General features: G+C 37.7%; 2 protein-coding genes and 1 pseudogene across 3 annotated transcripts; 2 read left to right on the forward strand and 1 right to left on the reverse strand.

The window, feature by feature from the left end:
• Window positions 1-24,275: 24,275 nt before the first annotated feature.
• Window positions 24,276-30,541, forward strand: LOC147538128 (CBL-interacting serine/threonine-protein kinase 8-like). The gene is made up of 14 exons (XM_086644954.1): window positions 24,276-24,776; window positions 25,940-26,002; window positions 26,151-26,222; window positions 26,322-26,429; window positions 26,510-26,584; window positions 26,675-26,728; window positions 26,830-26,955; window positions 27,448-27,537; window positions 27,806-27,928; window positions 28,114-28,233; window positions 29,196-29,309; window positions 29,431-29,487; window positions 29,578-29,652; window positions 30,174-30,541. Exons 1-14 carry the CDS (start codon window positions 24,618-24,620, stop codon window positions 30,267-30,269), a joined length of 1,332 nt encoding a protein of 443 aa, XP_086501080.1. The 5' UTR covers window positions 24,276-24,617; the 3' UTR covers window positions 30,270-30,541.
• Window positions 30,542-38,923: 8,382 nt separating this feature from the next.
• On the reverse strand, window positions 38,924-42,874 carry LOC147538129 (heat shock 70 kDa protein, mitochondrial-like). The gene is made up of 6 exons (XM_086644953.1): window positions 42,491-42,874; window positions 41,511-41,587; window positions 41,333-41,411; window positions 40,667-41,233; window positions 39,954-40,574; window positions 38,924-39,781 (listed from the first exon to the last, which is right to left on the reverse strand). Exons 1-6 carry the CDS (start codon window positions 42,554-42,556, stop codon window positions 39,152-39,154), a joined length of 2,040 nt encoding a protein of 679 aa, XP_086501079.1. The 5' UTR covers window positions 42,557-42,874; the 3' UTR covers window positions 38,924-39,151.
• Window positions 42,875-45,636: 2,762 nt separating this feature from the next.
• LOC147538130 (pentatricopeptide repeat-containing protein At2g13600 pseudogene) lies at window positions 45,637-47,510 on the forward strand (annotated as a pseudogene). The gene has a single exon (XR_015226465.1). The product of XR_015226465.1 is annotated as a pentatricopeptide repeat-containing protein At2g13600 pseudogene (transcript).
• Window positions 47,511-72,089: the final 24,579 nt, after the last annotated feature.

Genomic DNA, 72,089 nt, shown 5'->3' on the forward strand with positions numbered 1-72,089 from the left:
CTCTGGTCTTTCTGTTCTGGTTGAGCTTAAGAGTGGCTCATCCCTCCAAAGATGAGATAAGATGATGATGATCACGACTCTCTGTTTTATACCAAACCAAAAGCCCAGCTGCAGCCGAACCTTCTCTCTCTCTAAAAATCTCTTTCCTTCTCTGTTTCTCTTAAACTTTAGAATAATATCTTCTCTCTCTCCTGTCTTCTATCATTTTCGGTTCTAGCTTTATTTCTGGCTGTAGATAGAGAAGATATCTTACCTTTTATCTCTGTTTTCATAATCTCTGTTTCCATCTCTCTTTCTTTCCTTAAACTCACGATCTCTCTTTCCTTCTCTCGGTTTCTGTTTAAAGAGAAAGAAATGGTAGAGACGAGATAAAAAGAGAAATTAATGGGATTTCCCACTAATTTGGGTAACACCCAATCAAACCGTTCCTTGCTGTCGCTGGCAGGTACAGGCATTGATTTAGTGCTTCGCGGGCTTGTTCAATAAGCAGCATCGCGCGTCCAGGAACACGAGATCAAGAACTGAGTTGGTCAGCCGTCCATCTCGTTCTGATGTCCACGAGGAGTACTGAAGCTCGAACATGCAATGCACCAAATCTTTAGTCATCCTGAATCCGGAATGTTGTCCCGCACTGCCCGATAGTGTACCGAGAATTCATCCCTCACCGTCTAATTGTTCGCCACGTGTATTTGACATTTCAACGTTGACTTGATTTTAACCGAAAGTTTGACTAGCTCTAATTAGACCATCCGGATCCCGATTTAACTTCTGTCTTCGCCCATGGGCTCGTCTCACACTCTACTTTTCACCCGATTATCAATATTGACCTAATTACCAGAATATCCAAATGACCAAATTGCCCTTTCGTGCGTCTTTCTCTCGTTTTTAATTATTTTCTGTGCTCAATTCCATAGAAACCACCTGAGTAAGAGAAACAACCAATTCATCAGAGTAACTGCTCGAAATTGACTAACTAACCCGAGTTAAGAGATTCAAATGAGGCATATTCATGACTCATCACAAAGATAGTACAAAAAGGCCAAAAACAAGGTTTTGGGCCTAGACCGGTTCGGGTACTTCTAGGACTCGGATTGGGCTGAATTTTGGAGGGTTAGTTTCTGATATAATAAACATTATATCTGCAAATTTTCGTGGTGTTTGGACACCTCCTCCTTAGGGAATTGAGAAAATACCAATAGTTGTTATTTTCGACTATTTCCCTAAATCTTATTCTAAAGGGTGTTTTAGGAAACCTAAAAGGAGGTGGATTCTTATTAGGGTTCTATATAAACACTCTTAGGGCAGAGAATAAGGTGTGAAATTTCTCTCTAAGCTTTCTTACTCTACCACATCAAGTAGAGAGGAGAAAGTGAGCTAATTCCCATTACTATCTATCTAGTCAAAGAAGAAGGTGTTCTTCTTTCCAACCACCATTGGTGTGCTAGCTATACAACAAGGTGGGAGATCAAATTGATTGCTCGTGTCCCGAGTAGAGGAGCTACACTTGAAGCTCTTGGTCTTCTTTAATCAATTCAACTAGCTCGAGGGAAAAACGATTAAGGTAATCTACTATCTCCATTAGTTTAATTACTAGTTTTGCATGATGATCTTGGGGATACTAGTGTTAGACATTAGATGTCGTTATCCACTATAAACACTAGTATAAGGGTATAAATCCCTACAGTGGCGTCAGAGCCTCTTGCAATTAACTAGTTTTTGCTAAGAATCGAACTAATTCATATATGATATGCATGATAGTCTGAAAATTGAGTTTATAAAAGTATTTTAAAAGGTGTTTTAAAAGTATTTTAAACTCATAATTTGATGGGATTCAATAAATTGAGAATCAAATTGATGATTGAAAGTGTTTTAAAAACTCAATTTGATTGAATTTTGGTCTAATCCATGCTTGATTAAGTTGATAGTTATGTTTAAAAAGTTTTTTTTTAAAACATAAGAATTTGATTGATTTTGAATGGGATTCAAGAATTTTTAAATAGATTTCAAAATTTGTTCTTGAAAGAGTTTCGAAAACCTAGATTTTGATCCAAAATTGGTTTGATTAAGAGTTGTTTTTAAGTTTTGGAAACTTTTGAAAAACAAAAATTTGGAATTTTAGAAGTGTTCTGAAAAGAGTTGTTTTGAGTTTAGGAAACTCCCAAAACAAATTTGGAAAATTTTAAAAAGTTTCTAAAAGTTTTAAAAAGAATTTTAGGAGTGTTCTAAAAGGAATTTCAAAATTTTAGAAAAGCCTTAAAATTGGAAAATAGCAACTTAGAGTTGCATAAGAAAAAAAATAAAAAAAATTTTGGAAACTAGGGTTTTGAAAAACCCTAGTGTCCGGCCAGGAAGCTTCCTGGCCGGACCGGAAGCTCCTGGACGCGTCTTCTGGACGCGTCCAGAGCAGCTGAAACCAGAAGCTCCTGGACGCGTCTAGAGCAGCTACTGGGGACGCGTCTTGGAGACGCGTCCAGGTCGCGTCTCGGACGCGATCAACAGCTGCAAGGGAGCTTCCTGGACGCGTCTGAGACGCGTCCAGAGCTCTCAACCAGACGCGTCTTGGAGATGCGTCTGGGAGGTTCTGGGTGTCTCGGACTAGGTCCGAGACACCTAGTGCTGGTCCGGTCCAGCACCAGACACGTCTAGGACGAGTCTGGTACATGGACTAGCGTTCTGGCTCCGGCCAGGACGAGACCAGGCCTTGATAGGCCTCGGCCAGGACATGCCCTATGGGCCGTGCTGTGTCCGGACCTTGTCCGAGCCGTTTTGTGGGCTTGGGCCGGGACTTGTCTAGGACTTGTCCCGGGCTTTTTCGAGGCTTTTCGGACCACGAAAAGGGACCATCATTCGAGTGGGAGTTTTTGCCAAAATTTCTTCTGATTCCAACCAAATAATTCCAAAATCAATCCGGGCCATCCAGAAGGCCAAAACGGATTTCTCTTTAAATTGATTTATGAAATCATTAAGAATCGAACCAATATTTTTTCCGAAATTGACCCGGGCTTTCTTGAGCCCAAAACGGAGTTTTTTCTTAAAGATGATTTTAGAAATCATAAAAGATAAAACCGGAACGCACCATTAGTTGAATTCTTCGAATTTAGACTTAAGGTCCGTAATGTGACATGTGATGTCAACAAAAGTATCTCCCAAGATAATCATGCATATATAATTCTTAGCCTTGATATATTATATGATTGCATGTAATGTGAATGCGGGAAACTAGTATGGCCATAGATTTATTTCTTTATTCTTGTTTTAAGCACGGATGGGTGCATGCTTTGTAATTATTTTTAATTTCAAGTTTATACGATCTGCGAATCGTTAGAGTCTTGTAATTAGAGTTTAGGGTCTATGAGTCCATTGAAGAAACTCGAGGATGAATTCCAAAGGCGAGTGGGAGAAATCAATGGAGGTTCAAAGATGGCGATCTAAGACGAACCAAAAGGCGAAACAAGAAGAAAACCAAAGGAGATTAGATCTTCTAGGTTAGGGGCCATACTAGGATCCATGTCTGCTTGATTTACTTTCTCGCACGCATTTACTTACTAATTTACGCTTTATGTCGTGGATGTTAGTTAGGCTAAATAGTTCACTATAACAAACGCCAGACTAGCGTAAAAGTCCCCAAAATGTAATCTTGAGTAATCGCCTATCCAGATTAAGACACTCGTTGCGCCCTTGTTCGAGGAAGGTGGGTCGGCCTTCGCAGAGTACCTCCTCTACCTTGGGACAATGCGGGTAGGTCTATAGAAGAGGCCTACACGTCTAAATGGTTCAACTCAACGAGATCAGCAAGAGAGTCTTGGATACTCGAGGCAAAAGGATAGATTAGTCATTCATTAATGAAGTCTATCAACCAAGAGTCATAAGGTATGATCAGTGAAGTAGTTCACTCACCCGGAACGACGGAGTCAAAGGGTAGGGCCTTCGTCCGCTTTACTCCGAAGAACTGAGATCTTGGAATCACTTATTCAATCGGGGACGATTTTTATTGAATAATGTGGGAAAACTAATGTTTTTCAAAAACGATAACGAGTTTTAAAACTTTGCCATTTCTTTATGTAGTTTTAAAGATGACATTAGGAAACGATTTCAACTTTAAATCACACCTAAGGGAGGTGTTGATCCACTTCCTAGAATGGAAGAATGAATCCGAGAATAGTTCTCAGATTCAAAAGGAAGGTCACTAGAATACCCAATCCCAATGTTGACTCATACAAGAGAAGGTCAAAAGCCTTTTGCAAGCAATCGTATAACATTCTCTTTGAAAGAGCAATTCTGAGGAAGAAATTCTAACAGAAGTCATAAATGGGGAGGTACGAGACCTCCAAGGCAATCTGAAAGTCATCCTAACGGAAGACAACAGAATACATCTATCACCCAATTCAATATCGATTGAACAAAGATAGATAAAACCTTAGATGAGTCACTCAAGTTGTTACGAACAAACTGAGCAGAACATACGGGAATATCCAATCTAAGAATGGTTCTTGAGATTTGGTACAAAAATCTAAGAAAGGGCTCTTAAGATTCAAAAGGGCAAAGGGTCAGTCAAGTGAGACAAACATTTGATCGAAGAAAAGGCAAATAGTTACCGAGTACATGATCAAGAGTATTTCTCATTACTGTGAATGTTTCCAAACAATGGCTAGACCATTCAAGAGGAAACTACCCTTAGCACCTGGAGGACATAAGGAATGGAATTACGAATTCCGATTCCAACATCCTTGTTAACAAAGTTAAAAACAAGTATCGTAAAATTTCTTCATCAGGTATTTTATACCGGATGTACGGCTCGGTAAAGCTCAAGGAAATCACATACTTGACTAAAAGAAGTAAAGATCCAAGAGGGAGCAGAAGCAGTAATGCTAGGGATGCTGAAAGGGATTGAAGTCTTCTTTTAGACACTGATCTAGCTTAGAACTTAATAATGATTATTTTGTTCTTCTAGAAACATCTGATGTTTTAAAACAAGTGGTAAATTAACTAAAGATTAACATTGATAAAGGCTCATATCAAGAGATTCAAACTCATTAACTTCAGCATTGTCAATTGGGTCTTAAGGACTAATTGAGAAAGTCGCCCTTTTTCAAAAAGGCATAGTGACTAGTAATCTATTAGGACTCATACGGTGTTAAGCAGGCCTATAAGTTTACTTGCAGAAGCAAATGAGAGAAACTTCAATACGTACTCTGACAACTTCATAAAGTATGGAAACGTACAAATCATAAAGTGTAAGTCGGAATGTTTGAAAGGTTCAAACAAAGTACAAACCGAAGTAAAGAATCACTTTGGCAAGAGAGTTTAAGCCGTCCGATTAGATTGGAGTCGTGAAAACTTGAGTCAAACACTTGATAACCATCAAAGGAGTTAAGAAACTGTTTCCCAACTCACTCCATGGAACACATCTGAGGGATGGTGGAATCAGTGGGAGTAATTGAACACTGCTATGGATGATTCGATCAATGATGGGTTTAAGCCAGTCTTCCGAATATTTTGGGATATATTCCAGAAACGATTGTTTTCACACTTACCAAAGTCCGTCTAATAGCTAAGCTTGTAAAAACATTACAAAATTAGCTAAAGTCTGACGCAATTTCTTTAGAATAAATTTGGGCTTTTTCCACAAGCAATCAAGAGAACAAAGTGTTTGTTGCTCATGATAGTATTCTTCTAGTAATTAGCACACCTAGTAGTCTGGGAGAAAAGTACTAATTATTACAAGAATAAGTGGGAGAAAAGTACAAGTCGATTTAATTCGATCATGAGAAAAATCATGGAGGGTCATGAAGAACAATCATGAAACTTGTACAAGACGATTAAATTCGACCAAGAGCAACAAACTGCGGCTCCTCGGAAAAGGAAAGGTTAAAGATATGATCTTGTAAACCCACCGCACAAATGCGAATGTCATTCGCAGGAGAACTCTCAAAGCGAGTGAAAGTGTCTCTAAAGGAATATCTCAAAGTAGTTGAGAAAATTCCAAATTGTTGTTCAAAAGCCCTGAAAGGTCAAAATAAAATCTTAAAGACTCAGAAAATAAAGGTTATTTCTGAAGAGATAAAAGACCTGCGCAGAAACGGAAACTGACTCTAGATTTTGGCTAGAAGCCAAAATCATCGTGGAATCCATATCTCGTCAAGACATGAAGCTTGATAATTTAAGTCAACAGAAGACCTAAATTGGTTTTCCAAAGTAGAAAACTGAGAAGGATGGAAACATTCATGTTTCCCGAAACTAGACAAGAAGAATAAGATTCTTCCAATCAAGTTATGTCCATAGGCATGCTTCAGAAATCTATCGACGGATTAAAAGCACGCAAGAGTTAGAATCTTCGATTCAAAAGGCAATCAAAGAAGTTTGATTCCTGAGGAATGAAGATAATCTTGAATCACGAGTTTCAAGAAGGTAAGTGGGAGAAACAAACCTTCCGGGTCCGTATGCTGAGTACATACAAAAGATTGAGTACGACATAAGATGTTGTGTAACAGTGAACACAGTGACTCAATAAAAGGACCACACAGAAGGATGAAATGCCATTTTGGACATCTGAAGATCTATAAGCATAGATCAAAAGGATGATAGGATTGGAGAGACTCATTACCCTGAGATGCTTAAGATCCGAAATAGAAAATCTAAGACTCGGAAAGTCTAAAAGAATTTCGACCCAAAACTCATGACTAAGAGCGTTGCTAAATCGGAGTTTGAAAAGACACCGATGTAGCAAACAAGCATGAGAGAGATTTATGTTCGAATACATAAAGTCAATCATATTGGATATGATTAGCATTTGAATATCCAAATTCGGATTTGAAAACCGAAACACTACTTAGAAACATCCTAGAAGGCTAAAGGATGAAGTAGTACAAAAGTTGAACATGTCATCGTAGCAAACTTCCAGACATGGAAGGAAAGTAGGCTAAAAGTGTTTTAAACCGGGAACTGTTGCAAATACTACATAAAGAATTAAAAGCCTTAACTCTAGTAAAAGTTACTAGAAATTATCAAGGTTGAAGATAACGGTCTTCAAATTAATTGATAATTAGCAAAGTTTAAACGGATTACATCCGTAGTCAAACTAAACTGTCACCTAAGACAAAGTATGAGAGTCATACACGAGTCTAAGGCATGAGGTATAATTTTAAACCTCGACAAGTAAAACTGAGTGGGTAAAAAGAGTTTTACGGAAGAGGCTCAGATTTAGAACTCTCGTTATCAGAAATAATAAAGTTATTTCACAAGTCGCCTAAATTTGGTTTAGTGTTTAAACGACAGTCCATTGATGATAAAACATTCCGAATAGGTTTGTCAGATACGTGATCTGATGAATGAAACCATATTAAGTGAACTTGGAATATTTATTATCAAATCCCTGGTCCAGGTCATTGCATGGACAACAATGACTCACGAAGACTAGGACGAGAGTCGATGGGATAGCGCAGTTTCATGGGCTATAGGAATAGTATATTCTATTCGACTACGTGCGTGTGTAAAAGGTTTATACACTGGATAACCCTCATATGAGAAGTACATCACTCGTGATGAACGTCAATACTTCTCATAAAGACAATTGGAGAGATTCCTCAAAACATGAGTGCTCCACTCATCTTATGAAAGGAATGTCCGACTTTGGTTCCGTCAAACGCCGCGCCGTAAAAGGAGGTTATAAAGACGGATACTGGGAAGGACAGGATAGACATGAAGATAAGTGGGAGCGCAAGAATGGATTGTGTCATCCTAAATCACATTAGGTACAAAGTGTCTCAAGGCCACTTGATGAGTAGCAACTGAAAATGCGTGGCCACGCTCAAACGGATTAGGAGTTAATCGTTTGTATTTTACAGTTGTACTCGGATATCAAGAAAGTCTGAATGACGTGACGTATCAGATGGGATACTAAATTGACACGGAAATCGAGGCATTGCACTTGTTCTAAGTCCAAGTGGGAGTCTGAAGGAGTTGAAGGAGATGTCCTTCGACCAAGGTGACAATGCGAACAATTTGTCGGATAGGACAATTGATGTGGAAGATCATCAAGTCCGATTGATTTAGGGATCGTAGAGTTGTAGCTAGAGACCAACTACGATCGTCGAATTACGAAGTAATTCGCGGCTAACTTCGATCGGATCCTACAACAGGTTACACATAAGAGTGACAAATTGATCTAGGATATGACTAGTGGGAGTGAGATATAATCATGGGAGTGTCCCATAAACATATCTCACAGGCCTAAAAAGGAATTAGGCAAAGATAGTACAAAAAGGCCAAAAATAGGGTTTTGGGCCTAGACCGGTTCGGGTATTTCTAGGACTCGGATTGGGCTGAATTTTGGAGGGTTAGTTTCTGATATAATAAACATTATATCTGCCAATTTTTGTGGTGTTTGGACACCTCCTCCTTAGGGAATTGAGAAAATACCAATAGTTGTTATTTTCGACTATTTCCCTAAATCTTATTCTAAAGGGTGTTTTAGGAAACCTAAAAGGAGGTGGATTCTTATTAGGGTTCTATATAAACACTCTTAGGGAAGAGAATAAGGTGTGGAATTTCTCTCTAAGCTTTCTTACTCTACCACATCAAGTAGAGAGGAGAAAGTGAGCTAATTCCCATTACTATCTATCTAGTCAAAGAAGAAGGTGTTCTTCTTTCCAACAACCATTGGTGTGCTAGCTATACAACAAGGTAGGAGATCAAATTGATTGCTCGTGTCCCGAGTAGAGGAGCTACACTTGAAGCTCTTGGTCTTCTTTAATCAATTCAACAAGCTCGAGGGAAAAGCGATTAAGGTAATCTACTATCTCCATTAGTTTAATTACTAGTTTTGCATGATGATCTTGGGGATACTAGTGTTAGACATTAGATGTCGTTATCCGCTATAAACACTAGTATAAGGGTATAAATCCCTACAGGTTGGTGTACTATTGCAGAGCTGGGCCAATCAGACTAGACCCAAAACTCTTGCACATACACGCTTCCCGCAAGTCCCTTGGAATCGCAGCAGTAAACATCCTCTGTTTGTAAGAGGCTATGTGATCGTCCGGATCAGAGGTGCCGTCATACATCTTCATGTTGGGAAAAGTGAACTTTCTGGGCATCTCCACCAGAGCAATTGCATCGACGAACGGAGAATCGGCATAGCTTTGAGGAAGACTCTTCTTGAAGGGGGTCGGGACTCCTGGAATTCTAGTGAGCAGGGCCTGCATTTCAGCTAGCCTCTTTGCTAAAGCTTGCTCTAAAGGGGTACCTGTATGTGAAAACAATAAGGGATTAGAAGCCATGGTGGGCTGAGTAGGCATAGGGAAGATGGTAGGCATAGCAATAGTAGAAGATGTGTAAAGAGGAGCAGCCATGGTCTGCTGTTGAGTGAGAGCTTGTTGAAAGGTCTGTGTTGGAACTATGAATGGAGCACTTGCAAATCCTGTCCCTACTTGGCTGGTGGTGAAGCCTGCAGTAGTGTTGTGAGGGGGTGTTGGGCGATTAGATGGACCTCCTGCTTCAGAACTGTTGGGAGGTGGTCGATTGTCCCCCAAACTTTGTCTTCTTGGAACCACCAACTCGGTAATTCTTTCTTGCAGTAACATGTTCTCTGCTCGGACAGTAGTGTTCTCCTCCTCCAAAGCTCTCAATCTTTCGGCGTTTTCATGCATCTGGGCAGTGAGTGCAGCAAGTTGCGATGAGAAATCCACAGAAGCGTTGGACATGTCTCCTTCCATGGTGCTTGTCTTTTCGATAGTTAGTGGCTGGCCCCCTCTTTCTAGAGCCAAATTGTAGACGGTAAAAAGTCTACGGGTCGGAAAGTCTGACAGTCAACGGGTCGACGGTCAAAGTCTTGTCGGGTCGGGTCAGATGCTTCGGGGACCGGCTACGTGTTGAAAAAAACCTGCACAAAAAGAGAGAAGAGATCGTGAAGCCTCTGGGACACCGGGATGGTGCCGGCCTAAGGGGGCTCCGACGGTCAAGTCAGATACTCGGTCAAATATAAATAAGAAAGTCAAAGTGGGCAATAGATGGATAACCGTTGTCGGAGTACTTAGGTGTCGCGGCTCGTGGAGTTGTCGGAACAGATCTCCACGGTAGTGATATACTTACTGGAATGCAGAGGGTGACGGTAACGATGTCGTGGAGTTAATTTGCTGGTCGTAACCAAGACTCGCAATAAGGTGCTGGTCGTATAGAGCTCAGCAATAAGGTGCTGGTCGTAAGTGGATCGGATGGTGAGGATCGTTGGATGGATGATGTTGATACGCCTAGCGTTTTATCGCTAGATGAGTGATGCGGTAAGGAGGTGGTCGTATTAGGATGATGTTGATACGGTTAGCTGGTTGTCGTTTGATTTGTGACTACCAGACTCTTATCTCCCAACTTCTAAGACGATGGGTCAGAGACCTTGAGAGAATCGGAAGATCTTTGAGAGGCTTATGAGAGAGCAAATGAGTGGAGAGAGTGGATTCGGCTACTCGAGTACTGTTGTCGAATATTGGATGCCTTTGTCTGAGTTTTGCTTCTCGTATTTATAGTGGTGGAGAGGGATTGCCTTGATGACAACCAGCTAGTAACCGACGTATTTATTCCGTGTCATTACTCCTGAGAGATACGTTAAGGGCTTGAGGATCTGACCATTAGATGGATATTCGAATTTCTCGAGGGACGGCCAAGATGTTACCACGTGTGCGGTAAGCTACTGGCCGGTAACGCCCATCTTTAAGTGGCAGATACGGAATACTTACCACTAGTGCGGTTATGGACTGCCCAATAATCCTCTGGCCGTAAGATTGCCTGGTACTGGCAGGTGGCTATCGCGTGACACGTGTCAGATACGCTTAGTGCCAAGCGGGTATGGATTCGGTGACCGGGGTAGCGACTTGGGCCATTATCGGGCCTTCTTATTTAGCCTCGCGGATTTTACCCTTACGAAGCGGTTGTTCCCTTTATTCTACAGGCACCTCGTGGGGCGGATATTTGCCTATCCACTATTTTGGACTGTCGTCTAAATTCTAAACCACAATTTAGATGACGAAATAAACTAATTTATTTCGGATAACAAGAGTTTGTAAAAGTGAGTTCCCCACATAAACTCCTTTACGTGCCCAATTTTACAAGTCTTTAGGGCAGTCTTTCTTGACCCTAATTCCTTAGATTCGTACATCTCCCATTTTTTATCTAAGGTGACAATTTAGTTTTGTGGATTCAATCCACTTTTGGTTTCCACTTTGCTTATTATTATCGTGCTGAAGAACCCCTTCATAGCTTTTAGGATAATGTCAGTTTTCTTAAACTGAAACTAACACTTCCTAAGTCCTAATTGTATTTTCTTTCACTAGTAGAGTTTGCAATGACTCCCACTGTGAAAAGCCCTTTTCCACCTGGTTGTCCTTCCTAAAATATTCGTGTCTTTGTATTCGGAAGATTGCTTTTATGACTTTCTTCAACTATTTACTTTCAAAGACTTTTTCCTAGATGCTCTAAATATCTTAGGAATTTCTCTATTGTGTAAGGGTGACGACATCAAATACTTGTGTATTGCTAGATGTGCGGGTAAATGTCGATCATCTCTATGATCTTATGTCTCGTGACATCAGTCTTTCCCTCATGTGCGCCTTTGCTCATCGGAACTTCCAAATTCTGATTTCTTGCTAAGCAGTGTTCCATGAGAGATGGGTAGAATCTCTTTCTAAGAGTATTTCTAGTTAGACCTTTTCAAAACTGTTTTGAACAAGTCTTATCATTTGTTAATCTATAACTGTATAGATTTCAATGCCCATTTAATTTTATTTACCCCCGTCTAGTGTCCTATTGAGCTAGTTCCTTAACTTTTCAGAACACTAGTATGTCTCACATACAGGACGTAAACTGTCTTGTTTTACTCCCACTTACCCTCTTGTCTCAACAAGATTCTAACTATTCTTATCAGAAAATCAACCCTTGAGTTTCCTTACGAATGTCAGAGAACAACTCTTACTTTTGTTTCTCTTTGGCTTTTAGCGAATTTCAAAATCTGGTTCTACTATAGTTTTTGTAGGTCTTCTCAAGACTCACTGGGGTTTTTGAACAATATCGTAGAATCTTCTTAACTCTTTAAAGAAGTTACTTTGGCTTTTAGCAAATTTTCAGAGTCCGGTTCTGCTATAGTTTTTGTAGGTCTTCTGAAGACTCACTAGGGTTTTTGAACAATATCGTAGAATCTTCTTAACTCTTCAAAAGAGTTACTTGGCGAGTTTCTCGTGCTCCCATTTAGTGTTCTTTTGTTGCTCGATTCGAATCTGATTCGAATATTTCTCTCACTTGTCTTCTTGAATTTCTCCTTTCAAGGAAGACACCGTCGAGAGCAACAATCCAATTTTGTTCCGATGTTGTGAGGGAAAAAACCCATTATTTCTTCTCTTTGAAGAAGAAACTATATCTGAAGTTCTCCGACTTCAATAAAAGACTTTTAGAACTTGTTCTAAAATCCATACACGTATGGTATTCCTTTTATTTTCTACAGCAGTTTAAGGTTTAGTGGGTATGCAACTTGTATTAGACACTTTTGTTTCGGAAGACTTGTTATGACTAAGACTATTGATCCTATCAAGATCTTCAGTCATTTTGATTCACTACTTGATTCGGTTCAAGTTTCTAAAACTTCTTCTAAATTCGAGTACTTAGTTGATTCTAGTCACATTAACCATAATCTTACGTCTGACATAAGTATTAGTGATTAATTGACCTCTATTTTGTCATAAGAGATCTTGTCAGACTAGTTAGTTTGAACCATGTTTATTCTTTCGAATTCCATGTTCATCCCAGTTGTCTGACTAGATTAGAATAACTAAATGAATCGATAGGTCTTAATGTTTGTGAGTTGAAATGTGCACCTTTCTGAGAACATCATAAAATATTAAAACTGAATACTTTATTACTCATAAATCCAATTCTAGAGAAGATGTTCAAAGAAAAAGAAAATACTAAAATCTAATAAAAGTAATGCCTATAGGAGACTAAAATCCTTCTGGAGCCTTCTCAGCAACTATTGCTTCTTCTGCTCTTTGACAGGTTCGTCTCCTATCAGTTAAATACTCAGCTCTCATTTGCTCCTGTCATTCATAATGAAATGAGCATTAGGTATCTAATACCTTTAGGGAAAATGTATTTAATTGAATTAACTTTTAACATTTTTACCTAAGTCGGAACTTCCAGATCCGTTGTTCAGCTCTTCCAGGTAGCGTGTGCAATCTCTTAACCACATATGAGATTTGCTACTGCAGCATATACAGTTGTTGTTAGGAAGGATAGTTCTGGGTCTTGGGACTCGCCTGCCCCTTCTTGTCCTAGAGAGTCTCCTTCTCCTAACGCCTTCCGTTCCCGGATTGGTACCTTCTTGAACAATAAGAATTTCTTCTGTATTTTCATGTATTCCGTTTTTGCATTCGGCTACTTCCAGAATTGTGAGCAGTCTTTCAAGGATACTATGCCGAACTTTTTGCCAAAGTTGCATCTTAGTTCTTTAAATCCATCATGGAATAAAATTAAGATCAAGTCAACTGCAAAGTCGACTTCCATAGTTGCTCCTAACCACTTCAAGTCTTTGAAATGATCAATCATTTCTACATGAAGACGAACAAGTTTGCCTCTTTCTTGTCGCTTTTTCAGTACAGTTCTGGATATCGTATATCTTTCTCTTCGACATTGTGTGCTGAACACTTCTCTTAGTTGTCGAATAATGCTATAAGCATCCATGTCAATGAAATTATCTTGATATTCCTTTTCCATGGAAACTAGCATCAGTCCTGTGACTGCTGCTGACTTTATTTTAATAGTGTCAGCTTGCTCACGTTCCTCTTTAGAACAAGTTTCTGTAAGTACAGGGATTGGTGTGTCTAATACTTCTGCTCTTTGGAACATGTTTCCAAGATCCCAATTCTTCGAAGTTAAGCGTACTAGGGCACTGCCCTTAACTCCGTCGTCCTGGGTGAGTAACATCTTTACTGATCTAACTCCTATGACTCTTGGTTAATTAGTTTAACACTTAAGTGTCAAACTAATCCTTTGCCTCGAAATCCAAAACCCTTTTGATGACTCGTTGAGTAAAACCAGCTTAGACGCGTAGACCTTTTCATAGATCTACATGTATTGTCCCGAGGTAAAAAATGGCACCCTGCGGAGGCAGACCCACCATCCATGAATAAGGGCTCAACAGGTGTCTTATTTCTGGGTAGGCTTATACTCAAAATTCTTTTAGGGATTATTACGTATTTTATCAGGTTTGCGTTACTGTGAACTCTATCGTAACAATTCGTGACTTTTATACGTAAGTTTTTATATGAATTCTCGTAAAGTTTTATCTAAAACCTTAGTAGAGCATTAGTTTATTCTTGTTCGTCTAATGGTTCTTTTGGATTTCATCCTTGAACCACCATTGATTACTCCCACTCGAATCATGATCTCATCATCCGATTCATCAACGGCTTTTCTAGACCCTATACTCTAAGTATTACTCAGGCACATACTCGTTTGTGGTTAAAAACAAGAATCGTTAACTTAACTAAAGGCAATACTACACTACACATTCACATGTATATACATACAAATATATGACATTCATAAAATAAAGTTTGTGTCCTAGATTCGTTTTTAGGTTTTGCTATGTTCCGTATAGCTAATTGTGGGATATTGTGACATTCCTATGTCTAATGGCCTTTCTAAGCCTATTTTCGTAAAATTCGGACTAATGGCCCATTTAGTTTCTTCCATTATGATTTTTAAAATCAATTTTGGAAAAACTCTATTTTGGGCTCTCGGATGGCCTGGGTCAATGTCGGAAAAATTATGTTTTGGAATCGGAAGAAAAAGCAAGAAAATCTCCCACTCGAGTCAAGGTCCAACGGGAGCAAGTCAAACTCGAAAAGACTCAAGTCAAACTCGAAAAGACACAAGTCAAACATTGGTCAAAGTCCTTTGACTAGTCTCGGTCTTAGCTAATCAATTGTCCGGACTTATAGGGACGGATGTCAAGACTATCTTGGTTGGAACATGTTGACCGTAGGCCGTCTCGGACTCCTAGTCTGAGACGTGCTTGGACGTACCAGACGCGTCTAGGCGCACGTCCCTTGTCTCGGTCCTAGACCGAGACCATTTGAGAATCCCAGACGTGTCCTAGACGCGTCTCGGACAGTCCTAGTCCATCTCGGACTCCCAGTCCGCTTGGGACTAGGAATCCCTGTCCTACTCGGACCGGGACTTCCTGTCCTACTCGGACCGGGACTTCCTGTCCCGTGATTCTCGATCTCAGGACGCTGTCCCGAGACCTGCTGGCCGATCCGGCCTTTAGGTATTTGAAAAATTTTAGAAACCTCCAAACGACCTGGTCTTCTTCCTTCTTCTTCCCACTGTTTTTTCATGGAAAAACTGTTAGATCCGTTTTCAAAAAACTCTTTTCAAAAACATCAAAATCTAATGATTTTATGCATTGAAACTCTTTCAAATACATGTTTCATTATGTTTAAATCTAATTCAAAGTAACAAAAGTTTTGTCCGAATCTCTATTCAAACAATTATATCTATTAATCTAAGGTTTGAATCTAGTTCATTCTAGCCAAAGATAGTTCATGCAAACGGCTCGTGATGCCACTGTTGGGAATTACATGTATCTAATACATATCCTAATCATGTTACTAGTGTTGTAAGCGGAATCTCAATCATCATATGATTAACATTATGTTGTCCAAGATCTAAACATAAACTAATCTATGAACTAGAAGGAAGAAGAATACCTTTATTCGCTTTCCCGCAAACTAAATTCCGACCAGTATTCGAGTGTAGCTCCTCTACTTGAGACACCGAATGTATAACTTCAACTCCCTCCTTTCAGTTAGCTAGGACCTTCTTGAAGGTTGAGATGAAGAACTCCTTCTTCTAGACTTGATAGATAGAATGGGAAGCTTTTCTCTAAAATCCTCTCTCTCCAATAATTGTGTGAAGAGAGTTTAAATCTAACTGGGATTCCCTAATTAGGCCTAAACCCTAATTACGGTTTTCCCTTAGTGTGGCCGGCCACAACAACCCTTAATGGGCTTTTTTTGGCCGGCCCACACCCCACATATGGGCGGCTAGGGCTCTCCCTTTAAGGGAGTCCTTTGTTGGCCCAAAAAGTAGGTTTCTGCCTTTTTCGGGCTTCCCTTTCGAGCCCGATTCTTTTCTATCTTTTAAGTATTATCAGACTGGATCATATCCTTCTATATACTAGTTCCCATCAGTCTATTCTCACTGTTTAAGTTACCACTCTTATGGGTAACCCGTTGTAGGATCCGGTCTATGTTAGTCGCGGATAACCGAAGTGATCCAACAATCGTACGCGCCTTCTAGCTAAGCATTACGACTCCTAATTGAACCGATTGATTGATCTTCCAAATAAGGTCATCATTATCCTATAAGTCAATCGTACGCATTGTCATCTTGGTTGAAGGACACTCCTTCGAAAGGTCATACCTTCAGACTTAGAATATATCTCCTTCATGAACTATGTAGGATAATAGCATAGAATTCTTATATCATATTGAATTCAAACACATGTTCTTGTATCTACATAAAAGATATTGTCTATTAGTGAGGGACATTTAATTATAGGAGTTATATGTTAAAATCACGGTAAATAAAGGGGTTTAGCCTTAATTATTATCGTAGTACATGAATGTAGCATGGGAATGTTAATAAAGATTGTATGGTTCATCAACTATATCATTAGGACAAACTTTTTCAAAATCTAACACAGATGGGATGCAAAGTGACCTAAAATTGATTTTGTGGAAGTGATAAATCTACTACTTCTAATGTATCTATATTTGTTTCAAGAACCATAATCTATGTTCAAGTAATACCAAGATCTAGGGTTTGTAAGTTCATCTAGTTGTCTAAGTTTTTCTATGAAAATGGTTATTCAAACCATAAAAAGATAGAAATCTACCTTAACCCGAAGCAAAGCAAGCCCCACACGAAGAACAATGAAGAAAATCACCAAGGTTTGATGTCTCTTTCTTCTCATTCACTTTGCCCTAGCTGTATCTCTCTAGGACTAAAAATCTCTCTCTCTCTCTCTCTCTCTCTCTCTCTCTCTCTCTCTCTCTCTCTCTCTCTCTCTCTCTCTCTCTCTCTCTCTCTCTCTCTCTCTCTCTCTCTCTCTCTCTCTCTCTCTCTCTCTCTCTCTCCCTAATACTATATGGTTGCAGCCAAAAAGAAGGGAAAGGTGAAAATGGGACTCCAAAAGTGGGCGTAGGTTTTTAGAAAATGAGGAACTAGAAGAGGGTCCTACATGACCTATTGCTGCTTACACCTTATTTTTGGTTTGGGGCACTACAAAGTGATAGTCACATTTATAAAAGAGGCAAATAATGGTTTTATTCTGATAGATTTTGACCAGAGTGGACATTTTCCCCCTCAAATTACAATACATTACAACAAGTAATACGCAACTGAAATCAAAAGGGTTTGAGTTTTTTTTTGTGTTTCTAAGAACCACTGTTAAAAACCGTTAAGAAACAAGATGATGTTCAAAGGGAAGACAGATTAAGTTTATCTTGAGATAAAATTCTGAAGGGGGGGGGGGGGGGGGGTAAGTATCAAAAGAACATGAGTTCTTTGGTAATCTTTTCTTCATTAGTTTACGTAATAGACTCCAAAAATATTGGTGTAATTTTTGCAGTTGATGTTGTTAGAAACTTTTAGAGAATTAAGCATTTTTGCACTCTTTCATATCTTCTCGTATATTCATTCTCAGATTCTTTTACTAACTTTTTTTTCTTTCTTCTTCTCTTATGATTTCTCTTTACCATCAACAAAGTATTTAGATTTTATAATATCTAATAGTTAAATTGAAACAAACAACTACTTCCCAAGTTAGTTGTGCATCTACTCTGGAATTTTATGGGTCACACATTTGATATATGTTGGGGTGTAAATCTTCATTTATTAGTTTCTGCGATAAAAAGGTATAAACAAAGTAAAAGTATGATTGAATGAGTTTTCATGCACCATATGTTAGCCTTAATTAAGGGTCTTTATATGACCTTTACGGCCCAAGAAGTCATTAGTAGTGATGACACTTATACCTTATTCAATTCATGATGTATCTTCATATCTTGTACTTATGATTCTGTGTCATGTAAAATGTAATGGCTCTTACAACATTTTCAATACAATACTAAACCTCTAAACTTTAAATTACCACGTTGAAATTGTTTGAATTTTTTTTAGTAAACCATCTTAAGTAGAAAATTCAAACTTCAATCTCTACAAATTATCTGAATTTTTCCTTGAGTATTGCCTAGAATATTCTCTTGGAATCCCATATAGAAAAATATAATTAAGTTGAAATACTTGCACCTTGCAACAAAAAAATGAAATACTTAATATATAATATCTGCTATCCACCGTATATTAATATCGTACTATGTATAGTATATATGGTTGAGTATAAAAGAAATGAGTGAATTTGATCTTTCTGTATTACCAACTACTTTCATCTTACATTCCAGAGTTAGTAGAGAAAGGGGTATATATATAGTAAAATCTAAACACTCAAGAACCAACTATAACATGTGTAATGGTTATCTTGATATTATGTTGGCACCTCATGCTCCAATGCATCTTCATATTATATTGGCACCTCATGCTCCAATGCTTAACCATTAAGAAAGTAAATGGTTAGTAACTCAATTTGGGTGTTGTGATGAGGACACCTCATCTATTAATTGGATAATCCCAATAGTGGGTAGCCACCATATATACATAACACCCTCCTTGGATGACCACTATTCGAAATAATTTCTTCATAAAAAATTTGTCAGCAAAAAATTTTGCGAGACAAAATCTAATGAAGAAGAAAAAGGAGTATAATAAAAGAGACTTTGAATGGTGTTGGACACGATTATACTGCCTCGTTAAAACCTTGCCAGAAAAACCCATTGGGATAAAAACTCGACGAAGGAAAAAGAGTACAGAGTGTAGTTATCCAGTATTAGTGATGCAAAATCTTCACATGATAACATTCTCCCCCTGATGAATATCATATCGTGGACCGATGTAGTTTTACATCATTAAATCATTCACAAGTCGCATTCCAATGCCTTGAACGAGTTTTCTAAACGTTGTAGTAGGTAAGGACTTGGTAAACAAGTCAACATCCTATTACTTGTGAACCATCAGATGAATTCTTCGAATAAAATAAACCCATGTTAGTAGTTCGTCGAAGGTATCGAAGAATATGCTTTATTCCCATCCAATGTCGCTTTATAGGTGCCGAACTGAACCTGGTTAATAAATTTACTGCAAAAGAAATATCAGGTCTAGCACATTGAGCCAAATATAATAAAGCAACGATTGCACTTAAATATGGTACTTCAGGACCAAGTAATGCTTCATTATTTTCCTTAGGACGATAATGATCTTTTTCAGTGTCTAAAGATCTGACAACCATTGGAGTACTAAAAGGGTATGCAGTATCCATGCGAAATTTTTTCAAAATCTTTTCTGTATATAAATTTTGATGGATAAGTATGCCACTTTCACTTCTCTCAATTTGTAAGCCAATGCAGAATTTAATTTTTCCCAGGTCTTTCATCTTAAATTCTTTATTCAAATATTCCGCAGCTTTTAAGACATCTTCAACTGTCCCAATTAGATTTATATCATCAACGTATATTGCAATGATAGCGAATCCAGTATATGATTTCTTAATGAACACACATGGACAAATAGGATCATTTATAGATCCTTCTTTGCTCAAGTACTCATTGAGGCGATTGTACCACATCCGCCCTGATTGCTTTAAACCATATAAAGCTCTATTAAGTTTTAGTGAATACATGATACGTGGTTTTCCCTCTAGTAGTTTGAATCCTTCAGGAACTTTCATATAAATATCAGTATCTAGATTGCTATATAGATACGCAGTAATGACATCTAATAGATGCATATGAAGTTCTTCTTGAGCCGTCAGACTGATTAAATATCTAAATGTAATTGCATCATTAACATGAGAATATGTTTCTTCATAATCTATACCAGGTTGTTGTAGAGCCACAAGTCGTGCTTTGTAGTGAACTATTTCATTATTTTCATTGTGTTTTCTTACAAAACCCATTTGAACCCAATTGGATTTACATCCTTAGGTGTGAGAACCATTGGTCCAAAAATACCACTTTATTGAGTAAATCTAGTTCTGCCTGAATTGCGTCTTTCAATTTCGACCAGTCGGGTCTTTGTCTACATTCTTCAATAGAGCGTGGTTCATAATCATCATTTTCTTTTAGAATTGAGGTTGCTACCGTAAAAGAGAGTACCTCATCAATAATTGTTTCATTTCGATCCCACGCTTCTTTCGAACATTCATAATTTATAGAGATTTCCTTATTAGTAGGTATCTCTGCCTCATCAAGGGTTTCACCCTCTTCAAGGGGTATTTGTTCGGGAAGTTTTGGTGTTTCATTAATAGTCTCTTCTAGAGAACTATTATTTTGTGATTGGTTCTTCCTCTTTCTAAGGATAGTATCTTTAGAACCAATTGGTCGTCCACATTTCTGGCGTGTCTTAGACGACTCATTTGCTATAGCATTTTCTCCTGGTCCTTCAGGAATATTAATTCGTGCACGAGCATTAACAACAGGGATATATGATTATGTTACTCTTGCTGCATCATTAAATACATCTGGTAGTTTATTTGCAATGTCTTACAAATGTATTATCCTTTCTACTTCTAGCTCAAATTGATTTGTATAAGGATCAAGATGAGATAAATTTTGTGTACTCCAACGCAATTTAATTTGTTTGATATTCACTGCAGACGAATTTTCTCCCCCTAATGGCGGGAAAATTGTCTCGTCAAGATGACAATCTACAAATCTTGCAGTAAAAGTAGCACCTGTCGTAGGTTCTAGATACCTCATAATGATGGTGAATCAAAATCAACATATATCCCTAAACGTCGCTGAGGTCCGAATTTTGTCTGTTTAGAAAGTGTAATTGGCACGTGCGCGGCACATCCAAAAATACGTAAACGCGCTATGTTTGGTTGATGACCCAAAACAAGTTGCAAAGGAGAATGTTGACCATTCGTTGTAGGTCGTAGGCGGATCAAAGCAGTAGCATGTAATACTGCAGATCCTCATGCAGAAACAGGCAACTTGGTTTTCATCAACATTGGTCGTGCAATCAGTTGTATATGTTTTATGAATGATTCTATTAAACCATTCTGTGTATGAACATAAGCTACAGGATGTTCAACATCAATACCAACTGATATACAGTATGCATCGAAAGCTTTTGATGTAAATTAGTCTGCTCCATCAAGGCGTATGGACTTAATCGAAAAATTAGGAAAATGAGCTTGTAATCTAATAATTTGGGCAAGCAACCTTGCAAATGCATTATTACGAGTAGACAGGAGATTAACATGAGACCATCTAGTAGAGGCGTATATCAATATCATAAAATATCGAAACAGTCCACATGGTGGGTAAATAGGACTACATATATCTCCTTGGATCCTTTCTAGAAATTTAGGAGATTCGATATGAACTTTTGTATGAGATGGTCTTACAATTAATTTCCCCAATGAGCAAGGTGTACAAGTAAAATCCTTGACTCTTAGAATCTTTTGATTCTGTAGTGGGTGTCCCTGAGAATTTCGAATTATTCTACTCATCATGGTAGATCCTGGGTGCCCCAAACGGTCATGCCAAAGTGTCGTCACACTTGGATCATAAAACTTCTGGTTTATGACAACATAAGATTTGACCCTTTTTATTCTTGTAATATACAATCATGAGGAGAGAGTTGCCAATCTCTCGAGATCATGCTTCTGACCCGAAGAAGTCGAAGTAATATATAAATATTCTTCATTATTTTCATCTCTAGTCTCAAGGTGATAACCATTTCGACGTATGTCTTTAAAACTTGACAAATTCTTCAAAGATTTGTTTGAATACAATGCATCGTCAATGGTTAACTTCGTACCACTTGGTAATATTATGATTGCTCTAGCAAAGCCGTCAATGAGACTAGATGAACCACCGATAGTAATCGCATTAGCCTTAAATAATTTCAGAGTCAAGAAGTACTTTTTACTTCGAAAGATAGAATTTGTGGTTCCACTGTCTGCCAGACAAATATCTTCTTCATCTCTCAAAAATGTACTTCTAGAATTCATACCTTAACGAACATAAAAATAAACATAAGATACCGATAGAAAACATGTAAATTTTATATATTACATTGATATACAATAGTCAAAAGTAAACCATTAATATAATACAAAATTTACAACAACTGAAAATATTATAAAAAAAAAAAAAACACTACTGAGGAGAGTTATGAATTCGATATCATTTTCTTCGATGGGGGACTGCATCACCGATGCGGCTCTATTCAGATTATGCCATAATCTGTTATTTTTTACTCGGTCCTGACTTCAGTAAGATATATTTCTACATCGTCAGTTAAATAGTCAGATACATCCAATCTTGTGTTACATGAAAAATCATTGATTTCCATATGATTTGTTTTTGTCAATCGGCAGTACGTTTCTTCAAGGATGCTTGATAAAGATCTACTAGATGTTTAGCAGTCCTACATGTTCTTTGCCAATGCCCTGTCATACCACATTTAAAACAGAGTTGATTCTTCATTTCAGAAGGTTCATTTACCACCTTCTTCCCTTTATTTTGTTGATTATACGGCTTGTATCTGTTAGCCGAGTTATTTGTCCATCGGCCTCGACCGTAGCCACGACCGCGACCTCTACAACGGTAACCGCCGCTTCTGTTATCTTTATTTTGATCGTCACCACGATCATTTTTCTCCAAATTTATATTGTGGTAGTTGCCACGACCACGACCCTTTTGGTTATGTTCCAGTCTTTTAGTAGAGACGGATGTGGAATATGTTTCGGAAAAGTTAGTGTATCTAGTTGGACAAACTTCTTTTTTTCATAATTACTTCCCTATTTTGTTCTGCAACCAGAATACTTAAAATAAATCCGAATGACATTTAAAATTCATGTTTCTATATTGTTCTTGCAAATTCCAATTAGAAGCATGAAAAGTTGAAAATGTTTTCTCTAACATTTGTTCTTCACTAACAGGAAAACCACAATGTGCCAATTTTGTCGTTATTAAGGTGCATGCAGTCATTTAGGGCCTTAGGAAGGATAATTATTTTTAAATGATCAAAACGTTTCTTTAAACCAATCCATAGTAATATAGGGTCTCTTGTATTTAAATATTCTGACTTTAAGTCTTCGCATAGATGATGTCAGATAAAATTCAGTGCAGCCGCACGATTCTGAGAAGTTTCATTATTACCCTCCGCTATGGTTTTCTTTAGATTCATTTCCTCTAAATGAGATTCAACATCAAGAACCCAATTAATATAGTTCCTTCCTGATAAGTCAAGAGCTGCAAAATTTATATTACTTAGATTCGACATTTGAAAAGTAATAATACAACTTACTTTGATCTTCAGATAGCTTTCAAGACCACCCCTCGTCTATAACTGAATTTTTAACTTGCTTGTAGAAACTATCCTGTTGATAACGTAATATATAATATCTGCTATCCACCGTATATTAATATCGTACTATGTATAGTAGATATGGTTGAGTATAAAAGAAATGAGTGAATTTGATCTTTCTGTATTACCAACTACTTTCATCTTACATTCCAGAGTTAGTAAAGAAAGGGGCAGGGGTGGCCCGTGACCAAAGCCACCAAAGCGATCGCTTTGGGTCCCAAATAATCAAGGGCCTCATGTTTCTTATTTCGTATGTAACTTTAAAAAAACTAATTATACTTCAAACCAATTTCGAAAATAATTTAAGGCGTAGCTTAGTGGTAAAGAGTTTAGATCTTGGATAAAAAGTCAAGGGTTCGATTCTTACCCTTTACATTGTTTAAATTTTATTAAACTTTTTTCTAATATTCATTGTAAGGGGTATATATAGTAAAATCTAAACACTCAAGAACCAACACATAACATGTGTAATGGTTATCTTGATATTGTCTTGACACCTCATGTTCCAATGCATCTTCATATTATATTGGCACCTGATGCTCCAATGCTTAACCATTAAGAAAGTAAATGGTTAGTAACTCAATTTAGGTGATGTGACGAGGACACCTCATCTATTAATTGGATAATCCGAATAGTGGGTAGCCACGCGTAACAATAATACTTTTTTTTTTTTTTTTTGTTGAAAGACGTAACAATAATACTTGCATATATGAACTACTTCCACTTCACAATTTATAGCATTAGTTAACCTGAAAAAGATGTAAAGTAGTAAAGTTTGGGATACCGAATAGAACATTAATTAAAGAAATTTTTAAAAACTAAAGAACAGGAAGGAACAAAAATCTCTTTCCCAAGTTCTTCAAGAACTAGACCGAATATTTGCCTCCCTTTATTTCCAACTTTCGAAGACTTTTTTCTGGTCTGAATTCCCCAATTCTAAAATCTAATTCAGAAGAAACAATTTCAACACTCTGATGTTCATCAAATTTGCTGATTTAAAAGCTCAGAAGAGATAATTATTCACATAGCAAAGTAGATATCAGTAGAGAGAGAAAGAAAAAGTAGAGAGAGAGAGAGAGATGGTGATTCGGAAAGTGGGGAAGTATGAGGTCGGAAGGACTATTGGTGAAGGAACTTACGCAAAGGTGAAATTTGCTCAGAATACTGAGACTGGTGAGAGTGTAGCCATGAAAGTCCTCGATCGGACTACCATCATCAAGCACAAGATGGTCGAACAGGTCTACTCTTACTTTAAACTTGATTTCTAGGGTTTATAAATTGTAGAATTGCATGCAAAATCAGGTTTTGAATTTATGTTTAAAGTGGATTAAATCATGAAAGTGTTAGAGATTTGACTTTCGAAGTCATCAATTTTTTTTCCAATTTGAGCTCATTTTAAGTTTAAAATTTGTTGCTTTTCTGTTCTTGAGCTCTTATTGGGTTCAGTATATTTTGCTATTAAATAGACACGATTGGAAGTTTATAAATGAAGCTAGGTTAACCCCCAGGTGAGCCATTGTAGTCTAATTTTAAGAAGCACATATTTGTTAAATTTTCGAAATACATATGGTTAGATTTGTGGTCAAGTAAGAGATCATTGTTGTACTACTTCTAAATGAATAACATTGTTCTTCGTTGTGGGTTGGGCTAATATTCACAATCTCACTAAATTTATGAGATAATTATGGTTTTTGGAAGAAATGAGCAGAATTCAGCTCTCGGCGTTGTACTAGATCAATTGTGAGACTATAACTTTTGAATGTTTCTTCAAATTCAAATTTCTTTTAGATCCTCAACCAATCAACTTAGATAAGTCTGGATAAACCCATTACCCATGAGAAGGTCTCAAGATCGATAGAAGATCCGCAACTAACTTAATGCATATCGTTCAGAAAAGTAACTTATACCTTATGGGTTACAAATGATACGAAATAAATTTTTTTGCTAATAATACACAAAATATATTACTAAGGATACTAAAAGAAATTTGAGTCTGGAATATAGTTAGATCATATCTTAATTTTTTGAATCACAAAAAAGTTTATTGTGGTTGCTAAGGTGCTCATGTTTGTGATGTATTTTCGTTAGATTTTTTAGGTGGTCAGATGTGCATACTTGAAATCCTACTACTCCTTTGCATAGTAGATCTCAGGACCATGTACAAACTGGATTCTATGTGACTTGTTTGAAAAGTGTAAATGTGTCTTTCTTTTTTTATTGCACCAAAGAGAATTCTACTTCCAATCCTGATTATGGTAAATGATTAGCCCAAAAGTTGATATGCCGCTTTGGCTTTAGATCCCCATAGACTTTTTGCTCCATTTGTCAATGCATATTTGTTACCAGGTGGCTTTTTTTTTTTGCATTGTTTGATTTCGGTTCTCTAATGTCTTCTATGCAGATCAAGAGGGAGATATCGATTATGAAGCTTGTTAGACATCCATATGTTGTTCGTCTATACGAGGTAAATCTTATTATGCCTTAACTTCTAAACTTCTATGTTATTCTGTAGGGTATAGGGATATAGGCATTAGTAGTTGTGCTAGAGGATGGGACATATTCACTGATGATCATACAAGCAATCTATTCTAACCCAGGAAGTGATTGTTTAGGTGCTGGCTACCCGTGCAAAGATATACATTATCTTGGAGTTTATAACAGGAGGTGAATTGTTTGACAAAATAGTAAGTACGTGAACTCAAACTCAAAGAGTTTTACCTTACTACAGTAAGTGGATCCGCTAAAATTGAGTGTCTTATTAAATGACGGGTGTTTGCTTCCAGGTTCGCCATGGACGTGTCAGTGAGAATGAGTCCCGGAGATACTTCCAGCAGCTCATTGATGGAGTAGATTGTTGCCACAGTAAGGGAGTCTACCACCGAGATTTGAAGGTGTTTCACTGTTGAAATCTAAAAACGTGATCTTCTCTGACTATTGCATGAAGTCCTTATACTTGTTTATTTACATGTAGCCTGAAAATCTTCTTCTAGATTCCCAAGGAAATCTCAGAATTTCTGATTTTGGGCTTAGCGCTTTGCCAGCTGAGGTAAGACTTATTCACAAATATTTCCTTTTCATTTCTCCTTTTCATATTACTAACTCATAAATTCTGTTTTTGTATCTTTTTTTTCCTTAGGGTGTAAGTCTCCTTCGTACTACTTGTGGGACACCAAACTACATTGCACCAGAGGTATTTTATTAGGATACTTCTGAGTATAGCTTTATTTGCACGCAAGCTATTGTGCTATTTTCAATTACTTCCAGTCTCAAGCAGTGCATGGTCTACTCCAGGTACTCAGCCACAAGGGTTATCACGGTGCTATAGCAGATATCTGGTCGTGCGGGGTTATTCTGTATGTGTTGTTAGCAGGATACCTCCCTTTTGATGAGATTGATCTTACAACATTGTATAGTAGGGTATGCGGTATTCTTGCCTTCTATTTGATCTAGTTTTGAGCGAGGGCAAAATGATTACGGGATATAGATGTGTACTCATTCGCTGCCATATTTCTTTATATGATCAAGAGGACTTGTGTTCTGGTTTAATTTTTAGTGTCCAAAAAGATCCTTAAGCTAAAGCTTTTTTATAAGTTATTGGTATGCGTAATAACACCGAAGGAGCTTCTTGTTGAGTTTTTTGATGAAGTAATTACACTTCCGAGCTTAGAAATGTATGCAGCATAAGTCACATTTGGTACTTGGATCCTCGATCATTGACAATTATTTTTTTGGCAGTCAATTTCAGTAGTGGCATTGTCCTACTGCTTGATTTGTCTTATCTGAGGCAGAAACCAGCAGTATTCCTTGTTCCTAATTCACATCTATAGCATGGATATATTTATGTGCAGTTTTAACCTATCCTTGAGATTATTATTCTGTAGCATTTGAATTGTTTTTATTTCTTAACAGATAGAAAATGCAGAATATTCCATTCCATCTTGGTTTCCTGTTGGAGCAAGATCATTAATTCGTAGAATTTTGGACCCAAATCCTCAAACTGTAAGTTCTGCTAGATCTTGACTCTCATCTTATGACTCTGTGCTTCCTTTAGCTATTTGAAATAACAAACTTTTGTTTTCTTTCCCGTACCACTAAATGATTTACAATTCCGAACATATCAGGAGTATTTCTCCTTATTGCCTTGGTCATTTTTCCTTAGCTACTGAGTATAATCATTTATGCTTACAATTATTGAGATCGCAATGTATACCAACTTCTAGCGAGCAGTTTCACCTTTTGCTTACAAGCTGTCTCTGAACATATGTAGCGTATTTCAATTGAAGAGATCAGGAATGATGAATGGTTTAAGAAGGGGTATGCTCCTGTTAGGCTTGTTGAGTATGAGGATGTTAACTTGGATGATGTATATGCTGTTTTTGACAATCCTGAGGTTTGTAAAGCTTTCAATTTCGTTCAATAACATTACAAATTGTTCTTGCAGTTGGTGATCCACTGTAATTCTTGCCTCAATTATTCATATCTTCTCAATTGGTTAACATAAGTATTTGACAGTTATTGTGTTTGTTTGAGTTTGCTGTTCCTTTCTAATTATTGTTCTAATTCTGACTTTGACAGGATGAACAAGCTAATGAACAGGTTGGAAGTGAAAACATGAGCCCCATGATACTAAACGCATTTGACCTCATTATTCTCTCTCAAGGCCTGGATCTTTCTGCGATGTTTGATCGTGGACAGGTATTTTACATTTCTTTACTTCAGGGAAGCGAAAAAATATATCTATGAGTAAATAATTACTCACATGGAATTATCAATCATATAATTTCTTCATACATATGCATAATGATACATATATAATGGAGATACATAATATGAAACATTTACATGTATTTAATGTAATATGTAAAAAAATAATCAAAATACTCATAATCGAGCTCGTGGGCCTTTAGATGGACCTGGATCGGGCCACACACGGGCCCAGGTAAACCCATGGGTGCCTGGCCCGGGCAAATACACAGGCTAGCCTGGCCCGTCAAAGTGTAGGAACGGGCCTGCAAAAAACGGACCGCACTCCGGCCACCCGGCCCATTTGACACCACTAAATGAAAGATTCAAGGGGTTGCCCTTACACACGTCATTAAATTTATTAAACTATTCTCCTGAAGTTGTACCACGAACATTGTGTGGACTCGTGCTACGAATTCCAAGCCCCCTTGGTTCATCTCCTATAATGTTTTGCTGCCCCATATAGTACATTTTGTTTTTTGCTATCATCTACTCCCTTTTGGGAGCTAGGTTTTTTGGAGAAAATACACTAGAATGGCTGCCAATTCATTCTTGAGTAGGATGGTCCTTCTTGATGACAGAGAGTATTTCTTTTCAAACCTGCGAGATTACTTGCCATTTTCTGCAATAAGAAATCATATGATTCACACCTGTGTTTTGGTTTTAGTAAATAATTTCCCAAGTACTTACTATTGAGCTTCATTTTCTTCACCTCAATAATATTCATTACTACTTTCCTATCAACTTGACAATTTTGCTGAACTATATCGAAGATTTGTTAATCTGAAAAAGTGGCAGAGTGATAATAGATACAGGCTAAGCAGGCATCCCTGTCTTAGTCCCCTTCCATTTCTGAAGTTCCCTTTTGGTCTCCCAATGTGCGTTTTTGTGTTAATGGACTTCTTTCCCGACAGAATGCGAAGAACCAAACCCGATTCCTATCAACCAAACCAGCTAAGGTAGTTCTGTCAAGTATGGAAGTTGTTGCTCAGTCTATGGGTTTTAAGACTCATATTCGTAACTTTAAGGTAAACTATTCCCACTATATTGGTTTTCCGTAATCCGTATCTACTCATCTACTGATCTGCGTAAGCGTAGTGCTTGAAGATTTGTTTGTATTATCTGACTGTGGGTAAGTTAATTTTCCAGATGAGGATGGAAGGTCTTTCAGCAGATAAGACTGGACATCTTTCCGTTATATTAGAAGTAAGTTCCCTACAAGCTCAGAACCTTCTCTACCCCTTTTCAACTTAGCGGTCCACTTATACGACTCTTGTTCATTGTTGTCAAATTCAGATTTTTGAAGTTGCTCCTTCATTCTTCATGGTGGATGTTCAGAAAGCGGCTGGAGATACTGCTGAATATCAAAAGGTAAGGATTTCCTTAGAATATGCTCAAATTTTTATTCAAGTAAGAAAAAACTGCTGGATACATTCAACTGTCGGAGCTTTCACCACGGCTTGGGCATAAGCCTTATACAACTAGACTCCAAATTTGGTTGGTTGGAATATCTGTGATGTAACACCCGTCTAAATACCAACCATATTATCCTTGATTTAGACATGACCCAAGCTCACTGACCTAGTTCCACATGGGATAAGATTTTTCCTTGGCATGGGCCTGCCCTAGACCACCCTAGACTTCTACAACTAATGAATCTAGGTGTCAAAATCCACCCAAAAGGCATAGCCGATAAATAAGACAAGGTGTTATTTTATAACCCAGGTCTGGAAGGCTTTCTGAGCAATGTGGGACTAATTACCTTGCACAGGAAACTTCTAATTGACATCAATTCGTAGCGAATAAATTAATGGGATTATTTTCAAATCCCATTAATTTCTTTTAAAACACAAGATTTCCCCTTACTTTCCCGTACTTTTTCTGGTTTACAGTTCTACAAGAGCTTGTGTAGCAAGCTCAACGATATCATCTGGAAGGCAAGCTCAGGATCGAGCAAATCATGGATCACAAAGACTAAAAAAAGCTGATTATGTATACATTAACTATTAATCATGGGCTGATCTCATATCTATAATGCAAGATGACTTCGCTCGGCAAACAAAATACAGCTGGCATATCTAGCTTGGGTTTCTCTCTGTTGTGTTCTAGATTTTGGGTTTGTGAGTTGTTTGTAGCATTATTTTGTACTATGCAGTTTGAGTTGTAAACTTGTTTCTTTGTTAACTAGACAGTTCCGTCATCCTTATTTCATGTATAACAGAAGCTGCTTATACGAGTACAAGATTCAGTTACTTTTTCACGCCTGTATTTCAATAAGGGCTGCTAAAAAGGCCCCTTCAAAGACTAGAACCCCGGTATTCTCCAACTGACTGCAGATTTGATGAGTTCGCCCGGTCCACTCAAACAGTACCCCTTGACTAAGGGCTCCGTTCGGCGTAGGTTTGTCACTAATGTCATTAGAACAAAAACATGCCCTAGTTTTCTTATCTCTCGTGCCCTATTCTTTTTTTCTTCCAAAAGAAGAAGACCCCTTGGTTTCTTCGTTTTGAGTAGAAATGGTCATGTAAGTTCCACATTGCTCAGAAAGCCTTAAAACTTGGAGAAAATTAAGGGATGATAGCTGTCCTCTTTTTGGTGGGAAAAGATCTCATGGGAGCAGCATCTAATTCTCCCCGTGGGTATGATCTCCAGCTCATCCAATCACTGCTCATAAAATACTTCAAAATGAACCCCATTGGTTTCTAGAAAGAGGAATGCTGTTCGGTTCCATATCTTACCGTGTTAATTGTTAAGTCCCTCCACCAGATAATGATCTGGACCGTTCATACTTTCAACGGTGCAGATTATAACCAAAGAAGGTAAACCCACGCTAGCTGATCTCTCCCTCTCTCTTGATTTTAGTGTTGGAATTTAGATGGGCGATTGGTAAAGGGAGCTGGAAATTATTGTTGGGGAGCTATTATGGTTGGGGAGCTATAAAGATTAGTAAGGGGAGATAAGACTTTTGGATTATTATTTTAAAGACCTTTAATGTTACGGATTTTAAATGTGAAACTCATAATTTGAAGGACTCAAGTGTAATATAGTCAAATATCTCTGAAATAACAAAAAGAAAAACATTTTCTTCCTCTTTCACTCGTTCTCCTTTCTGAATTCGAATCTCCTAAATATCCCTTTTGCAATCTTTTTCCTTCATCAACTACAAATTTACAGCGACTTGTACTCGAGTATTTTCCCTAATGAAGAAGACATCAACCAAAATCGAGAAACTATTTTACTTTTTTCTAAATAGAGAAATTTCACAAATAGAGAAACTATTTGATTTTTTTCCCCTGACCTGGGGGGAAATTTTACAAAAATTTCTCTAGGGAAACTGTTGAACGAACAGAAATAGTTTGTCTGTTTTTTGGCAAGTTTTTAAAGTTGAAGGAAAAAAGAGAAATAAAATTTAACCGAAAATATTTGTCTTGCGAACTCCTTACATCTTGAGAGAGATCTTCATCTATACTAACACTGTTTGATAGGGTTGGTGGTTGTTGGTTCGACTGAAAATATATTTTTCCTCCATTAAAGAAGCAACATCATAAATATCTTGCGATATTGGTAATGGTTGTAACTTGATTGTGGAGAAGAAAAGAGAGGTATTGTTGTTGAAATATTTAGGGTTTAAGAAAAAATAAGAAAGAAAAGAAAATTTACTATTACAACTTTTTAATTGTAACTATTTTTTTTAATCCCTCTTTATTTCATTATTTAATTTCAAATCCGAAAAAATAACTCCTAATACTAAATTGGTATGGGGAGCTGTAGTACAGAAAACTGGTTTTTTTGTACTACAGCTCCCCAACAACAATTTCCAGCTCCCCTTACCAATCGCCTTTAGATGCCGCCCTACTCTCTCGCTCTAAAAAAGGAACTCTCTTTATCATGAATGTCTTTTTTTTAAGTTGTTAGATGCCGCCCTACTCCCTCTCTTGATTCTAGAAAGCCCTAATTTCTAGAATGACTTTTTTTTTGTCTAATGTTCCAAATGTTTTGGGAGTGATCAAAACCTTTTAAAATGAATATTACTCCCTCTGTTCCATTTTGTTTGGGTGTTATTCCTTTTAAGGAAGTCCCGAAATGTTTGTCCACTTACATTAAATAAGACTCATTTATTACTAATTTTATTGATGTTTCCTAGCCTACCCTTACTTTTAATACTAGTGAAAAATTTCTATTGGTTCTACACTAGTTCCAATGTAGTTTTTATTGTAATACTCTAAAGTAAATATGGGTAATTTAGGAAAATACATTTAGTTAGGAAGCAATGAATGACAATCCTTAATAAGTTGGATCTCCCAAAAGGTCAAATAAAATGGGACGGAGGGAGTATGACTTTTGGGTTGGTTTTAAGTTGAACATGCATCAGAATTGAGCGAACCTGAGTTCTTATACTCATGTTTTAAGTTGGTTGTGCACGGGCGGATAGACTGGATGACCTGAGGATATGTGTACAATTCCCCTTTGGTATTAGTCCCACTCCATTCCGTCCCGACAATCCGAAATATTTACCTATTGAAAAGTATTTGACAAGTTGAAAAAAAATTAAAAGTTAATAGTGCGCTTGGAAGACGGAATCATGATTCCACGGATTCATGAATAATATTTTTTAGTTTGTTTGCCAACTAATAAGAATCCTATGATTTATTATTATTTGAGTATTTTTAGACATTTCTTTAGAAAAATATTGAATAAATCTTGTTCTCGAAACTCGTTTCTCAAACATCGTTTCATTCAAGAACTCTATTTTCTTCGTAATTATTTTTTGTAAACAATTTTTTTTTTTAATAGTTTGGGTTATTTCCCTAATGGCCCCCAACTTTGTGACCAGCTTCCCGTCTGGCCCCCTACTTTACGAAAAATACCCATATGGCCCCCTTCCGTTATAACACTGTCACTCTCTCTCTCCTTCATCATGTTTTCTCTCTCTGCCAAGTCACGCCACATCATCTGTTACGCCACCTCATCATCTTCTCCGGCATGGGTCGTCGGCCGGCCAAATTTTCGACCGGCGACCTTCAAATTTTTTTTTCTCTCTCTCTAAAAAAAGAAATTTTTTTTATTCTCTCCTCTCTCTCTCTCTCTCTAAACTCCGGCGAAGGGAAATCGTTCGCCAGAGTTCGAATCTGTTCAAGAACAGATCCGTCTTCCCTTCGCCGGAGTTCGAGTCTGTTCTGAACAGATCAGTCTGTTCTTGAACAGATCGAACTCCGGCGAAGGGAAACCCCTTCGCCGGAGTTTAGAGAGAGAGGGGAGAGAATAAAAAAAAACAATTTTTTTTAGAGAGAGAGAGAGAAAAAAAATTTGAAGGTCGCCGGCTGGAAATTTGGCCGTCTGGCGACCCATGCTGGAGAAGATGATGAGGTGGCGTAACAGATGATGTGGCGTGACTTGGCAGAGAGAGAAAACATGATGGAGGAGAGAGAGTGACGGTGTTATAACGGAAGGGGGCCGTATGGGTATTTTTCGTAAAGTAGGGGATCAGGCTGGAAGTTGGTCACAAAGTTGGGCGCCATTAGAGAAATAATAACCCAAATAGTTTTTACCGAAAGCTGTTATTACCTAAAAAAAAGGTTTCCCTAAATTATTATTTTTTTCGAAATTCATTTTTCTTGGTACCCGAAATTTCATGACACCTATTTTTTTCACGAAAATCGTTTTTTTTTTTCCCCGAAAACCAATTTTTTCGAACATTTTTTTCGGGAAAAATAGTCTTTATGAAGCAAAAAAGTTTTTATAAAATTTTTCGAGAAAAAACCAGTTTTCAAGGAAAAAACTGTTTTCTTGAAAAAAATCGGATTCGGAGAAAAATTATTTGGGGAAGAATCGATTTTCGCAGGAAAAATCGGGTTTTGAGAAAAAACTATTTTTGGGGAAAAAAAATGAATTTCGGAAAAAATAATGATTTTTGAAAAAAAAACGATTTTTGGAAAAACAAATGATTTTTGTAAAAAAAAATATGAATTTTGGAGAAAAAAATGATTTTTGAGAAAATAATATTTTTACAATAATTATTTCGTAGAAGGAAATATTTTTTTGTTGATTTTATGTTTGAAATTTAGGTTTATTAATTGCAAATCCTAGAGGGTAGGGTGAGATTATGGTCCAATACAAATTTTGGAGTTAGGAATCCTTAGAATTCAAGAGTCTTAGGATTCTTGGTAGCCAAATAGACCAAGGATTCATGATTCCTACCAAATCTCACTTTTGATAGGAATTCTGCAACCAAACACACCATAAGCATTTTTGTTAGAAGACGAGTGACAAGTGGCTCCACTTTTGCTTTGCCTATTATGAGTAGGGCTGGTAAAAAAGCGCCCGGTCCCGAAACTTGAAGCAAGTACCCGCGGCTCGAAGGGCTAACCGGTGCTCGTTATCGGCCACAGGCATAACCTACCCCGTATAGGGGTGGGAATCGGTCCGGGTCGGGTCCGTCGGGTTCATGTCATTCATCGGGTCGGACTTTAAACTCTATGTTCGTTCGGGCTTTCGGTTTTAATCGAGCGGGTAATTTAAAAAATCATAGTGTCCAAAACTCGTCCAACTCCGTCAAACTTTTCGAATTTCTCGGGTATCGGGCGGTCGTGTATCGGGTTTTCATTAAAATTTCAAAATATCTCAGCCGAAATGACCAAAATATTTCTATCTCGATAGTACCGGAAATTCTATCGAAACTAAAATTTAATTAAGTTTCTCTTAACAATGTTGTGTCAAGGGCACTCCGACCTTTGACAACAATATATATATATATATATATATATTATACACTTCAATTACTTTAAAAATATATCTATATATATATATATATAATACATACAAGCAAGCATATGTATAATGTGCATAGGTATTATCATATAAATGGATAACATTATTAAGCGGGTTATGTCGGGTAAAGATTATCGGGTTGGCTCGGGCGGGATGCCGGGTAGCATTTCGAAACCCGTACCCGACCGGTTGATCTCATCGGGTTAAACCCGCCTTTGGGTTTCGGATACCTGCGCGCTCTAACGGACTCGGGTACCCGTAACGAGCTTCGGGTTTGCGAACGTTTTCCCAGCCCTATACCCGTACGCTTGACCGCCCAAGCCCGTTCAAGTACCCTAATAGTAATCAAATAGAGTTACCTTTACCGTCCGGTCCGTCTACTATTCTACCCGCGGATAACCTGCCCGTCCCGATTCCAAGCCCTAAACATGAGTGGCGCTCTCATAGAGAATGCGGGTTAAAGAAGATTGATCCGAGCCCGCCAGATAGAGACGCTAAGAGCATTACAAGGGAGCCGTTTTATGGTCACCCTTTCAATATTGTCATTATACTATTGGTTCTGGCATTTCTTCTTCTATACTTTTACTACAAAGTGAGACCATATTTTTTATCTAATTTTCAGTGGGGATTGTTTGTTTGGCAGCTTCCGCATGTGCGGAAAAAAAACGTACTAATTTTTGTTTATCATGTTACCAGGGGTTTTAATCAAATAGGTCAAAATAATATCGAAGATAAGTAAAACAGTTAAACATCATCAAAGATTTCATAAGGTGGGTGACTTGGGAAACAGGGTGCAAGACTTTCTCAAAAATGGGTCCACTTTAGTTGATTTTATTTTTTTAATTGTTAGAGGGAATCCATTTTGAGTGAAGTATTTTTGCTTTCTTTTCTGTTCTCTATAACTCTACCACCATTTTTTATCCGCTCTGACAATGGTTGTTGGCAAACGACCATTGTCGATGACTTTCAATATTTTTATAATCTTTCTTCTCTTCATTCCACCACCTTCAACCACCATTGTTTTTCTCTCCTTTTTCCTCTCCTTCTCTCTCTTCTCCTCTCTCTCTCTCTCTCTCTTTCTCTTACTTGTTGTTTTTCGACAAATTTTTCGCTGGAACGGCACTAATTTGGGTTCCCAAACCAGTCTAACATTGACTGGTTTGGGTTCCCAAACCGATGACTGGTTGGGGATTCTCATTCCCCCCAAACCGCCATAAACTGGTTGGTGGAATCCCCAACCAGCGTAGTGGTTTGGGAGAACCACTAACCGAACCTGGTTTGGGATTTCCCCCAACCAGATCGGCTTTCCAGCGAAGGGGGGATCCCCTTCGCCGGATTAAATATCGAGAGAGTGGGAGAAGTTGAGAGAAGAGGGAGGAGTAGAGAGAGAAATTAAGAGGGCGTAATAGAAAGAAGAAAGATAAATGGAGATTGTAGTTTTATTGGAAGGAGAGAAGAGAAAGAAGAAAAGAAAAAAATGGTGGTGGTCGGAGTTAGAAATGGTGACCGGAGTTGGTGATCAGAGATGAGGAAGAAGAAGATGAGTTGTTTCTTTTTAAAATTTTGCACCCCGAAAAAATTCGTCAAATACACATCTTCCATTTAAAATTTTCTACCCCGATAATTTCCTAATTTCCCCAAGTCACCCACCTTTCATAATTATTGGTAATCAGGTAAAATAAACATATAAAGACAAATACTTTTTTTTTATTTTGTACAATTTATTCTTTTATTTATTTTTTAACTTGAAATGTGTGTAACTTTTTCTTGAAATTTCAGATTTCTATGGACTTTATATATTTAGAAGGGAGATTTTATAAAGGGCCCCCATTTTTGTTAAAAGGGTTCTTCCTTTAAAAGCGCCCCCAAATTTCTCATTTTGGTTAGAAGGACCGTCCAGAAAAAGGCACTTTCCCTTTTCTAGTTTGATCCAACTGTAAAGTTAACACCATTAGGTCAAAATTATTCAAACCAAGAAAAAGTCTTTTGACCGATCAAAAGCCTCACCCCTCTTTTCATCGTCATCTCTTCCTCATAATCCTAGGTTTAGTTTTTTTCAATTTTTTGGAAATACATTATTTGAATACTTGATTCTACTGGTTAGCAACACAAGGAAGAAGATTTGAGGACCTTATTTGGAAGCATTTCGTCTGGAAGCGGGTGAAAATCAAGAGAGAAAGAAAACCCTCATGTGAGCTTTCAAGTCACACCATACCGAAAAGCTATTGGTGGCAAATACAGTGGGCTCGAGCCATAAATGTTGCATAATTCGGTCTGAGGCCAGCGGAACTTGGGCCAGTAGCACCAGTAGATTTTGGGCCAATTTTCGGTGGGCTCGGGCGAATTATGTAACATTTTACGGTGGGCTCAAGCCGAATTATGCAACATTTCTCGGTGGGCTCGATCCGTAAATATTGCATAATTCATCCTTAGCCCACCGAAAATTGGGTCAGTAGGCTCTGTTTCATCTTCTTCTTCAGTTTATCTTCTCTCTTTCTCTCTCTCTCTTTGTAAAATCTATCACCTCTATCACTATTTTCATCTTCATCTCTCCTTCATTATCTCGCGGTTTCTCTCTCCCTCTTTTCATCTTCATCTCTTTCTCTTTCATCTTCGTCAGACACTAGCTTTAGTTTTTTAAAAGTTTGGTTATCACCAAAGTGGAAGAAGATGAATGTTTAGAGACTTGAGTTTTGGAGAGATTTAGGGTTGAGAAATGTAGATTACTAATGTCGGTGATATACACCCTTAAAGTGGGTTTTTAAAACCATTGCATGGGGGACCCTATAACCAAACAAGGTCAATAACTATTTACCAAGTCAGTGAATTCATGGAGAGGCCTTTTAACAAAAATGGGAGGGTCTATAAAAGTTCCCTATTTAGAAAGGATTTTTCATTATGTTTCTAACAAAATTCACTTTCAATATTTTTTTCTTCAAAAAATTTTCAGAAAAAGGCCGATTTTTTTACCTTTTTTTCTTCTGCAAACAGAGGTTGCAACATTTCTTCTGAGTTTGCATTTGCAATGTTGCAAACTCAATTTGCACAAGTTCACGATTGCTAACTGGGTTTGCAAGCTCCTCGTATCGCGATACCAAGTTCATTGCTTGTTATAGATCTGAATCAGTTTGTACTTGTAACCTAGATCTAAGGCTTAATGGCAAACAAGATCTGAAGAAGAAGAATTGACAAAAGAAGTAATAACTGTCGTTCCCGTTCAATTTCTCGTCTTTATGGTTTCCATGCCTAGAACAGCTTCTCCGGCTCAGTAAGTAACCCGCCCGAGAGAATATTCATCTCTATGTTGTTAATTAAGAGGAAATACGAAGGATCTCCTGTCCTGTTTGCACCCTAATTGGTCCTGTGTAGACAAGGGGGTGAAGTATTTGGCCAAACACCCTAATTGGTCCTGTGTAGACAAAGGGGTGGAGTATTTGGCCATTAAAGATGTTGGATCTCTTGAAACTAGGATTCTTCTCTTATTGGCACTCCTGAATTGAAATCTGGGAGCTACCAAGGAAATGATAGGAACTGTACAGCAATATGAGAGGAACCTCCATAAGCACCTTTGCTTGATTTTTTAACTTATTTGATCTTTGCCCAACCATAGTAGTACTTTGGAAACCAAAAATAATAAAATATGAAGTGATTGCTAATTATCCATATTATTTTAAATTTTTGAGTATGATTACCATTGACATTTCGACGACTCCTAGTTAATAGAATCAGAACTAATTTTTTTTACCCAGTAACCATTTTCCATTCTAGTAGAACACCTTCCCTTATTCTGGTCACTCGACGAACACAGACTAAAAGCCATTCTACGCAAAGCTTGAAACAAATTGAATTAATAACCTGCTCGGTAAGGTAACCATTTGGTCAACTAATCAATAAACGTATTTACTAAGTTTTCTTGATTGCATCCAAAACTTCAATGGAAAAACATAACTAGGACCATCGTAATCTAACACGCAGACCAAAATTAATAGAGAAGTAGCAAAATTTTAAGAATCCGATAATCACGATTATTGTGATGAACACAACTCTTCAAAAAGTATCATAATCCCCCATATGATGCATCCTCTGACACTATTTGGAATCATCACTTCTTTACCTCTTCGTACTCTGCCTCTGGTGGCGATTGATCACCACCACTGCCCCCACCAGTACTGCCGCCACCAGTGCTGCCGCCACCACTCATGTGCTCTCCGATCTTTGAAACTGCTTTGTTTGCAATATCAAGTTTAGCCTTGATTTCATCAATACTGTCTCCTGTTGATGCTTGTCTGAGATCAGAGACTGCGGTTTCAATCTCTGTTGCAACTTCAGCGGGGATTTTATCCCTGTACTCGCTCAAGCTTTTCTCAATGCTATAAGCAGTTGAGTCGGCACTATTCTTGATATCGATTAGGGATTTCCTTTCTTGATCCTTCTGAGAGTGCAATTCAGCTTCCTTTACCATCTTCTGGATTTCATCCTCTGATAATCCTCCTGATGATCGGATTGTGATCTGTTGTTCTTTGCCGGTAGCTTTGTCTTTGGCAGAGACAGTTACAATACCATTGGCATCAATGTCGAATGTGACTTCAATTTGGGGCATACCTCTTGGAGCAGGTGGAATACCCATCAGCTCAAATTCTCCTAGAAGCTTATTGTCAGTTGCCATTTCACGTTCACCTTGCAGAACTCGAATACCCACCTGAGTCTGATTGTCTGCTGCTGTTGAGAAAACCTAAAAACAACAAAACAGATCCTATCAGATAATGATTAGATCTATCTACCTATAATATACTACGAATTTATGGAATGGAGTTGATAAGAATAACTAGGTAGAAATGAATAAAAATAGAACTGGCCAGTAATGAAAATATAAATGTTAATCCATCTTGTCAAGATGTACTGACCTGACTCTTTTTAGTTGGAATGGTGGTGTTCCTGTTGATCAACCTAGTGAAAATACCGCCCAAAGTCTCAAGACCAAGAGATAAAGGAGTGACATCCAAGAGAAGAAGTTCCTTCACGTCTCCCCGTAAAATACCACCTTGAATTGCAGCACCCATAGCAACTGCTTCATCGGGATTTACCCCCTTACTAGGACTCTTTCCAAAGATCTCTGTGACTATTTGTTGTACTTTTGGTACTCGGGTCATTCCACCAACAAGGAGAACCTCATCTACCTCCTTGATTGATACACCGGCATCTTTTAGACAGCTCTTGCATGGATTTTTTGTTCTTTCAATCAAGCTACTAACCAGAGATTCGAACTTTGATCTAGTCAATGTGATGTTCAAATGTTTTGCGCCAGATGCATCAGCAGTGATGAAAGGCAAGTTGATCTCAGTCTGAGAAGTGGATGAGAGTTCAATCTTAGCCTTCTCTGCCGCTTCCCTTAGCCTTTGGAGAGCTAGTCGATCCTTTGCAAGATCAATTGCTTCAGTTCTCTTAAACTCACCTACTAAGTACTCCAATAGAGTGTTGTCGAAATCCTCTCCACCAAGGAAAGTGTCACCATTTGTTGCTTTTACCTGTGGCAGTAGTTGGGGTAGGGTTAATATGGGTAATGGATAACAATTTGAGCACAGAAAACACTTCAAAAATTGAAAGGACATTAATATACCTCAAAAACACCATTAGATATTTCAAGGATTGACACATCAAAAGTACCACCACCGAGATCAAACACAGCTATAAGACCCTCTTTGTTATTCAACCCATATGAAAGTGCAGCAGCAGTTGGCTCATTGATGATTCTTTGAACATCTAAACCAGCAATCCTCCCTGCATCTTTTGTCGCCTGTCTTTGTGCATCATTGAAATATGCAGGAACTGTAATCACCGCTTTGGAAACAGTTTTTCCAAGATAAGACTCTGCAGTTTCTTTCATCTTTGTTAGAACAAAGGCACCTATTTGGCTTGGGGAATACTGCTGTCCGTTTACTTCTACCCAAGCATCTGCATTAGGAGCCTTGACGATCTTGTATGGAACCATTTTCATCTCTTTCTGTGTCTGAGGATCCTCAAAACGTCGACCTATCAAACGCTTTGTTCCGAAGACTGTGTTTGTTGGGTTGGTTACTGCTTGCCGCTTGGCTGGAGTTCCCACAAGTAGTTCCCCCTTTTGATTGAATGCAACCACAGAAGGTGTGGTCCTAGCTCCTTCAGAATTCTCAATCACTTTTGCATTCTAGACATTATGAGCAGCAGTTAGAGATGAAAGCGGAAAGAGGAGAAAAAACAAAAATAGGGAATATGACCAGTTTTCAAGATGCCCAGAACTTCAAACCTTTCCCTCCATGACTGAAACACAGGAGTTTGTCGTTCCCAGGTCAATACCAATTACATCATTACCGAGTGGTTTTGAGCTGAATAAAAAAACAATACTTAGGTACAGGAATGAAATGGTGATAAGAAGTGAATTCACAATCACATAGATAAATTCAAGAAAAGAGTTTCCTATGTACCTGAATGGCCTGACAATACTTGCCAATTGTGTACCCAAAGGGGAACTTGTCCATGATGGCTTAACGTTGGCAGTAAGCTGCATTGACAAATAAGAAAAATAATAATTTTTAACATGAAATGTACCGGACAATAGGCTCACATGGTACTATGAGAGACCCTGATTAATTGATATACCGTCTCTCAGTAAGCCGATACTTGTAGATAGTCAGAATCATGAATAAAGTTGGAAAATAGAAAACAGTGATTGGATAAAATCAACCGCTCTTCAAACTTAAGAGAATAGTAAAGAAACATAGAAAGAGAAAACCACATCTCACAGATTGACTTTAATATGCGTAAAAGTTAAAACATAAACGTGAAATACAGTGCCAAATCAATTTATTATTGATAGAACGGAATGTTCCATCGAACTATCAATACATCGTTTGTTGTCAAAATAACATGAAAAACTTGCGAACAGAGTTTGTGAATGATTTTATCTCGAAGAGACACCAACATATACTATTGCTACATATTTGCTTCCAAGAGAAACCAACTAAAAGCAGAATTACCCGTATGAAATTTGAGTCTTAAGCCCATAAAACCCAACAAGTAAATCCATAAATGCAAGTTAGACTAACATAACAACATCAAAATATCCGATTGAGCGAAACTATTCTTCTAATAATAATCAGCTAAGAACACGAGATTTCTTGGACAAAGAAATTTGAATAGAACTAAATGTCATAATAAGATGCACAAATGTGAGTTTCGTACTTCTAATCTAGGTATGTTCTAACATTCTGTTCTATGTAATAATCCTATGGAAACCCTAATTTATGCGATTGCTGAAAACTTACATCAACATCAATAATTATATACCAAATGAAAATATGTGAATCATGGAGAAAATGAAGCAGAAAAATACTCCTATCTTCTTAACAAAAAAGGATGAAAACTCTTATGGGAAATGAAAGAAAGAGTGAAGATAGAGACATACACATCTGTAAGAAGACAGAGATGATGATTGACGTCTTAGAGATCTGAGCAGCATAGAAGTCGCCATGATAACTTACAGAGGAGAAAGAAACCTTCAAGGGTTTTAGGGTTTTATAAAGAGCAAGATCAACAGCGTTGGAAAAAAATATCTGTTTCTCCTTAAATAAAGATCGTTGATAGGCGAAAAAATGGATGTACTATGGGGAAATCCTTTTAGGGTGTGTTTGGTATGTGAGAACATCTCCAATGCAAAACTCAATCTTAGAAATTCGGAGTGCCACGTTGATTTTCTAAGTTTTTCTTAAAAAATCATCTCCAATGCAAAACTCAACTAAGATCTCAAAGATGATGTGTCGAGAGTGGAATAGAGATATCTCAAGAGGACACTCTATTTTCAGAGTGTCCTCTTGAGATATCTCTAATTGTCCAACTCATCAATATTTAAATTTCAACCAATAGAAATCAGGTCTTCGTATATTTCCAAAATAACTAATTACTTTTTTACAAAAATAACCATGACACGTAAGTAAAATGAAAGAGTTTAGAGTGTTGCATTGGAGACATACAAGAATTGAGGATCTCTATTTTCGACACCTATGAGTGAGAATCTCAATTGGAACTTGACAAATAGGACGAATAGAGATTTTTTTGAGTTTTGCATTGGAGATGCTCTGAGAGGTTGATTATAGAAAAAAATGATTGTTGACAAACTTAACGAAAATACCCTTCCCAGTACCAACTTTACCCACCGATTTGGGGAATAAAGAAATATTTTCGGGGCCTAAAGATTTAGTCAATAAACATTGACTTAGAGAGCATATTTTTTTAATCCAAAAACTGACTTGATCAAACATTGTCCTTAATCTTCATCTTTTCTCTTCCTCTCTCTCTTATGTTGCATTTGATCTTGACTGTTTGATGGTTTCGGAATGAAAAGTGCATCATGAATTTCCAAAATCTTCCAATAGTTTAATTATATCCTAGTCAGGATTGGATTCAAGATGGAACACCATCAAAAACAAAGAAGCCACAACTTTTATGCTTCCATTGTCAAACCAATATCATGCACCAAATTTCTACTATCCATTTCTTTCACACCCACGAGACAAAAGAAGGCGAAAAATTCTGAATCTTAATCAGATGAGGAAGATTCTCCGTCTCTCATTGTCTCACACCAACCCCACAAAAGGCTCACCTCTTTTCAGAAAACCATTCTACTACTTGATCTAGAGAGAGTGTGTGCAACTATGGAGGTCCCACCATAACTAGAATAGTCATCCTCAGATCCTCTAAAACGCTAATTCTAAATGTAAAACTGTAAGAAACCTAGAACCAGAAAAATTCAACATAAAACAAGAACTAGAACCTCAATGTTCAACATAAAAATCGAAATCAATCATCGTAATCTCTAATCAATTTGGTAATAACTAACTAAACAGTGAGAGGGAGAGAGTCTGAAAGAGATGATAACAGTGAGTGAAGAGGAGAAGAGAGGGGAAGAGATGAGAGAGAAGAGGGTGGGAATTGTGGTGGGGATGGTGGTGGGGATGGCGGTGGTAGGAAGTTGTGGTGGTGAAGGTGATAGAGAAGATGAAGATTAGGAGGCAATGCTTGATCAAGTGAGTATTTGGACTGAAATAAAATATGCCTCAGAGAATGTAAAAAAAATGTTGATTCCCTAAAGAACTTATTCCCCGAAGATTATTCTTTATGCCCCCACGACCATACTAAACTAATTGGTAATTGAGTTTACCTTTTTACATTTACTTCTTTTATTAAGAACACTAAGATAATGTTTTACATGCGGGGAAAAAAACATGACCACTGACTACCAAGAATAACGGATTGGTAATATAATTTTAGTAATTGTAATACCATACTTCAGTGTTTGTTTTAGTCAAGAGTATGATTTGCAAAGAATTTTGTCTGCAGATTATTTAGCTTATGATTCCAATCCCCTTGCGCCAAACATGACTCCAGTGTTTTACCAAAGCTAAGAAGTCTAAGATGTAAACTCAATTTCTGATTAGTGTTGAGGGAGTAAAGTAATAATATGGCATTCTTCTACCACTTTCACCGACCACAACCTTCACTAATCAGCGCCACCATCATTTACATCATCTCCTTCACCGAGACTAGGGTGGGAGTCTGGTCGGGCGCCTATGGACACCTTCCTAGAAGGTGTTCGGTCGTTCCAGGTAGCCTACGTCAAGGACCTGCGAACTTAGGGGGAGAACACGGGGCAGGCAAACCCACATCTTTTTTTTTGCCCAAACTCCACCATACGCTATGAGTAAAACAGGTTTCGGATCGACCCGGTTTGGGACCATTCATCAAAAATCCGAAAAATAAAATAAATATAAAAAATATAAAAATACAAAATTAAAGATCTAAAATATCATCATCATACCTCAATCTTTTTATCGATCTAAGATTATGAATCTGAAGCGATACAAAGATATTAATCTGAAATGATCAAACCATCACATGTCAAATTTTGTCATATATCTTAACAAAAAAACGCACTAAAAATTTAAAGTGTGTAGATCAAGGATTGTTATCATCATCGCTTGATGAAGAAAGAAAAGTTACAAATCTAATATCACCATTATCATAATCATCAAATGCATAAATGATTTCTTGAGAAGATAGGCGCCATTACTCTATTTGTGTTGTGAAACATGAACTGATCTTTAACCCAAAATGATCTCTTATGCGGCAGATTTAAAGAGCTATAGATAGAGATAAGAGTTGCAAAATCTACTACCGCCTTACCGGCCTCTTGAGTAAATAAATGAAAGAATAAGGTTTGATTTTTTTTGATGAAAGAAAGAATAAGGTTTGATGATAGAATACTTTGCATATGGGTCTAAGCCAAAATAGGGGTTCTCTTCATCCAAAAAAAAAAAACAAAAGCCAAAATAGGGGTTGAGTTTGCACTTTGCCTACTGGGCACTGGCTACTACTTTTTCACCACTATATATACTGTAATTTTTCATGTTCTTCGGTCTTCTATTTCGTCCTGATATACCGAGCTTTAATTTCACGACAAATTACTGTGCCTACTGAATCCAACGGCGTTAGCGGGGAGTTATTTTCTTCCATTTTCCCGGTGGAAAAAAGAATTCCAAATGCTTAGAGTTTCCCATGTATTTTCCCAAAAAGATACAGTTATCGAGTAGTGGTGGTTATAGATTTACTTCGTCTGCGCGCTTACTGTTCGACAAAAGTCCCGAAAGAAATACCATTCATCATTTTACTTCATCTACTCTCAAAATTCTGGAATCTCAGAACACTACAAGTAGTGGGTTAATTAAGCATGCCCATGATCAAATACTTAATGAGTCCATCATTAGTCAGTTTGCTAAGCAAAACCATTTTCAACAAGCATTGAAATCCTTCAAAAGAATAAATGATTTTGGAATTAAACCCACAAAGTATACATTCTGTACTGTTCTAAATTCATGTTCAAAACTGTTGGATTTGTGTTTGGGTTTACAAATTCATGGTAGAATAATTCAAATAGGATATGAAGAGAATATCTTTTTAAATAGTGCACTTGTTGATTTATATGCTAAATGTGATCTAATGGTTGATGCAAGGAATGTCTTTTACAGAGTTAGAGATCATGATCAAGTATCTTGGACTTCAATTATCTCTGGGTTTGCTCAAAATGGAAGAGGAAAGGAAGCTATGGTTTTGTTAAAAGAGATGATGGAGACGAATATTCGACCTGATTCTTTCACTTTTACCAGTGTAATAAGTGCTTGTACTCAGTCTGAATTTGCTCTCCAGGAAGTTGGATTGCTTCATGTTCATGTTATAAAACTTGGGTTTGAACAAAATAGTTCTGTAAGTAGTTCTCTAATTGGTTGTTATTCGAAACATGGAAAAACTGCTTGGGCTAGATTGCTTTTTAACGAGACTTTAGAGAGAGATAGTATTCTTGTGAACTCCATGATTGCTGGGTATTCTCAGAACTTATTAGGTGAAGAGGCCTTAAGGCTTTTTGTCGAAATGCGTAAAGACAGATTATATCCAACAGATTACACATTTGCTAGTATTTTGAATGCTTGTGGGAGTCTTGCAGTACTTCAAAATGGAAAACAAATTCATTCTTTGATTACCAAAACGGGTTCGGATAGAAATGTATTTGTTGTTAGCTCTTTGCTTGATATGTATTCAAAGTGTGGTGAAATCGACGAAGCTCGTAAAATTTTTGATCAAAAGCTTGAAAAAAATGATGTTTTATGGACTTCCATGATTACAGGTTATGCTCAAAGTGGAAGAGGAGAAGAAGCGTTAGAACTCTTTGAGAGTTTAGTTAGAGAAGGTCTGAAACCAGATCATGTCTGCTTCACTGCCGTATTAACAGCTTGCAACCATGGAGGATTCTTGGATAAAGGAACTGAATATTTCAACAAAATGAGAAAAGATTTTGGTTTATCTCCTGAACTCGATCAATTTGGGTGTATGATTGATCTTTATGGAAAAATGGGTAATCTTATAAAGGCAAAGGAGTTGATCGAAGAAATGCCATTTGAACCAAATGCTGTAATTTGGACATCATTTTTGGGTTCTTGTAGAGTTTATAGCGAAGTTGAGCTTGCTAAAGAGGCTGCAAATCAGCTCTTTAAGCTGGAACCGGATAGTGCTAACCCGTACCTAGCACTAGCAAATATTTATGCAAAAACTGGTTTACGGGAAGAAGAAGTCGAAGTGAGGAAAATGATGCATGATAAAGGAGTGAGAAAGAGCCCGGCATGGAGTTGGGTCGAATTAGAACAAGGAGGAAAACATGTATTCTCAGTTAATGATAAATCACACCCTCGGATACAAGAAATCTATGAAGAGTTGGACAAGCTGAACAATGAAATGAGACAAGTTGGGTTTGTGCCTGTACTAAATGATTTTTCATCTTCACAATCTTAACGAAAACTGTACCCTCTAACCATTATTTCCAGACCTGATTGCTTGTATTCTTAATCCTATAGCTCGTTATTTATAGAAGAATTTCCTCATACATAGTAGCATCTTTATTGCTCAATCTCTTAATTTTGCAGAATGAGATGTTTTTATTTCTATAAGTAATACTAAGTCTCGGGGAAGGAAACAACATACCTACTAAGTAGTTCGGCTTGGCCATTAGGTCTGTTTCGCTTGTGTTTTACAAGCTTGGCCCAGGGGAGCCTCTTAGGCCTTTCTCAAGGGTGGACGATGTTATCTATTCGAATATGTGTAGTTTGCAAATAAACAAAAAAAAAACTTCAATTTCTGCATCAAGACGTAAGTTTTTCTGAGAAAATATTTGGGATATCCTCGAGAACGAGGACATAATTTTGGTAGATTGGGTTCGTCCAAACCTTATTAAAGAGAGAAACTTCTATGAAGATTGCAACTGATAGTTCTTGATGTTGGAGGAGTTCACTGGCCGAGAGATAAAGTGGTTCAGGAATGCAACAGGAATGGGATATGCAGATAAAAAACCATGGACAACACTATTAATTTTTTTGGTATTGATAAACTGAGTATGGGCCTGACCCGATTACATTAATTCTAAAGTAATAGAAGACAACTAACAATGGAAACTAAATTTACATAAAATTAGCCATGAGCAACATTATTTTGGTTTACTGGTTTTCACTGTATAGGTCAAAATAATATTGAAAATAAGTGAAAAAAAAACACAAAACTGTTGTAAAGCAATCCCACATCAGTGGTGAGGCGGAGTGTGGTGCTCCTCTTAAGAGGTTAAGCACCCTTCCCTAGTGAGGTCTTTTAAAACCTTGAGGTGCAGGTGTGCTAAAACGGAGAGTATCACTAGCAGCCCAGAAGGTTGGTCTGCACCATCCTATAACACGTTATCAACACGATTCGCTCAACTGTGATGTGGTCTTTGGAGGGTGCATTGTAAAGCAATCTCACATCGGTGTGAGACGGGTTGTGGTGTTCCTGTTAATAAGTTAAACACCCTTCCCTAGTGAGGCCTTTTAAAATCGTGAGGCCCAAGTGTGCCAAAGCGAATAGTATCACTAGCAACCCAGAATGCTAATCCGCACCATCATATAACAAAAACATTTTGTATAATTATTATTCAGGTAAAAAAACATAACGACTGAAATACCCTTCTGTTGTTTTGTGTAACTAATTCTTTTTTAACTTTAAATCTACATAATTTTTTGTTGAGATGTCGGATTTCTAAGAAAATTATGTATTTAGAATGAATTTTTCATTAGCTTTGTAACAAGAACCATCTCAAACTCACCCTTGAGGCCCAAGTCTTTCATCTCAAACTCACCCTTTAACTGATCCTTTAACATGTGGACTTCTGACATATCCTTGCAAGCTACCAACATGTCATCCACATATAGGAGTAAATACACATAAGAACCATCTGATAGTTTCCAGTGATACACACAACTATCATATTTGCTTCTATCATAACCGTTTTTTACCATAAAGGTATCAAAACGCTTATACCACTGCCTAGGAGATTGTTTCAATCCATACAAGGATTTCTTCAGCAAACAAACCTGGTCTTCTTTCCCGAGAATCTCAAACCCCTCAGGTTGACGCATATAGATTTGTTCCTCCAACTCCCCATGTAAGAATGCAGTCTTAACATCAAGTTGCTCCAATTCCATATCATACAAAGCAACCATAGCAAGTAATACTCTAATAGAGCTATGTTTAACAACATGAGAAAATACCTCATTGAAGTCAATTCCTTCTTGTTGTGTAAACCCCTTGGCTACTAACCGTGCTTTGTACCGGGCATCTTCCACCCCTGGGATTCATTCCTTCTTCTTGAAAACTCATTTTCTACCAACAATCTTCTGACCCTTAAGCTTTTCGGCTAGTTCCCAAGCCCGGTTCTTATTAAGAGATTCGATCTCTTCATTCATGGCAAAAGCCCATTGCCTCAATTCATCACTCCTCATAGCTTCTTCGTAGGTACATGGTTCACCTCCATCAATGTTATCCCCCACACTAAGTGCGAATGCAACCATATCTGCCATTTCATACCTTTCCGGTGCCCGAATGTCTCTCCTTCCCCTGTTCCTTGCAACACTGCAATGAACTTCTTCCTGTTCATCTTCCTCAGCTTGCTCATCTATTTGAGGTCTAACCTCTGAAGGATATATCCATTCGGTTTGAAGGAGATGTCCTTCTGAAGGAATGTCCTTCGACCAAGGTAACAATGCGATCAGTTTGTCAGTTAGGATAACGATGAACTAATCATGAAGATCATCCAGTACAGTCCAATTAGGGGTCGTAATGGTTTACTAGAAGCCGCTTACGATCGTCGGATTGCTTCGGTAATTCGCAGCTAAAATAGACCGGATCCTACAACGGGTTACACATAAGAGGGGTACCATGATCGGAGAGATTTGACTACTGGGAGCTAGGCTAAAGATGGATTGGATCCAACTAATTAGGCGAAAAGGGTTCGAATGGAGATTCAGAACAAAGATAAAATGAACCGGGCTTAAAAGAAAAGCCCGGGTGAAGGCTCATGTTGGCCGGCCATGGCATGACCGACCAACATAAGTGGGCCGGCCAAGACAAGCCTATAAGGGGCTGTTATGGCCGGTCACACTAAGGGAAAACCATAATTAGGGTTTAGTTCTAATTAGGGAATCTCAATTCGATAAAACTCTATCTAATGGTTGTCTTTTCTGAGGGACTTTTAGGATTCCTTGTTTAGGTAGGACTCTACTAAGGTAAGGCCTATAACAGGACCATTGAGAATTCAGAAAAGGTGTGGAATTTTCTCAAAGAGAATCATCTCACACATTAAAGAGAGTGAGAATTAAAGAGAAAAAGCTCACATTCTATCAATCTAGTCAAGAAGAAAGGTTCTTCTCAACCTTCCATTAAGTTCTAGCAGAAATTAAGGAAGGGAGATCAAGTTAACCTACTCGGTGTCTCAAGTAGAAGAGCGACAATTGGAGCTCTTGATCTTCACACGCGATTGGAAAGGTTCGAGAGAAAAATTGCGTTTAAGGTCAGTTTTTCCCGAATCTAGTTCTTATTAGTTCTTGCATATGATCCTAGATAACTAGTTTTAAATATTAGATGTTTGAGATTCAGCTTACAACATTAGTTAGTGTATTAGATACACACAGAACCCAACAGTGGCATCACGATCCGATTGTATGAACTAACTTTGACTAGACGAATTAGATTCGAACTTGATTGATTAGATGTTTATGTTTGAATAAGAGATTTAGACATAAATTTGATTAGTTTAAATTAGATTTGAACTTAATCAGATAGAAATTTAAAGGGGTTCAATGTGTAAAATTTTAAAATTCTTCGATTTTGAAAATAGTTTTCGAAAGAAGATGAAAAGTTTATTAGTTTTTGATAAAAGTTTTTCACAAACTGCTGTTTTTAATCAAGAATACTAAAAAACAACAGCTATGGTCGGTTACAAGAGGAAGAAGAAGGTGGGAACAACAGTTTATATTTCGAAAATAGAAACTGCTCCGGACCGGGCAGCCAAGACGCGTCTATGACGCGTCTGGCCGCTCAGACCAGATCCCGTGAGATATTCCCAGATGCAGGAATATCTGGGATTCTCGGATTGGGATATTCCAGTCCGAGACCTAAAGTCTCAGACATCCAGACGCATCCAAATGCGTCTGGAATCCTGGTAGGTCTCGGTATAGTACCGAGACCTTATCCCAGACGCGTCTGGTAAGACCTGATTTCTCGGACTTCCTGTCCGAGAAGGTAAAGACTTGGTCAGACGCGTCCAGGGCGCGTCTGAAGCACCAAGACGCGTCCGGACCTATGGATTCGACATGTTTGGAACATGTCGATCTGGTCCGGCCAGTGCTAGGCCTTAGTCCTAGACTTGTCATGGGGCAACCCGGGCAAGTCAAAGGGCATGTTGACCAAGTTTGATTTGGGTATTTCGAGTATGACTCCGGCCTTATTCCGAGTGGGAGGTCTTGACTTTTCTTCTTCCGACTTTAGCAAATTTTTTCGATTTTGACCCGGGTCATCCGAAGGCCCAAACGAAGTTTTTCCTTGAATCGATTTTAGAAATCACTGAGGAAGAAACATAACGTGCCATTAGTTCATATATTACGAAAATAGACTTTGAAGCCCGTTAGACATAGAGATGTCACAATTTCCCACAAATAGCGAACCTAGAAGCGAATGTAGGATACATACTATATTCTATGAATGTCATATTATGTATGTGTTTATATATGTGAATGCATAGAATAGTATTGCCTTTAGATAAGTAATCGACTCTTGTTTCTAAGCACAAGTAAGGATGTGCCCGAATAATACTTAGATTATAGGGTCATAGGATCCATTGATGAACCGAACGATAAGATCATGGTTCAAGTGAGAGTAATCAATGGAGGTTCAAGGACGTAAACCCAAACGAACCATAGGCGAACAAGAGGTAACCTAAAAGATTAGATCTTTTAGGGGCTATACTAGGAACTAATTAATTCCTTACGCAAATTCACATAAACTTTACGTATTAAGTCATGAATGGTTATGATAGAGTTCACAGTAACGCATACTTGATAAATTACATAAAAGTCCCCAAAAAGAATTTTGAGTAAAGCCTACCCAGATTAAGACACCTGATGAGCCCTTGTTCACGTAAAAGTCCGCAGGGTGCCATCTTTTACCTCGGGACAGTATGGGTAGATCTATGAAGAGGTCTACATGTCTAATGGTTATTCTCGACGAGTCAGCAAAAGGGTTTTGGATTTCGAGGCAAAGGATGAGTTTGACGCTCAAGTGTGAAACTCATCAACCAAGAGTCATATTAGTATGATCAGTAAGAGTTTACTCACCCAGGACGACGAAGTTGAGAGCAGTGCTCTAGTACGCTTAACTTCGAAGAAATGGGATATTTGAATCATATTATTCAAACGGGGACGTTTTTAATTGGATAATATGGTAAAAACTGTTTTACAAATATTGAATGTAGTATTAGTTCAGATTTAGATTCATTCTTTCCAACGGAAAAAATGGAACTATACAATTTTCTAGATTGGGAGAAGGACTTGAGAAGTGGTCTCGGGACTTCGAACACGAAGAAAGCATAAGAGAGAAACCAGTAAGTGATCAGGAAATAAGTGTTTATGTTATAGAGGTAAACTTGGCAGATATGGATGGTTCCCCCTCATGGGTATTTGATACCGGATGTGGAGCTCATATAATATCTGATTTAGATGGGCTAAAGGGAATACGGTATCTGACAAAGTGTGAAATGGTTTTACGAGTTGCAAACAAGGCAAGAGTTGCTGTTGTAATCGGAGGGACCTATAATCTGAGTTTAGACACTGGATTGATATTAGTGCTACATAATTGCTATTATGTACCATCTATTTCAAGGAACACCATCTCTGTGTCCGTACTGGACACAGAGGGATATCATCTAGTAATAAAGAACAAGGGTTGTTCTCTATACAAATGTGAGATGTTCTATACCAGTGCCAAACTCTGTAACGGGCTTTATGTTACGAACATAGAAGACGAAATCTTGAACATAGACACGAAACGGCTTCGTACTCATGATTCAAACCAAGGATATCTCTGACATTGTCATTTAGGCCACATTAACATGAAACGCATGCAGAAGCTTCATGCAAATGGACTTCTGGGTTTTTGTGATTTACAATCATACGATACATGCAAATCATGTTTAATAGGGAAAATGACATGTTCATCGTTCAAAGCGAAAGGTGATCGAGTTAGTGAACCATTAGGACTGATACATACAGATGTATGCGGACCTATGAGTACACTAGCAAGAGGTAATTTTGGATACTTCATCACGTTCACTGACGACTTCACGAGATATGGTTACATATATCTAATGAAGCATAAGTCAGAATCGTTTGGATTGTTCAGACAATTTCAAAATGAAGTAGAGAATCAACTTGGCAAGAAAATAAAAGTCAAGAGTTTGAGGATCATCTCATGAGTTGTGGAATAGTGTCCCAACTCACTCCACCATGAACACCTCAGATGAACGGTGTGTCCGAAAGGAGAAATCAAACCTTGTTACAAATGGTCTGATCGATGATGAACTTAGCCGGTCTTCCAACCACTTTCTGGGGATATGCTCTCGAAACGGTTGCTTTCACACTAAACCGAGCTCTGTCTAAAGCTGTGGAATTGATGCCATATGAGTCATGGTTTGGAAATCCTCCAAAGTTGTCTTTTCTTAAAGTCTGGGGATGCGATGTTTATGTAAAGTGTTTACAAGGTGATAAAGTAGCACTTACATCAGACAAATGTCTCTTTGTGGGGTATCCAAAAGAGACAAGGGGATATTACTTCTACAACCCATCAGAAAACAAAGTATTTGTTGCTCGTGATGGTGTCTTCCTTGAAAACAAGTTCCTTTCCAATAAGACAAGTGGGGGAAATATAGAAATCGAAGAAGTTCGATATGAGCTACAAACTGACAACGGTGTACCACCAATGCCAATAGTCGCGATTCCCAACTATTCTGGGCCAATAGAAAGGGAAAACGAGGGAGAGATGATGGATCTCACAGAGCCTCCCGTGCAAAGCGAATTAGATTCGCAGGAGAACCCTCAAGAAGTTGAGAGTGTCCCACCTGTTGTTCAAGTCCCGCGTAGGTCACAAAGGCTAATTGAATTATCTTAAAGAATAGACCTGCTGTTAATTGAAGATAATGAACCTAGTACCTACGAAGAAGCTATGACGAGGCCAGACTCTGAAAAATGACTAGGAGCCATGAAATCCGAAATGAAATCCATGTCTGAGAATCAAGTTTGGAACTTGGTTGATTTGCCCGATGGAGTAACACCTATAGGATCAGTGTTTTCAAAGCTAGACTCATGGCAAAAGGTTACAAGCAGGTTCATGGTATAGACTATGAGGAAACATTTTCCCCTGTCGCAATGCCTAAATCCATTAGGACTATTCTAGCAATAGCCGCTCATTACGACTATGAGGTTTGGCAAATGGATGTAAAAACCGCATTCCTAAATGGAAATCTGGAAGAGGATGTGTATATGACACTACCTGAAGGGTTTGTTGACACCGAACATGCTAGAAAGGTTTGCAAGCTTCAGAGATCCATTTATAAATTGAAGCAGGCAAGCAGGAGCTGAAATCTTCGGTTCGATGAGAAGATCAAAGAGTTAGTGAGAGCAACAACCTAGTTTTCTTGGTCCTGTATGTAGATGACATACTGCTCATTAGAAACAATATTCTGATGTTAGAATCTGTAAAGGAATGGCTACGGAAGTGTTTGTCGATGACAAACCTAGGAGATGCAGAATATATCTTAGGCCTCAAGATCTATAGAGATAGATCAAAGAAGGATGATTGGACTCAGTCAAAAACTTATATAGATAAGATTTTTGGAAGATTCTAAATGTAAGATTCTTGGAAGATTCCAAATGAAAGATTCTAAAAGAGGATTTCTACCCATGACACATGGTACAATGCTCAGCAAGACTCAAAGTCCCAAATACCTAGATGAGCAAGCACACATGACTAAGGTGCCTTATGCCTCGGCTATAGGATCTATCTATACCCCATGGTTTGCACTCGGCCAGATGTCTCATATTCTTTGAGCATGTGCACTCGTTACCAATCTAATCCAGGTGAAACACACTTGATCGCACCCAAGAATATCCTGAAGTACTTGAGAAGAACAAAAGATCACTTCCTGGTGTATGGCGGAAAGGAAGAACTAATTGTGGAAGGCCTTGTGGATGCAAGATTCCAAACGGACAGAGATTATTTCCGATCACAGTCGGGTTATGTCTATTTTCTAAGTGGAGGAGCAGTGAGCTGGAAGAGCTTGAAACAGAGCACTGTAGCAGACTCTACCACAGAAGCAGAACACCTAGCCGCTTCGGAAGCAGCCAAGGAATGAGATTGGATAAAGAAGTTCATCACAGACTTTGGTGTCGTTCCTAGCAGTCAAATTGGAAAAGCATTATATTGTGACAAGAATGGAGCTATTGCCCAAGCTAATGAACCAAGTGAAGGATATGGTGCCTGAAGTCTGAAGGAATGGTATCCTTCCGAAGGAGTGTCCTTCGACCAAGGATGCAATGCGTGCAATTTGGCTATTAGGATCTTAATGACCTTATTCGGAAGATCATTAGTCCGGTCCAATTAGGGGTCGTAATGCTTAGCTAGAAGCCAACTACGATCGTCGAATCAAGAGTTGATTCGCGGCTAACATAGACCGGATCCTACAAGGGTTACACAACAGAATAATGATTTGAACGGAGAGAATTGACTAGATGGATAATGGCAAATAAGTGGATTGGATCCGTTATTGGTAAGTCCAGAAAGATTCGGAGAAGTCCGAAAGAGATAAACATGTCCGGGCCCAAAAGGGAGGCCCGGAATGGCTTTAGGGAAGCCGGCCATGTGATGGCCGGCCAAGGCAATAGGGCCGGCCATGTGATGGCCGGCTAGGCCCTAAGTGGGCCGGCCAAGGAAGCCCATAAAGGGCTATGTTGGCCGGCCACACTTAAGTGACCCAATGGAGGGTATTTTGGGTGTTGCCTAATAATTAGGTTTATGGAATCCTAGTTTGAGTCTAATACCTCTTCTAGGGAATTCTATATATACCTAATTATACAACCTAAAGAGAAGAGGCAATTTCAGAAGAGAAATTCCCAAGTCTGAAAGAGTTTCAGAATATACATCTCAGAGAGAGAGAGAGAAAAGGAGTTTTCTCAAGTATCTAGTCAAGAAGAAGGAGTTCTTCGTCTCAACCTTCAAGAAGGTCCTAGCTGACTGAAAGGAGGGAGTTCAAGTCATTATTCGGTGTCTCAAGTAGAGGAGCTACACTTGGAGCTCTTATCTTCCGAATACTGATCGGAATTTAGTTCGTGGGAAAGCGATTAAGAGGTAATCTTCTTTCCAATCTAGTTCATTGGTATGTTCATGTATAGATCCTGGAATTAGTGTTAAACATATGATGTTTGAGATTCCGCTACCAACACTAATAGACAATTAGGTGTATGAGATACACTAGGTTATTCCCCTTCAGTGGCATCACGAGCCGTTTGCATGAACTATCTTTGACTAGATGAATTAGATTCATACTTGAACAACTAGATATTAGTGTTTTAATGTTTGAATAGAGATTTAAACATAAGTTTGATGAGATCAAATTAGGGTTTTGGATGAGATTCATGGCCTAGAAACACTAGAAACACTAGAAACAAAGTTTTATGAAAAGAGTTTTCATAAACAAATGTTAGGGTTTTAGAATTTTGATAGAAATCATCAAAACCATGAAGATTGGTTGATGAATTGATAAAAACAGTACCTAACAGCAGCTGGAACAGAAAGAAAGAAAAGAAAAAGTTGGAACGGCAGGAATTTCCAAAAAATTTGGAAACCCTACTGGCCGGACCGGCCAGGACGCGTCCGGGCCGGACCAGCACGTCTCGGACAGAAAGTCCGAGACAGACAGGGACACGGACTGGAAATCCCAGTCCGTGAAGGACCGGGAATCCTAGTCCGAGCTGGACTAGGAGTCCGAGACTCTCGGGTCTCGGACATCCCAGAGCGTCTAGGACGCGTCTGGGAATCCCAGTCCAACACGGACTAGGAGTCCGAGACTCTCGGGTCTCGGACGTCCCAGCGCGTGGGACGCGTCTGGGACATCCCAGTCCGAGACGGAATAGGATTCCGAGACAGGAGCGTCTCGGATATCCCTGACGCGTCTGGGACGCGCTCGAGGGAACCTATTTAGAGTCTCGGTCTAGGACCGAGAGACTGGACGGGCGTCCGGATGCATCGAGGATGCGTCTGGAGCAACCAGAAGCATCTCGGATGCGACTGGAAGCTTCCGGACGCAACTCGGATGCGACCGGAGCATCCAGAAGCGTCTAGGACGCGTCCAGAAGGCATCCCAGATGGGATGGCCTAGCCGTCTGAGCACAGAAGCGTCTGGGACGCGACTGTGGGGCACGGGTGCATCCCGGACCAAAAATCCGAGATGGCACGTGTGCTGTCCCGAGACCAGACACGTCGGGGACGCGTCTGGGAGTTCCAACAGCTCTCGGATTAAGCATCCGAGAGGCATATGCAGCAACCGGATGGTCTGGACGCGTCTAGGACGCGACCAGGACGCATCCTAGACATCTCACCCGAGATGTCTATGGTCTGTCCTAGGACAGATGCGTCTAGCTGGGCTAGGACGCGTCTGCCCGAGAGACATAGCACGGCAGGAAGGTGCTGTCTCTAGGACCGGACCTTGACCAGGCTGAGTCAAGAGTTGACCAGAGACCAGTCAAGGGGCTTTGACCAGGGTTGACTCAGATTCTTTTGAGTAAGACTCAAGGGCCTTTTGGGCCATGATCTGAAAGGGAGTTTTTCAGACTTTTCTCCCGGTTCCGAGCATAATTTTTCCGACTTAGACCCGGGTTAGAGGAGTACCCGAACGGAGTTTTTCCTTATTTTGTTTTTGGAAACAATTAAGGAAGAAACGTAATGTTTTAGTTTAAGTATTGAGAATACGAAACTTTAGAAACATTAGACATAGAGATGTCACAAAATCCCACGAATAGCTATGTGATAGCAAAACCTAGAAACGAATCTAGGATACATACTTTATTTATTATGATTGTCATATTTTTGTATGTATGGATGTATGTGATTGCGTAGAATAGTATACCTTTAGATAGGATTATCGTTTCTTGTTCTAAGCGCAAGGAGTTGTGCCCGAATAATACTTAGAGTATAGGGTCTTAGAATCTATTGACGAACTGAATGATGAGATCATGGTTCAAGTGGGAGTAGTCAATAGAGGTTCTTGGATAAGAATCCAATCGAACCATAGGCAAACAAGAAATAAACTTAAAAGATGGGATCTTTTAAGGGGTAATACTAAGATTTAACAAATCATTACGCAAACCCACATAAACTTTTACGTAATAAATCATGAATGGTTATGCAAGAGTTCACAGTAACGCAACTTGATAAATTACGTAATAAGTCCCCAAAAGAATTTTGAGTAAAGCCTACCCAGATTAAGACACCTGTTGAGCCCTTGTTCATCGATGGTGGGTCATGCCAAAGCAGGGTGCCATCTTTTACCTCGGGACAATACGGGTAGATCTATGAAGAGGTCTACATGTCTAAATGGTTATTCTCAAACGAGTCAGCAAAAGGGTTTTGGATTTCGAGGCTAAAGGACGATTTAATGTTTAAATCGTTAACCAAGAGTCATATGAGATATGATCAGTAAGGAGTTACTCACCCAGGAGGGTGAAGTTAAGGGCAGTGCCAAAGTACGCTTAGCTTCACAGGAATGGGATCTTGGAATTATATTATTCTAAGGGGACAACAAAAGTAGAATAATATAGGCAAATTAGGAAAATTGCCAGGATAACAAGTTTAATCACTTTCGCATTTCTTACATGTAGTTTAATTATGACAACAAACATCTTCAACCTCTACACCATACTTGAGAAATTGAACGACACCAACTTCGTTCATTGGGAGAGGAACCTGAGAAAGGTTCTAGGAAAAAGCGCAGAAATATTGGACATTCCGATCCCCGTGCTTTCAGAAACTTCTTCTGATGAAGAACGTAAGCAAGTAGACGATATTCGAAGGAAGTCAGCGCCAGTAACCGGTTTAATGCTAATGGCCATGGAAAGAAAATATATAGATATGTTCATTGAAATGGAGGCATACACCATTATTCGACGGCTAAGAGAAGTGTTTGGAACACAATGTCGAATAGAAAGATTTAGAATCACAATGGTGATACTGGGGATGAGACTGGAGAAAGGGAAACCCGTTCGTTATCATGTTTTGGAGATGATTGATCACTTCAAAGACATGGAATGGATGGGATCTCCTATGCCAGTCGAACTGGCTGTTGACATCATCCTGAATTCATTGGATGAAAGGTTTAAGGATGTAGTAGCAAACTTTGAAGATAAGTTTGGACGGGTATCCTTCGAAAGTCTACTGGCGATTCTGGAAGTTGCTGAAAGTGGTTTCAGCACCCCTGAAACTCTAGAAGAGATTCTAGGGATTCAGGAAACTATAAACACGGGAACGGAAGACGTTAGGAGAAGGAAGCCGTCTGGCAGGAGAATGGGCAAGAAAGCACCAAGACCCAGAACCATCCTTCCTAACAAGAGATGTCTTGTGTGCGGTAGTACATCTCATATTCGATTAAGAGATTGCCCGCGATTCTTGGAAGAACAAAACGACGGAGCTGGGAGTTCCGGTCAAGGTAAAAATTGTTAAAAGTTATTCAATTAAATACACATTCCTCAAGGTATGCGATACCTAAAAGACTCTTATCATTGTGAATGACAGGAGCGAGAGGGAGCTGAGTATTTATTGAAGAGGAGATGAACCTGTCGAAAGCTGAAGAAGGCAAGAGTTGCTGGAAAAGCTCAAGAAGGATCATAGACTCGATAGGCAATACTTTAAAGTAGTTTTAGTATTTCTATTTCTTTTTAGAACATTGACTCTGTAATGAGATTATGGGAGTGAATAAAATATGAGATATTTTATGATGTTCTTAAAAGAGCCTATCTAACTTTTAAGTAAATTTTAACGGACGATCCGACTTAGTCATTCTAAATCTTGTAAGAGTATACAAGAGTACAATTAATCGTAGAAAACAATGTTGGACATGAAAGTCTGCGATTAGTGTGATTAGAATGGACATAAGACTTGATTGTGGAGGAGTTTTAGAAACAAATCCAAAATCGAGAAGTGGATCTGGATGACTAAAGAATATGATGAGATCATGAGTTCGATAGTCATCGGTCTTCCAAAACACAAAGTCTAATACGTATCTGCCAAACCACTAAAAACCTAAAAGCTATAGTGAATAATTGAGTCCATCCGGATATGGACATCATTTTAGAAGGAGTTCTAAAATTATCAATTATTCCAATGTCTAAAGCGTGTTAGACATAGGTTCTTCAAGAAGAAGAACGGGGTTTTCCTGCCAAACATCGGAACACAATGAGATTGTTGCTCTCGATGGTGTCTTCATTAAAAGGAGGGTCCTTCTAAGAAGACAAGTGGGAGGAAAAATCGAATGGGATTCGATAAAGAGCAACAAGAGGAAGTAAGGAGTTACTTGCCTTAAAACAAAAGAGAGTAAGAGTTACTCGACTTAAAACGAAAGAGAGTAAGAGTTACTCGTCTTACGTGACAAGGGATGTCGACTTGAATGGTTCAAGGGACGATCGCCTAGAAACTTCTTAAGGAGTTAAGAAGGTTGCTCAAAAACCCCAATGAGTCTTGGGAAGATTCAAAAGAACTATAGCAGAAACCACTCTGAAATTGGATCGGAAATCCAAAGAGATAAGAGTAAGAATGGTTGAATCTTGTGAGACAAGAAGGTAAGTGGGAGTGAAACAAGAGTTGTTTCAGGGGTCCTGTATGTGGGAGACATACAAGAAAGGACAAGAAGACGAGGGTGAATTAACCATGGGCATCAAAAGTCTATGGAGATAGACCTTAGATGATAAAGACTCGTTCAAAAGGAGTTTTGGAGAGGTCTGAATAAGAAATTCTCTTGGAGAGAAATTCTACCCAACTCCCGTGATAAACACAGGAGAGACACTTATGTTAGGAAACATAAGAACGATCATGAGATGATTGTTGTTTACCCGTACATCTAGAAAGTACTTGGAGTACGAAAAGATGTCGTCGCCCATACAAGTCAGAAGATTGAAGAAAGTCATAAAAGTAATCTTCCGAAAACAAAGATAGGAATCTTTTAGGAAGGGCTAACAGATGGGAAAGAGTTTTCCATGCTGGGAGTCGTTACTTAACTCTACTAGATAAGAAAGTAAAATTAGAACTTGGGAAGTACTAATTTCAGTGGGAGAAAACTGATAATATCATAACAGCTTACGAAGAGTTCGAAAGCAAGATAATTACAAAGCGAAGTGAAAAGGAAACTAAACTGTCACCTTAGAACGATCATGAGATGCTCGGGTCTAAGGAATTAGGATCCAGGAGGAGAATCCTAAAAAGACTTGTAAAATTGAGAACGTGAAGGAGTTCACGCGGGTGCTCAAATTTTACAAACTCTTGTTATCCGAAATAAACTGGGTTTATTTCGTCATCTAAATTGTGGTTTAGAATTTAGACGACAGTCCAAAAGGATGGAGTGTTCCAGGTAGGTTTATTAGATACGTGATCTAATGAAAGAAACCCTACTAAGTGAACGTGGAAGCACATCATCCTACTATCCCTAGTCCAGGTCATTAGTTGGACAATAATGACTTATGAAGACTAGCATGAGTGATTGACAAGATAGCGCTGTTTCTTGGGCTATGGGAATAGGAGTATTCAAAGGTCAACTTCATGGGTGTATAGTTGATACACTGGAAACCCGCCAAATGAGAGTACTTCAAGAGTTGAAGTTATAAGATGTCATAACTCTCATTTAAGCAAATTGGAGAGATTCCTCAAAACATGAGTACTCACTCAGTTTATGGAAGGAATGTCGAACTTTGGTACCGTCAAACGCCATCCGTAAAAAGTGGTTATAAAAGCGGCATACTGGGGGAGACAGGATAGACATGAAATTGAGTGGGAGTACAAGAATGGATTATGTTTTCCTGAGTAAAATCGGGATAAAGTATCTCCGGGCCACTTGATGAGAAACAACTGAAAAATGCATGGCCGTGCTCAAACGGATTAAGAGTTAATCGTTTGGATTGGAAGTTGTTCTCGGGATCAAGAGAGTCTGATAAATATGACATATCAGATGAGATACGAAAAAACATGGGAATCGAGCATTGCACTTGTTCTAAGTACAAGTGGGAGACTGAAGGATATGGTGCCTGAAGTCTGAAGGAATGGTATCCTTCCGAAGGAGTGTCCTTCGACCAAGGATGCAATGCGTGCAATTTGGCTATTAGGATCTTAATGACCTTATTCGGAAGATCATTAGTCCGGTCCAATTAGGGGTCGTAATGCTTAGCTAGAAGCCAACTACGATCGTCGAATCAAGAGTTGATTCGCGGCTAACATAGACCGGATCCTACAAGGGTTACACAACAGAATAATGATTTGAACGGAGAGAATTGACTAGATGGATAATGGCAAATAAGTGGATTGGATCCGTTATTGGTAAGTCCAGAAAGATTCGGAGAAGTCCGAAAGAGATAAACATGTCCGGGCCCAAAAGGGAGGCCCGGAATGGCTTTAGGGAAGCCGGCCATGTGATGGCCGGCCAAGGCAATAGGGCCGGCCATGTGATGGCCGGCTAGGCCCTAAGTGGGCCGGCCAAGGAAGCCCATAAAGGGCTATGTTGGCCGGCTACACTTAAGTGACCCAATGGAGGGTATTTTGGGTGTTGCCTAATAATTAGGTTTATGGAATCCTAGTTTGAGTCTAATACCTCTTCTAGGGAATTCTATATATACCTAATTATACAACCTAAAGAGAAGAGGCAATTTCAGAAGAGAAATTCCCAAGTCTGAAAGAGTTTCAGAATATACATCTCAGAGAGAGAGAGAGAAAAGGAGTTTTCTCAAGTATCTAGTCAAGAAGAAGGAGTTCTTCGTCTCAACCTTCAAGAAGGTCCTAGCTGACTGAAAGGAGGGAGTTCAAGTCATTATTCGGTGTCTCAAGTAGAGGAGCTACACTTGGAGCTCTTATCTTCCGAATACTGATCGGAATTTAGTTCGTGGGAAAGCGATTAAGAGGTAATCTTCTTTCCAATCTAGTTCATTGGTATGTTCATGTATAGATCCTGGAATTAGTGTTAAACATATGATGTTTGAGATTCCGCTACCAACACACATGACTAAGGTGCCTTATGCCTCGGCTATAGGATCTATCTATACCCCATGGTTTGCACTCGGCCAGATGTCTCATATTCTTTGAGCATGTGCACTCGTTACCAATCTAATCCAGGTGAAACACACTTGATCGCACCCAAGAATATCCTGAAGTACTTGAGAAGAACAAAAGATCACTTCCTGGTGTATGGCGGAAAGGAAGAACTAATTGTGGAAGGCCTTGTGGATGCAAGATTCCAAACGGACAGAGATGATTTCCGATCACAGTCGGGTTATGTCTATTTTCTAAGTGGAGGAGCAGTGAGCTGGAAGAGCTTGAAACAGAGCACTGTAGCAGACTCTACCACAGAAGCAGAACACCTAGCCGCTTCGGAAGCAGCCAAGGAATGAGATTGGATAAAGAAGTTCATCACAGACTTTGGTGTCGTTCCTAGCAGTCAAATTGGAAAAGCATTATATTGTGACAAGAATGGAGCTATTGCCCAAGCTAATGAACCAAGATCACACCACAAATCCAAATATATCCAAAGGAAGTACCACGTGATAAGGGAGATCACAGAGCGCAAAGATGTAGTCATTTGCAAAGTCCACACGGATCAAAACGTAGCAGATCCGTTAACCACTACCTCAGCCCAAACATGAGGGGCATTGGAATAAAGCGCATCGAAGAATGACTTTAGTTAGTTAGTAGTTGGATTAATAAAAGGGGTTTTATGTAATCAATTAGCTACATTCAATAAATGAAATCGTCGATTAAATAATGGTTTAGTATTTAAACGACAGTCCAAACATGATGAAACATTCTAAGTAGGCTTATCAGATGCGTGTTCTAGTAAATGAAACCCTACTAAGTGAACTTAGAATAGATTCATCATAAAATATCCCTAGTCTAGGTCGTTGAAGTAGACAACTACGACTCAAGAAGACTAGCATGTGAGGTTGACCGATAATGTAGTTTCATGGGCTATAAGAACTGGGAGTTCTAGTAAATTAGATGGGTGTATGATTGAGAATACACTGGATAACCCAAAAATGAGAGTTGTTCAATGAGTAGTGAAAATACGTCATGAACTTGTGGTTAGAAAATCATTTTAATTATTTGACTTAGAAACTATTAATTGTATCCCTGAATTTCACATTTACTCCACTTTCAATACAGGTGAAACTACTAGCACGAAGTCCATCAATTTGGATGAAGATGAAGGTCTCTGTTCTCCAACATCTAATAGTCGTAATCGATCGATAACACCAAAACATAGGCGACGACCAGAATATGAAGACACATGTATTATGCTTGCAAAAGCTGCAAACAAGCTTGTTGAAGTTGCAAACAAGCTCCTTCAGCTCGTGGAGTAGAAGATGCTTTGAAGGTTATTCCAAACTTCAGCAAGATTAAATTTTATGGTGCTTTGGATATGTTTTCAGAAAAACTTAAACTTGCTCAGTTGTTCTTTGAATTTTCAGAAACAACAAGGGTGGCATGGCTGAAGAGGAAACTAGCTAAAGGTTAAACGAAAGTTAAGGAATTTAATTTTTTGTTAAAAGGTGAATGCTTTTATTCTTAATAACTCCCATGAAACTAATATTATATTTTGACTTAGTTAAATACTTGCAATAAGTTTTTAAGGTGTGAAGAAAACATAGAAAGTCTATTTGTGTTTTTATTTATGTTGAACAATATAAAATCAAGCATGAAAAATGATTATCTTGTGTGAACCTCCGGTCTCCCTCAAGTCTAGCTCGTAAGGTCCCAGGAGAAATTTTTGGTTTGAAAGTATAAAGTATCACAATATATATATATATATATATATATATATATATATATATATATATATATATATCATTCTGTGTTCGATAAGATCTTGTTTATTAACTAATAGTGGCTTTATAAAATTGAAAACATAAAAACAAATGAATTTTCTCTTGGTAAAACAAACAGTGGAAAATAGAAAATTTGGAAAACAATTCTTTTATTCTTTGGCAAACCAAACAACAAAAAATGTGGAAAATAAATATAAAGGAAATGTTGTAAATGTTTGTTTTTGCAAATACTTCTCTATTTTTTTTCTTTCTCCTAAATCGCTATCAAGCACATACATATAGATTTTTTTGTAAATAATTTCCAATTAAGTAAATATGTTTATAAAAATAAACATATGTAAATAGTGTACTTACATTAAATTTAATAAGGTTTTTTTTATAAAATGAGAAAATGTGTGAACATAATTAAAAAAAGTTTTTAGGAGGAAGAAAAAGTTTTTTTTTTCTTTCTCCTAACAAGAAAATTTTATTTGCACCCAAATTCCAAATATATATATATATATATATATATATATATATATATATATATATCAATTCTTTTTATAAATAGTTAACAGTTAAGTAAATATTATTATAAACAATTAAGATTAAGTAAATAGTATACTTACATTAGATTTAATAAGGTTCTATTCAAAAAATGAGAAAATTGGTAAAAATAATTAAAAAGTTTTAAATACGAAAATCGTACTTACATTACCTAGTAAGGCATTTTCTAAGAAGTGGACACCAATTTCCTAAAAAATTTAAGAAGATGAAAAGGGTCATTGTAAAGTCACGGTCTGTGCTATTTAATGTCACGACCTCTTACATGTCAGTTGTTCTAGTTAAGTCCTCACTAAAACCAAAATATCATCCTATAAGACCCTCATATGAATTATAGAAAAAAAGAGTTTTAAATAATAGGGATTTACTAATTTTATTTAATAAGAAATAATACTTTTTAAAAATTGATAATAACTAGATGAATCATCTAACTCGATTAGCTTACCAAAATTTATATTTAAAATTTATAAACTCAACTATTTTATAAAAAAAAAATTCATGAAAACGGCGTAATCATAAAGCGGTGAGTGTCTAACCAACTTAAATTCAAATGCTGCTAACTTTCGTGTTTACATTTTGGTCCTTGTATTTGTTTTATTTGGAACAATTTGTATCTTGGTTTTATTTAGTGACTTTTTTCCCCTAAAAAAACAAGAACAATTTATATAAAAAAATAGTTTATGTTTATAATCTATAAAATCAACTAGTCCCGAACTTTTTTTTTTATTAAAAACAATGTAATCATAAAGCAGCGGATGCCTGACCAACTGACATTCAAATACATCGTTCAAAGAGCCACGTTCCCTAAAATAATAAAAAGGTTGACATTAAAAAATATTTATTAAAGATAAAAAATTAAATTACCATTGTAGGATGAAATCAATAATTCGATGAATTCAAATCTACTAACTGAGTTGGTGTAGCAAAAATTTTCACATACAAACTTCAATGATTTACTTGGTTCTCTTTTTATTTTATCAAGAGACTTACTTGGTTCTCTTTTTATTTTATCACTCTTTGGACACAACACAGTACTCCACTTTTCAGCTAATTCTAATCTGGTTTGCACCATCTTCATCGTTCGAATACGAATTGTTTCCAACATTAAAACTATAAACATATCACTTTCCTCCCTAATCCATAATTGTAACTCTCGCATAGTGATGAAAAAACTTCACCATACCTTTTATCAATAAAGTAATTAGTTAACCGTCTACCACCGACTAATTCTATCTCTTTAAAATGAATAAAAAATTCCCCCTTAGTCAATGCAAGAGCAAACCGATATAATAAAGACTTAATATAATCAGACCTTTGGGAGTCATAACCAATAGCATTGATTAAGTTATTCTTGATATGCCACACACAGTAACTATGGTGTGCATCTGGAAAAACATCTCTAACTCTTTTAATAATACTAGGATGATGATCAGACATGATAGTATACGTACGACTTCGATCAATTACAAGAGCCAATTTCTCAAAAAACAACTTCAATTTGAGTTATTTCCAACACTAACAATAGCTAATGCAATAGTAAAAATCCTGAAAGATAGCAAACTAATGTAGTTACATATAAAATAACAACTACAAGTTAAGGACTTGAATCCTATCTCTCTTGAAAATAAACTTGATCATTTCCCAAAGATCTTCGACATCTAAGAACGTGAACGAATTAAAAAAAAATTGAATTTAAATAACTTTATCTTTAGCTCCTTTACCGGATACCTTATAAATTTTGCCGAAAGACTATTTTTCCCATTAAAAATATTCAACTATAACTATACTTTATGCACCAATTTTCGAAGATAAAAATTCTTATTGCAATAAAAAGAAAAACCCTTTAAAATATTAGCTATTGTGTTTATCATTTTACTTGATGGGTGATAGGAATCAACCAAAAATTGATAACCATCAATATTTTTATTCTTGGACTTCATAATATTATAAAGAGTATACTTGTATTCTAGAAATGCTTGATAAAGGAACGATGACACTAAAAAAACGAATACATATATGTTATTTTTATAAATGGTTAAAAATGAAGTAAATATGTTGATAAGAATAAACCTACGTATATATTTAAAAATAGTTATAAATTAAGTAAAATAGTTGTAAATTATGTAAAGTAGTTAAAACTAATGAAATATTATTATCTAAAATCGTGTTAAATTCGACACAATAGTTAAAAACCCATTAAAGCGTAGCATTAAAAATAGTTACATATGTAAGTTTGTTCCTATATATAATTAAAAAGTAAGAAAATAATGTCTTCTTTAATATAGTGTTATATAAAAAAAGAGGTTGACATTAAAAACATATTTAATTAAGATAAAAAGTTTAACAATAAAAATTACCAATCAACCATTTCTCATAGTCACAAACGGATTTCTATGTTATGATTCTTGGGGGTGGTATGGGGACTTTAGTCGATAAACCTCATAATTAAATAAAGATCATCGACATCTAAAAATGTTAACACATTAAAAATAAATATTAAATTTAAATAATAACAATAACAATTATCAAAGCAAGTATTAAATAAAGATTACATCTAAAACTAGGCGATAGTTATCTAACCAAAATTTATAAGCACCATAATCTTAATCCTTAAATTTTTGAAATTTGATAAAGAATCTACTTATATTCTGCAAATATTTGATAAAAAATACCATTACACTTAAAAGTTCATTTGAATTTGAGGAAGTTGGTGTGGTCAAGGTTAACGATGTGTCATTCCCCTGAAAAGTTCTGTTATAGCTAGTAATCTTTTTATCCTACAACTTCCCTTCTTGTTATTCCTTTGATTTGTAGAAAACCCTTTCAACTACCCTAAGGAGTAAACCTATGAGAAGATTAAATGGTACGATTCAATGCTACATGATCCATGTAGTTAAGTATATAGTTCTTGCACAAATAATTTGTCTATTCTAGGCATCTACTACTCTACCTAGTTCACTTTCTCCCACAATAGTGGTTGCTGGTTCAGTTAAAACAAAGTTGATGTTCAAGGTTGTCAAGAAAAATGACATTTTCTGTTGCCATCTTTTGAAATTTCCATCAAATTTTTATGGCTTTTCGTTGCTCATTTTAAACTCCATTTTCCCTTAAATCAGTTGAAAACGGTTTTGAGCTATTTTGCAAGAGTAGAGAATTTTGATTTAAGTCTTCAGATTGTTATCAAAATAATAAACAAAAAACAACAAAATAGAAGGCATTATTAAATTGAGCAATGAGTTGAAAATTAAAAAACAATTTATCTTTCTTAGGGCTTTGTTATTAACCAGCAAGACAACCACTAGAGATAATAAACCTGCAATAGATGAAGAAATAAAGATAGTGTAACAGAGGCACAAGTTTTACTCGTTGTTTTGAAGACTTGAAAGGCCATTACTACCAATGAATTAGGTATTATTTTGCAGTATCTGAATGAAGTCTCCTAGGGTTCAACTTTTCTATATCAGGAACTTAAAAAGCAAATTTCGTTCATGATCTACTGATCTTGACAGAGTGATAGAGAAAAGTGGAGAAGAGAAATAGAGAGAGAAAGATTTTTTCTGTGTTTTCTTCTAAGAATATGAGTCCTATTTATACACTCAAAATCCAATTGCCCAAATATCGAACGATTCTTAATCGTTTGAAACTTATAATCAAAATGTTAGCATTGAAATGAATAAGTTAAATTCAGAATTTATTCTAGTTAAACTAGTCAGTAAGACATTTCGTTGGACTATCCTCTTTTATAGCCAATGCATTGAAGGCAAAGATTAGCTCAGAAATTGATAGTTAAAAACTGTTGTAGAAATTCTGATTTAAAACTCAATAGGAAAAATTCTATTGAATAATCAGATTTAAAGGTCTGTAGTTGAAATAGAAATAAACTACTGTTGAAAAATCAGATTTAAAAGTCTGTAGTTGAAATAGAAATAAATTATTGTTGAAAATTCAGATTAAAAAGTCTGTGTTTCAACTAGAAACTTATTTGTAAACAAAATCCTTGCAAAAGCTTTTCCACTCAACAAGAATTTATTCAATCATTTAAAAATCTAGGATTATTAAATATAAAGCGTATTGAGGAGTTTTTAGACGTTGTCCAACTTTTACTGTTCTTTTAAGTTTTCTTCTTCTCTTCACTTTTTTCCCTCTCTTCATTTGGGGTGCTAGTAGGCCTTTTAAACCTGAGATTATTGTTAAGGTACTATTTTGAACTAATCTTCATTTTTTTTCTTTTATATCTTATGCAAATATGATAGAATTGTAAAGGCATTATAGTGGGTGTCTTGTAAGATTGTGGACATCCAACTCAAACATTTCATTTTCGTCACATGTGGCGTTCTTTGAGTCTTTTATTTGGTTACATGAGCCAACTTCTGATACCATGTTACGATTGTGGATATACAGTTCAAAATTCATTGACCACACGTATGACCTAATTATATTCTTGTATGCTTCAGTACTCAAAATGGGAGACTATACTCAACTGATACCTAAGTTTCTCCTAAGAATTATATAGACAGTTCATGATTTGAGCGATTTAGTATCTTATCCCTACCTACACATTTTTCAATTTTAGTATAGTTTGTACTCTGAGAAAGTTTTGATAAAAAGGGAATGATAAAATTTAGTGGTATACCAAATTTGAAATAATATTTGGTAAATTTAAGTTTCTGAGTTTATTGTGTAGTTATAGAGCTTCAATATAATGATTTTGACCTCAAGTTTATGTGCTTTGGATTTTGATGGGGGATGGTAGTGATTTTGGGTCTAGGTTATAAACATGAAGATCCGTAGTCGGACTCAAACATCACCTCTTGAGTTGTCTGAGCTCATAAGCCATTTCATCACATGAAAACTTTATCATTTGTTTATTTTTAATAGAATCATTATCCAAGTTGGAATTTGTATCATATGATTTCACTAAGGATAAGTCGGTGAATGAGTTTATTTTGTCTATGCATATTTCTAGGTTTTTATCGAAATGTTTGATGATGCATAAAATGTCCAGACATTGACTAACGTTTGAAGAGTCAAAGATCAGACCAGAAGTCTCTCGGAACAGCTCGACTTAAGACAGCAGGACAGCTAAAACCCCTGATGGTCCACCACACATTCCCATAACCGGGAGGTCGGCCAGAAGAAACCAACTCTGCACACAATGCCCTTGGCATGGATAGATCAACCCTGTGATCTCTAAAGGAACAAGGGGGGGGGTCTCCACAGGTTCGACCCATATCTTACGCCCAGAACTGGGAAGATATCAGCACTGCGCAACCTAATGACTTAATCCCGGACTTTCCAGAAAGATCTCAGTCGGTTACACATCTTGAAGTGTTCAAGCCCGGTTGGACTCCACGTATCTAAAAGAGGAAACTTCTCCTTTAGAGTTTATCACTCCGACAAGATATCAACAAAGTATCCTTGAACTTAGGAACTTTCACTTATCAAAGATCCGGGATAGACTCGAAGAGAAACCCTAGATACGCCAAAAGAGGTAACTTCTATTACGGTTTGACGGCCACCGCTTCACCACCGCCATTAATCACAGTCGGCCTACCTTCGCCTATAAAAGGCCCCCCACATCGTCCTTCAAAGGACACGATCTCTGGAGAGGAAATACTTCATCTTTCCTAAACATAAGATCTCTTCACACCAAAAGGATCACCCCCAAAACACAGAGTTCTCATTACCCGCCCTCCAAAAGGATCAATTAATATTCATTCTTTTACTGCAAAGAGCACCCCGACTGTCTTGAGCGTCGGAGCAGTTTTCGAACCCTTTGCAGGTTTTCCCTCCTCGGGAACAGAAGAATAGGAGCAAGGAATTAGGAGCTGGAGCAAGGAGTCAGAAGCTGGAGCAAGAAGCAAGGAACAGGGAAGCAGAACAAAGAAGCAGAGCAGAGTAGAGAAGCAGAGCTGAACAGAGGAATCTCACATCTCTAAACAGAATATTTTATCATAAGGAAGGCTGTCATGCATCAACTCCCTTTTTCATGCTGATTTAACCGGGATCTAATTTTCGACATCAGCATTTGGCGCTAGAAGGAGGGGCATCTCTCCAGCAAATCCTCACATTCGGTAACTCGAATCCTAATTAATACTTCTTCAGAACTAATCACCTTTTCCTAAAGACCTTCAGGCAGACATGCCAGTAGAAAAACGAACACCCGGTGAAGACCGAGAAGGATGTTTATACCTCATAATGATCTCAGCAGCTCTCGAACGGCGTAAGGTTGAAAGAAGGAAACAAGAAGAGAGAATAACAAAACTTCAGAGCAACCTAGACGTAGCAGAAACTAGGTTAAAATCCTTACTGGGCAAAAATCCCAGAACGGCAGACGACCTGAGGGGCCCTACATTCTCGGGAATAGGATCGTTCTCAGAAACGAGAAACTTTACTAATCTCACCAAAGCCCTCCTCGATACGTTCGGAAAGCCTTCCGATGAA

This window comes from Eschscholzia californica, unplaced genomic scaffold (assembly GCF_041429995.1).
Source record: "Eschscholzia californica isolate CP2 unplaced genomic scaffold, dmEscCali1.0.p SCAF_5, whole genome shotgun sequence".
NCBI lineage: Eukaryota > Viridiplantae > Streptophyta > Magnoliopsida > Ranunculales > Papaveraceae > Eschscholzia > Eschscholzia californica.

Coding starts and splice junctions, on each gene's coding strand:
- LOC147538128 (XM_086644954.1), top strand. CDS start 24,618: ATGGTGATTCGGAAAGTGGGGAAGTATGAGGTCGGAAGGACTATTGGT. Junction 27,929..28,113: donor CTGTTTTTGACAATCCTGAG/GTTTGTAAAGCT, acceptor TGACTTTGACAG/GATGAACAAGCTAATGAACA. Junction 29,488..29,577: donor ATCTTTCCGTTATATTAGAA/GTAAGTTCCCTA, acceptor TGTCAAATTCAG/ATTTTTGAAGTTGCTCCTTC.
- LOC147538129 (XM_086644953.1), bottom strand. CDS start 42,556: ATGGCGACTTCTATGCTGCTCAGATCTCTAAGACGTCAATCATCATCT. Junction 41,412..41,510: donor AGTATTGTCAGGCCATTCAG/GTACATAGGAAA, acceptor TTTTTTATTCAG/CTCAAAACCACTCGGTAATG. Junction 41,234..41,332: donor TTTCAGTCATGGAGGGAAAG/GTTTGAAGTTCT, acceptor CATAATGTCTAG/AATGCAAAAGTGATTGAGAA.